Source organism: Acipenser ruthenus, chromosome 6 (genome assembly GCF_902713425.1).
Source record: "Acipenser ruthenus chromosome 6, fAciRut3.2 maternal haplotype, whole genome shotgun sequence".
In the NCBI taxonomy this organism is placed as follows: Eukaryota; Metazoa; Chordata; class Actinopteri; order Acipenseriformes; family Acipenseridae; genus Acipenser; species Acipenser ruthenus.
In genome coordinates, this window is record NC_081194.1 from 59,348,314 (window position 1) to 59,402,490 (window position 54,177).

At 37.0% G+C, this 54,177-nt stretch overlaps 2 protein-coding genes across 3 annotated transcripts; one reads left to right on the plus strand and one right to left on the minus strand.

Moving 5' to 3' along the window:
- Nucleotides 1-1,304: 1,304 nt before the first annotated feature.
- On the minus strand, nucleotides 1,305-36,038 carry LOC117410717 (low density lipoprotein receptor adapter protein 1-like). 2 transcript variants are annotated; one of them, XM_034017481.3, is made up of 10 exons: nucleotides 35,805-36,038; nucleotides 21,058-21,200; nucleotides 18,846-18,958; nucleotides 12,842-12,956; nucleotides 12,383-12,455; nucleotides 11,709-11,789; nucleotides 10,543-10,673; nucleotides 9,216-9,250; nucleotides 5,448-5,476; nucleotides 1,305-5,139 (listed from the first exon to the last, which is right to left on the minus strand). In XM_034017481.3, exons 1-10 carry the CDS (start codon nucleotides 35,887-35,889, stop codon nucleotides 5,069-5,071), a joined length of 876 nt encoding a protein of 291 aa, XP_033873372.2. In that variant the 5' UTR covers nucleotides 35,890-36,038; the 3' UTR covers nucleotides 1,305-5,068. The 2 variants fall into 2 exon arrangements, with proteins under 2 accessions (XP_033873372.2, XP_033873373.2); XM_034017482.3 differs by lacking the exon at nucleotides 5,448-5,476 and having other exon boundaries at nucleotides 1,306-5,139.
- Nucleotides 36,039-48,378: 12,340 nt separating this feature from the next.
- LOC117410450 (mannose-binding protein-like) lies at nucleotides 48,379-52,103 on the plus strand. The gene is made up of 5 exons (XM_034921757.2): nucleotides 48,379-48,434; nucleotides 49,449-49,628; nucleotides 50,059-50,124; nucleotides 51,182-51,265; nucleotides 51,455-52,103. Exons 2-5 carry the CDS (start codon nucleotides 49,460-49,462, stop codon nucleotides 51,826-51,828), a joined length of 693 nt encoding a protein of 230 aa, XP_034777648.2. The 5' UTR covers nucleotides 48,379-48,434; nucleotides 49,449-49,459; the 3' UTR covers nucleotides 51,829-52,103.
- Nucleotides 52,104-54,177: the final 2,074 nt, after the last annotated feature.

Below are 54,177 nucleotides of genomic sequence, written 5' to 3' on the forward strand. Positions count from 1 at the left end.
TATTCAATTCACGGCTCCAGCCACATTCCCACGTGTTTTTACAGGGAGGATTTCAACTGCCTCCCTGTCACCATTATTCCACACACACACAAACCCACATCCCCGTGCTCACATACCAATATACATTAACTCCCCCGTGACACATAACCCAAACTATACAAAATAAACCAAGAATACACCCAGGGGCGGGGGTACCCTGTCACACTATAATTATAATTCTGGTGCCATGATTTCTAACTTCTATATTCTGCTTACTTTTGTAAGCCTTAATAAACTTATTAATTTGTATATGTTGAGATTCTTTTTGCCTGATATGAGTACTAAAGTATGCATTTATGATTGATTTGGGATCCTTAAACCTATATATATATATATATATATATATATATATATATATATATATATATATATATATATATATATATATTTATAAGAAATATTACATTTGTGAAAGACTAAAACCCTATTTTCATATTTGAATATTAATCACACAATGGAGGCATCATCTTGTACATTAACAAATTAATATTAATATGTTTGTAAATTACCAATAGTGGGGGTGTGGCCAAGGATATTGAGGTATTAATGTTAAATATTATATCTCATTAAATATGCACTACAACACAAAAAGACAATGGTTGTACTCATTTTACACCTTTACACAAGCCAATGAAAGCAACATAGCAGAAAACATCTTTAGTGTAATGACATTATGTTTCAATTCCTGTACTTACTTGTCGACAGTTTCTAAATTGCATGGCTTTTCATGTGAGATCAAAAGATAATGTCTAAATGGGTTCACATTTTGGTGAATTAATTACAATAGAAACCATAATCAAGGCTCCAATTAGTCCTGTACAGACCAGAACATATTTGAGACACGTACAGTATTCTGTCATTCTTCCTGTCCACCTTCAGATTCGTATGTCAAATTACTCAAACTAAAGCAATGTACACTACCAATATAGGGGGCCCTTGGAAACATGAGATGGGCAACTCTGTGGTGTGGTGTTGACATCACAGAAATGATTTACAATGGCTCTAGGATCTACAACTGGGGCAGAGTACAATAATAAGTCAATTAAAGTTTGTGTTGTCCTTACAGAATTAATCATAAGTGCCTTGTAAATGTGGCAAACTAATTAATATTTGATATGCAAAAAAAATGTTGTTTGAAAGTTTACATGTATGGTTTCCACATGGTGTAATAAAAGTGTAAGGGTTATTGTACAGAATCCATACTATATCTGTAAAATACAGTCATATAACTGCACATGATATGCAGTTTAACTGGTACTGAGTTATATCAGTGGTCTCATATTATACTTACAATCAAGTGTATTGCACTTAAACTGCAGTCTGTCAATCTTGCTGTTTGTATACAATGTCTAAAACTGCAGTTTAATTTCAATATTTTTTTTTTTATTCTGTATCCGACTCTAACCTACCTCTCCGCATGATACTCCCATAAACTGTATTAAAAAGTAGAATTCTCTATCAAAAATAAACACTCTGCACAGCTTTGACATTTTCACAAACCCATTTAATTGATGTACATATCTGAATCTCAACAATTGTCAAAGTCCCATATACAAATTACATTTTACAAGTACTAGTAATTACATGTTCTCTGTTTTTTAAAAAGTCTATTATTACAATGTTGTTAGTAGAAATCCGATTTTGCATAGATTTTAGCAAAAGCCCCTTGGATTGAATAATATTGAAATGATACTGCAATATAGTGTGCTGTTTTAAAGACTGGTTTGACTTTGGGAGTAGTATTTGTTAACTAATGATACAGCTGTTAACGTGTTCAACTTTTAATGAAAAAAGTGGAACTGTAAATCAAACACTTAGGCAGCTCACTACTTTTTATTCACACAAATGCAATGGTGTGCGTGCCTCTAAGTTTAGAATGGAATAAAGAATTGGATGGTTCAGATACTATGTTAAGATGAAAAGGGTTAAGTACAGCTTGGGAAACACTATTGGAATCATTTCTGTGTTTTTTTATTCAGTCAAGAAACAGAAGTTTTAAAAACAGAGATATAAGCAGTCATGCAAGACGGAATCAGAATGCTGACACTCATTTAAATATACCCTCCCTTACTTTAATATTAACATTCGTTGTACATAGGGCATAATCACCATTGTCCTCAGTAACATTAAAATAATAATTTCTAAACAAAACTATAAGGAGTCGAATCTTCTTTCTTTAAACAGTGAATGAAAAACGAAGCCCAAACAACCCCACAGGAGTAGGGAAATCTCAGACTGACACAAACAAGATGATCGAGATGAGTAAATCGAATGAGCAGTACTTTTTGCTCTTAAACGGTGTAGAATTCTTTAACCTATTCAAATTCTCTAAAATGGAAGCTGTAATAAAAAAAGTTACTGTTACTCTTGTTTTACACCTTTATCTCAGCTATATATTCTATGAAAGCAATAAAATTGTAATTATAAAAACGACTGCCGAAATACTGTGTATAAGGTAACAGAGGCTGTTGCTTAGATAAGGAAGCCATATACAGTAAGATTGTTGCTTAAAATGACTAACTAACCCCATTAGAATTTGCAGTAATGGCCAGTACATATTTTACAGTGCTTGCGTGAGTTCTCAGCTGAGATGATTATGCTGGATCAGTAAATGCGAATTTATACACTCAAATACTGGATTGTTGTCACTGTAGCAAGCATCAAACCAGTACAGTATATGTGTGCTCAAATTCCTAGCTGTTGCTGGTCACCAGAAATTCCAGAAGGAAACCCATTGAAGCCAATGTATGGATTGGTCTGCTGAGACAGGGGATAAAGCGAATCTGTCATTTTATTGTGAATAGATTTGTCATTAATCTATGCCAGTAAATTATTTTTAGCCATGTCATCAAACATTGGATTGGTCCAAATTGGTGCATAGACTGACCAGACATTTTCCAAGAATGCTAGATTTCCATCAGATGAAGATGAGGCTCATTTATTCTTTGCTTCATTGACTTTTTATTTCAATTTCAATTCAAATATTTGCAGTTATTTTATATTGTATTTACAAATTACTCATAATGTTATGATACAGGCAATATTATTTTTTCTTCTTAAAAGTACATATTTATTACTTCACTATTACACTATTATAAAACTGTGTACTAAAACCACAAATCTGTGATAAAATGAAACCCCTTAGTAATACTGACTGAATACCTGGAGCAAAGCGTCAACATAGCTGTTGATTTTAGATTGAATCACAGCTATTACAGCTGCAATATAAATAAATAGAATTAAAATAAAAAACATAAACTTAAACAATCACATATATTATTAATTGTTTTTTGTTTTGTTTTGTTTTTTCTCGAAAGAGTAAAATATCTGCTCTCTTCCACTTCCTTGTATAGATGCAGATCTTTCCAGGAGTTACATCACTAGGATAGTTGTCTTCTTTTCCAGTGTAATGACATACTGATCTGGTCTTTAGGCATTTGTAAGTCTGTATTCATCATTAAATAACTTCCTTGAAAGTTTGCCAGTATAAATATTGTGTACAATGTTGGATGTGCTGCGACTGTCTATTGACAGCCTTAGAACAAAGATGGATTAAGACCTCACCTATAGAATTCTGCCAGATGGACATGAGGTAATAAGTAGAAGCATTCTCAAAGCAATGTAAAGCAAGCACTAAAGACAATGTTGGTACCTTGAAAAAGGTCAACCAATTCCTTGTGATGTGGTGGATCGAACAAGAATGCATCTGAGCATGCAAAGGAATCCTGGGCAGTGAAATATAGTGAGTTTCCACAAAGGGATCAATTCACACACACAACATAGCTAAGAAAACGTTTTAGAGAGTTATGGTCCACTAGTGTTTTTAAGCATGAACAAAGACCCAATTAAGTACAAAAGTGGCTGTAGTTAACAAATGCATACATGCTACATGTTGTTCAAATGTGCAGTTCTGAAAGAAAACATGTTACAGCAATCGTATTCTAAAAACATTTTTGGGACTATACAAAGTAAAAAATAAAGTTTGCCTTGAGTTAGACTAGCTGGTTGGTTAATGACAGGAAAGAAGGAGTAGGGAGAATTTGACTTCACTTGTGAAAAGACCAAGGAAGTGCAAGACCACCTGGGCCTAGAAAATATATTTATTTACCCTTATCTAATACCAAAAAATATAATATATAGCCCTGCAGGTGTCTGCTTTTGAGCTCAGTGGGCACCAGGCCAGCAGGGTTCACTGAGGCACGATGAGGAGAAGCAGTCCCTGCCAGTTTAGCTTCCCTATCCCCCAGGAGTGCCAGAGCCAATGCAACGCTCCCTTTGGAATCTCCAGCCAAGACTGGCGACTCCGCACAGCCAGGACGTGAACCTGCACTGTATGACTCACCCTGCGGCTGCATTTTTACCAGGTGAGTCACTCGGGACCACCCAAAAATATATTTTTAAAAGAGAATATGTGTTTCTTTAAAAACTGAGCATGTGAGGTTTATTCAGTGAGTGTACATGCAAGCTATTGTGTTAGCTATAACCACTTGAAGTGAAGTAATTGCCATCTTAAGTTATCAGAGTCTTTCAACTGCATAGCTTAGATGGTAAGTATGAGGCTGATGTTTTATGTGTCAAACCCCTCTGGGCAGTACAGTACCTTGTTGGAGCAAGATCTGGTTAACTTATATTGTTTCTCAAGTAGTTGCGCTAAAGGTTTCATGTATCATACTATTATATGGAGACGGAAAGGTATTTTGTCAGATACATAATGAAAATGCGGATGTTGTTCTAAGGGTGGGGCTGAAATGATACTCCATAGCGATTTTCTTCATGGAACATAGCTGCTGACCCTAATGCACTTTCACCCTGCTGGGCAAACATGAACACCTTGTCAACGTATCCTGCAGTGTTCTAGGGTAGAGCCAACACTCTATCTGAATGTGGAAAAAGGAAACATATAACTGTCATCAATGTGCCTGTGGTAAGTTTCACCTCGTATTTACCCCATTTTACTCTCCAATTGCGATTCAAGTAAACCACAGTTTTCTGGGACTGTGCCTGGTAATTGATACTGATGCTGCCCCTGTCAGTCCGATGAAGGTGCTCCTGTGCTAAGTGGCATCCGAGCACTGAGTTCTGGTCCGGGACTCTGCCAGTCTGAAAATAACAAACAGATTAGATTAGGGGCATTGCAATCTCACTAAACCCACAGTGATAGGGAGAGTATTGTGGACAGTAGTTTGTAGAAAATATCCTTATCCAAAGCTTTATGTAGTGATGCAGAGGTGTTATTGTAATACTGTAATGTGCAAAGCCTTGGGATGCTTTACACAAAATGTTTGCAGCATTTTGCTAACTCCCCTTTACTCTCCCACACACTTTAAAATACATCTCCCAAGTGTTAAGAGATTGTAGCTACTCTAATAAGAATATAGCACTATTAAAAGCTAGCAAACTGTGCTTACCTGTGGCTGTGCTGGCATCATCCACATTGCTGCTTGCAATATTAGAAAACAACAAACAGCAGTTGACAAATGTTCTTTAATGAGACATTTATGGTTTTGTGAACAACACACACCCCCTGCAGCATAACATAGTACATTCAGCTTGCACCTCTCACACAGCTCAAAATGACTTCAGTCTTATTTGTGGATCTGGAAAAATGTACTACGGAAATGGTCTTTCATAAAAATATGCAGTTCAAATGCTAGGGATGTCAGTAACATAACTGTTGAGAGCTATTGAATAACAGTGAAGATAAATGATCCTAAACCACAGCATCTCAGCATATTTTAACATCAGGCAGAATATTATAGCATACCTTTTTTTCAAAAATAAATACATACATAAATAAATAAATAAATAAATTAGTACTAGAAGCAGAATACACTTTTTTATGGAAAAATTGTTATAGCAATAATCAATGTTGAAATATTTGATTACTTTTCCAAAGGGACAATAATATCATAACCTGATCAAATTAAAAGATGCCTTTGAACAAAGACATTTCACAAATAGAAAGGTCTTTCACAGCCCACCATATTAGGTTTCATAAGAACATAAGAAGAACATACAATGAGCTGCCAAAAACAGAGAAAATTAACACTGGATTACCCAGGAGGGTCTATGATTGACAGATATCTTTAGCACGGATTCGGAACGATAAAAAAAATAAAAATAAATAAAAGAAATAATCTTTCATGCAACAGAAACAAAAAACTAAACAAAATTAATTTATTACGTTCTGGAACGAAAAAGATATTCAACATTTTGTTTATCGGTTAATAACATTTTTTTTTCGTTCCCTTTCAGCCTGTTCACTCTGTCTCTTTCCATTGTTTTCACATACAGTAATTTGAAAAAAAACACTCTTCCCATGGTCTTACACCCCAGTGGTCAATGACAAAGCATTACATCACAGCCAGCTAAATGAAATTCAACATTACATTTAGCTTGCTTTTTCAGAGCAGCCAGCAAATCAAATAGCACTATATTTGCCTTCAGTTCAGGCTTCCACCTTGTGGTTAGCTTTGCTGGAAGTACATTACGTGATCAGTCTTGTATTCGCTCAAAATAAACAGGCACTGTTATTAACTTATTAAGTGATGTACACAGAAAACAAGCTGTAAAAGTATGTGTGAGTCAAGCACTTTGTTAATAATCAGAGGTTTGCTAGTTATATTCCTGGCTATTAAGAGTTAAGACATTTTACCATCGACTTGAGAAAACAGAAATGTTTATTATATAACAAATTTAATAATTTAACGATTCATTATTTAATTGTTCAGTGTTTCATTTTCATTGTTATATCCAAAAGAAGTATGCAGAAAAGTTGTATGTGTGCACATGTTACATTTGTTGTATGCCTTACTGTGAAATGTGCATACTGATGATAACAATCATGGGGTTTCCATGCGGGGCAATTTACACATGAAATGGCGATGCGCGTGCACGTCTGGAAGAATTCCTTATGTAAATCAGGTTTGTGGCCGAAAAAAACGGCCAAAGAGAGGGATAGGGTAAATCTCATTTACTCGTGTAAATGACGAAACACACGAGAAAACCACGCCCAGTTTCACATGGAAACCCGCATTGTGTAAACGGTAGTGAGCTTGTTTATCCTTAAGTGACATCACTATAAATTGTTTTAGATGTTTAATTGGTGTTTTTTCTAATCAGAATTGTTTTTCACAAATTACAATTTGCTGTAAATAGCTATCAGAATCTAGCCCTGAATTTCTGTGAGATTTATAGTTAAAAATGAACAAATGTCCATGATTTTAACCAGCCAAAAAAAAGTTAGGTATCATTATGTATAATTTGTGCTTTTGTTGACAACCCAGTTTGTCATCACAAAGTGCATTCAGTTCCTTCCCCACCTAGTAGGATATATAGACACATTGGGTGCCTTGTCATGTAATCATTGATAAGTTCAGACCACCGGCTAAATGGACAGATGATAAAAAGCTCAAATTAAACTGATTTAAACAATAATTAAGTTAAGTGGCACTTTTGGCCTCAGTAAATGAAGTGATAAAGGGCTGGTTTCATAGTCCCCGATAAGCACTAATCTGTTGTTCCAGTAAATGTAAAGCCTTTGGATCGTATACAATTTAGGCTTGAGGTTTTGGGGGGAAAACGGTGAGAAAACCTCTCTGTTTAGTTACAGTTTACCCAAAGGCTGTTACACCAGAGTAAAATACTGTAAAATGTTAAAATACATGTTACAAAGTTCTGAACAAATCTTTGAATAAACTAAATGTTCAAAAAACACCAACACCAAGTGTTAAAAAAAAAATAAATAAATAAAAATGTATATACCTCCAGTACAACAAAACGCTGCTATTTCTTAAGCAAGAGTCTGCCTTTATTTACTTTACACATATTACACATTACGTGGTAGATTTATGGTTAAATTATCTTTTTTTTCTGTATTTATTTACACACATACACAACAGTTATTAAATGTAAATTGTCAGACAAGAGTTACAAAAAATGACTCCTCTGCTTTGCACACCAAAACATTATTTGTGTAGACTGATGTCATGAAATGAGATTCAATAAACCAAGAATAAAAGAGCTAAATAGGAAAACAATTGCCTTTAATATCATTCCATATTTATGGACTATACTACTGACCCAGAGGCACTTTATGACGTTAGAGTGCTGAAGAGCAGACAAATCATTTATTTATTGGATTTGGCAATGTGTAAATGCTCTGTGTGGCTGACAAGTGCTGCTGCTGGGTCGGTTTTGTACAGTATGGCAAATGAAGAAAGCAGATTTGCTTGTTGCCTCTTGAGACACAATGATAGACAACATGAAGGCCACAAGAGTACCATGTTCAGTATATTAAGTAAACATAAAGGTGTTTCTTGAATTTAACATCAGATCTAAACATACAAGCCCTGTGCAGCAACCATAACCAAATCTTCTGGAATGCATAAGGTGCCCTTATAACCACACAAATCATTAAATGCACCACCTAAAAAGTATAATTTTATGATTTAAAACTTCCAGGGCAGGAAAATACTGTAACAGCATTAAATCATTCACAAACCAGTGGTCCTCAACAGCTTTGCTTCTATATCACTTGGATGTGAACATGTTTACTTTATTTTAAACATTCATATTGAATAGCACCTACAGTTGACACTGAACACGTCCCAATGTAATTGACATGTAAAAAAATGCAGGAATTCCCTAAAACTTTATTTCAAAATATATATCAAAAGATAATTGCTATGAAGATTTTTATTTTTAATTGACTTGAGATGAATGCCTGACATTGTGCCAGCACAGGACAGCACTGTAGGCTTATATTATCACTAAAACAAAATACAAAAGAACTTAGCTGGGGTAGCAGACATTACTGCATACTGGCCTGAGAGGAAACTGACGAACAGTTCTGCTATCTGTGGCAAATATGGTAGATGTTATAAACTGATGAAGACATAAAATGTGCATTGAGAATATCTTGTAGCACAAATATGGTTGGCTGTAGGTCGATAGTGTGCGCCCGGAAACATATGTTTTATGGTTAGACACCAAACCTCTCATATGGGCTGGAGAGGAAACTAACAAACTTCCCTGTATCTGAAAACATATAGTGATCTGATTAGTGTACAGTTCTGTGCAGGAACTTCTGATCGGCTGAATAGATTATCCAAATCCATCTATATTCATATATGTAGAAATAGATCTTACATGCTGATCAGAAGTAAAAGTCTTACCTGGAAAAGGCATCATCAAGTCCATCATCCACATCCTGGTAAGAAGAATGAAAAAAAACAGGATGAACAGGACTGATTTTTACCACATTCACAAACTGGCTTCAGGGTCAATTAGAAATGTAAAATGGTGCATTGTTTTATTTGCATTCAAAGGCTTATATGGACAAATCCTTGGGAAGTCCTTCAAAAGTCTCCTGGCTACTTATTGGAAGCAATAATTACTAAGTGCATAATGCTGAGATATCCTTTAAAGTATTTTCAAATAAAATTATTTAGAAAATCGTTATCGTCATCCCTGATCCAATATTTTGCTTTCAAGTAAAATTAAAGAACAGGCTTTAGAAACTTTAGTATTTCATTTTTATAAAGAGTCTTAATAAAATAGACACAAGTGGAAAAGTAATTTTGATTTAGCAAGACACAAAAGTACAAAGAAACAGAATACCATTAAAAGCTCTGGTGCGCTCTGCTGGAAAAATAATGTATTGAGTTTAAAATAAATAAATTAAATGAATACCTTTAAGGACAGTCAGAGTTGACCATGATGAAAGTTGTCATGTTTCTCATCACGACTAAAACTGACTTACAACACCGAGATATAGCTTTTTTTATATCCTAATTCCAGTCAGAGAAAGCAAATGATTCAGTCATGCACATGTGATGATGTCTTCCCCTTTAATAGCACTCCCAAAAATCTTTTAATTGGAGTGAGTTGGAGTGTGACTGGATAATGTGTAGGTTCTATTATTATTTGTTTATGTATGTATGCAGACCTCAAAGGGACTCAGTACCTAAAAGCCTTATGCCATCTTAACTGAATATATGAAAGGAGTTAGCTGGGAAACCTAGTTACACATAATTTTTGTTTGCACTGGGAAACATAATACCAGGAAGCAACTTCCCAGGCCTCGGACTGAGCCAGACCATGGAAGGAAACCATCATTTAAAAAAATAGAAAAATGTGCGATACAAACAGAAAGGAGTTTCTAGTTTCTCCCAAACCTGCAGTTTAACAGAGCGCTCCATGATGTGGGGATTATTCTTCAGTCTCTTTCAAGGTAAGGTACCTGTAAGTATTTTCAATGCAAAATTGATTACAGGTTATACTGTAGGTGTCGCTACTCTGAAACACCAGTGAGGTCAACACTGCAGGGTTTAAAATGTGTGACCAAACCTAACCTTCCTGGATTCCGTTTTGCTTTCTTTAGGCACCTACTCCCTTGTGTGGTTGATCACTGGAACTGATTTTAAACATTAAACTGTCTGCATAGACTGAAGTACTGCATAGTAAATCTACTCCAGCCAGCTGGAAGAGCACTGTACACACCCATGAATCTTGTTTGACAGGTGGCCGTCGGTCCGGGGTGTTGTGTTGTGATGTGGACTGGTGGATTGAGGAGGAGAAAAAGGGTTTTCTTAATTGTTCTTCGTTGCTTCCACCATTTGTTTTTTCTGCACCTGAAATAAAGATTTTTGCAATATTTGATGCCTGGTAGCATATTAGTTATACAAGGCTATTTCTGCATGTCTTTTAGCTAGTCTTATGCTTTCTTGATCATTTCACCTGGAGAATAAAAATGTCCCCACTTGATCATTGCCTTTTTTGCTGTCATAAACCAGCCAGTTAACTTCCCCTTGTGACTGACATGCTTGGCTGCCAGTGACATACTATGACCTGAAGTAAAGGAATCAGTAACTGACTACCTGAAAGTACTGCATGCAAACTGAGAGCTTTCTTTAACCTAGCCTTGTACTAGATATAATTTAATACATTTAAGATTTTTGGAATTCATTCTGTAATAATATACTGCTACTGTAGCTCTGTCTTTCTTATAAGAAATCATGGGTTTAAATGTCAAAACATAAACAAAAAGAACACAGAAAAATGAAGGCCCATTAATGCTTGTTCGGTTCCTATTAAACATTGTCAAGTCAGGTTTTAAAGGATCTGAATGATTCAAAATCACCAATGTGGCCTGGTAACCCATTTCATATGTACATTCATCATTCTCTGTGTGAAAAAAGACTACTGTATATTCTGTCCTAAGTCTGGCTCCACTTCATTTCTAACTGTTCTCTCTGGTTCAGGTTTCTGTGTTAAGTTTAAAGTCAACTGAAGGACTTAAAAAACTTTAATTAAGTCCCCCTAAATTCTACTTATAAGTGATACCATGAAGTATTTTTATAAGAATAATGTAGTATTTTGAGACACTGTCTGAAACGGTTGCCATGAACACAGGCATGTAGAATCTCAGTGCACTTGCAGACAGACAGGCCTCCTTGTTGAGCAGTTGCTTGTATAGTGGAATCCTGCATAGTGCAAATGTAAAGTTCCAGGTTTTCCTAGCTGGGACAACAGAAGAACTAATCCTAGATGGATCCTGTGCACTTTTGTTTTGTTACTTCAGATCACTTTTTAAAAAAAGGAAATCCAGAGAAACAAGCAGAAGGATAAAAAAAAAGAATAATGCAAAGCAAATAATCTTGCTTTACCTGGAACACAATGGTTTTTTGTTCCACTAATAGATTCTACCGCTGAGCAGGAACAACATGAGTGCACTTTCTTGCTTTTGTCTGTAAAATAAATAAAAAGCACTGATTTTATAAATACCACACTGTATAATTGGATTAATTGTTCTGAGTGGGGTAAAGTGGGCAATAAATGTCCACTCCAGCAATTACACATTTTTTCAACTGCCTCAGTACTTGTTGGAGGGTGGTTCAGTGGTTCATGCTGACCGAAAGGAATAATAATAATAAAAATAAAACAATCTGTTACATTCAAAACCACTAGGTGGTGCCATAATTGTTTTTTTTAGGCACAGGTGTGACCAGCACTTTCAGCTCAGGGGTCGGCGCAGTCATGTTACATGACAGACACCTTACAAAATACGGACCTATCTATATTCTTTACATGTTAGGGTTGATATTGAAACAAAAAAAGTTAAGAAAATCAATGCTAGGGTTATTTTCCTCTCATCTGTGAGTGATGGACAGCTTTCCTTGTTTTCAACACGTTAATGAATGAATTTATTGAATACCTGCTGATAAATACTTATTAAAAGCAATTCTAAACCCGAGTATGAGTAACAGCACCCCCCTAATATTAACATCGTAAAGATAATCTGGTGCATGCTGTATAACAATATTATAACTGACTGCCCCACCTTCTTGTGCTGTCTCCCAGAGATCCAGTGCAACTTTGAAGGCCTGAGCAACAGTCAGGGTAACAGCCTGGGCCTGTGGAAAACAACACATTTAATAACCACAGAGTATATTATTATTAATGTATTTGGTTGAGTATATAAAATGTTACATAGGTCTTACTGCTTTAAATCTTATTATGGTATATTTTTTACTTCACTAACATTTTTCAGCTAAGCCAGTTATACTCAATGATTATTTATAGAAAAAAAGCTTTCTCATTGCAAATGCCAACAATTAAATATTCACCTCTTACAGACTAGCCTGAGAATGATGTATGCTGTTTGGTATGTGTATTTTAGTTGTTGATAAAAAAAAAAAAAAATCATCAATTATTCTTTCTAGATATTGTAATCATTTTGTAATGGGACAGTCAAAGTAATAAATACAGATTTTCAGTTGTAAATGCTGTTAATACTTACAATCTTCTTTTTAGGGCAAAGAAATGCATGACATTCCAGTGTCTCATTAAACTGACTCTGGGCAACATAGGCAAACACCTTGTCCTGAGCTTTGTCTGCAGTGCAGTACGAAATTCTACGAAAAAAAGGACACAGTTTATTATATACTATTATCCATGCATATGCAAATCACCTTTTCAATTCAATTACTGAAGAAAAGTGAAGTAACGGTGTCCCCACTTCTCACTGTACTATGATGGATCTAGCTGATTCAGACTACATTATGATTGTGTAGCACAGCTGGCCAGTGATACTGATGTGTGATTCTAAAAATGTAAGATTTATATAGAAAGCTGACCTTTACCCTTAGAGAAGTACTACCATTTACTGCAGCATTTAATACAGTTAATGCAACAACTTTTGCAGTGACCACTGTAAATACTGCAGAATACTTCAACCTCATGGAAAATAAATAGACACTTTAAAGCATGTCATAAAAATGCTACAGAATACTATACGTGTTATAGATAAAATATCTCATAGGACAGGCACCTCTCTTTAACAGAGTTCAAGCAATACTGTGTATTATAATCTTTTGAGAGATTATTATCAATAATATGTTTCTAATAAGTGTAATTCGCATGGTTCAATCCACTGTTTAAAAGGTGGGCATTTAAAAACAATGTCTTAAATGTAGACAATGTTGAAGAGTTTTTGGATGTTTTAGAAAACCACGTTTCATTGGTGGAAAGACCACTCCCAGTTTCAGTTTGTGCAAAGCAAGCACCCCTCGGTCTCCCTCTGTTGTGTTGAGCCAAATGAACGCAGACTTGTCAAAATGACTGTTTTCTAGCTAAGCTAGCAATTCGTTTGAATGCATAAAATGGATTGTGACACAAGCTTCTCATCTTTATTGGATGATACCAATTCTCTGAGAGAATGATAGAATTCAGTTGTTAAAAATATAGCTCTATCATCAATTTGGTCTTTATCATTTGTAAACAATAAAGTCTCAGCCAGCCATAATACTGTAGGTCAGAGGAGATTTTGAATGATGAGGCGCTGAAAGTGCTTTGGTGCAGTCAGTGAAAGCGGATTTATTAATACTTGGGAAATGCATTATGAAATCACAAAATATTTCCAAAACAATTGAAGTCTTGTGTAATATAATTGTATTTTTACTCAAATAAAATGTATTCTCCATAACAATGTTTATTTGTCTAACATATTACAGTTGGGTTTATTTGACCACTTGTTTTTGAAATGTTAATGAAAACAATTGGGTATTGTAAGCCCCTCAAACACACAGACACTACACAAGTAAAATCGGAGGCAGCTTTGAGTCTGAAATAAATTTATGGGCTTCTTCCAGTAGACATTTTTGCACAATAAAGGTGACCCTTCACCTTTAGATATTTGTCTGGGACAAGAGACTCTTTGAAATAATGTCTTTTTTGTTCATATGGTGTCAGCTATCCCACAGCAAAACAATAGATGAACACATCACAAAATAGTTCCTTGCTATTTAAATTGTTGGCTTTTAACCCTTACAGAAACAGAACAATGCATTATAAAAGGGCTTCTGTTCTCATTTTGTACATCGTATAAAGTGTTGCAAAAAAAATATTCTCCACATTCTCCACCACTATGCTATTTTTGCTTTAGAGTTCTAATATTCCTTTAGCTAAATATTTATTAAATTCCAGAATGATTAAATACAATTATTTACAACTCTTACATTTTTACATTAAAAATGTATTGAAGCTATTAATAATGTTGTTCAAGTTGGCTGATCCCAAGAAACTTCTACAATCTTTTCCAGGCCTGAAGAATTTAGATTAAATCATTATTCTTTATAGTATTAAGGAGGTTCCTCCATAGATCAAATTTACTGCCATGGCTTTTGGCATAGATATGTGTATTACATTGTGCAATAGGAAGACCCTTACAAAATCATACAGTACCGGTAGGATGTGCTGACAAATAATGAACCAGGGTGTCAATTTGATCAACCGAAATCCCACCTGAATAAGACCCCTGGATTTTATTAGAGCTGTTTACAACACTGTGGAATCTCCCAGGATAATGAAATTTCAGCGCCAAGAGGATTCATCTTGCCTGTAAAATGCCCTGAAAAATCCAGCTGTGACATATCTCGACTATATTGCATGTTTAAAAATATATATATATATATACAAATTTAACAATGTAATAAAACCAATTATATTGAATTAAACTGACAATCCCCAAAAATGTATTGTTTTGATTGTGTCATTGGCTTGGTTTCTATGCAAACATAAAAAAAACAAGCCTCACCTTTTTACCAAGCTATTTTTGATAGGGCAATTTGGGTTTACACATAGTTTTCTTTAGGGAGAGTAATTCTCCTTCAAAATGCAAATGACCTAATTAATATTAACATGTAGGAGGGTATATTTAAATGTTTCTGTCAGTGTTCCAATTTGGCCTTGCATGACTACTGATATCATGCAGCTTTCTTAAACTGGGTTTACAAGAAGTTTTTGGGTTGTGTTGAAGAACTGCAAGAGCAGCCTGCCTCATTGGCCACTAAAAAAAAAAAAAAAAAGCGAAGGAAACAATAGTTACACAGATAAGATGAAGAATATATATGTGACCGCATATATATTCATATATTATTATTATTTATTTCTTAGCAGACGCCCTTATCCAGGGTGACTTACAATTGTTACAAGATATCACATTATTTTTACATACAATTACCCATTTATACAGATGGGTTTTTACTGGAGCAATCTAGGTAAAGTACCTTGCTAAAGGGTACAGCAGCTGTGTCCCCCACCTGGGATTGAACCAACAACCCTCCGGTCAAGAGTCCAGAGCCCTAACCACTACTCCACACTACTTAAACACATACGTATCTCCTACAGAAGGGTAGCTTCAGCAATTAGGATCCTTACGGCAGCTACAAACTGAGCTAAAATCCAGCAATTTACATTAATGACATAAAAAATGGATGATAATAATAATAATAAGAAGAAGAAGAAGAAGAAGAAGAATAAATACCCTATCCCTATTGTACTGTATTGTATTGTATGGTGTAATATCACGAAACAGAAATATTGCGTAAAAAAAAACAAACTGCGTGGATATTGGCCTGCTGGGATTTTAATTTCATAAACTCTAATTTAATTAAGATTGTAAAGGAAACATCAAAATAAATGTGAGTCTAATAACTGATCAGTTTTGCTGGATGACAGATTATGCTATGAAGATATGACAGCTTTAGTTCCCTGTAATCTGCATATTAGTTTCAGATGCATGTTCTAAATAATAATGTTTTAAACATCCTGCAATTTGGCATTCAGTTTCAATCATCAGCCTTATATTCAAGAGGTCGCATGATGAAGCTTTGTAACACTGCCTACCTGAAAGTTTGATAAACAAATGGCAGCCCTTTTTTTTTCGCTCTCAGGTCAACGCAAACACAGTACAATAGAAAAATAAACTTGAAATAATAAACATAGAAATTCTTAATATTGGGTCAATTGCAACTAACAAAAAGCTGTGGATGATCCCGTGGTTAGTCCTGCAAGACTAAACTAAACTAGTAGGCTAGGTAGCACCAATTGCAACGAACCAAGAACTTACAGATAGTCCCCAGGTGTGTATTAAAAATGTTCCCAATTGCAACGCACTCCAGATGATGACTGCTGCCCCCTAGATGTTCCTGATATACGGTACTAAATTAAACCATCAAACTCTTTAGACTAAGTAGAAGAGTTACCCTACTAACTCACGTTAAAACGAGAAACCTAATTAAAGCCACGTTTTCTGAAATGAAACCGTTAATAAAACCGATATAAAATATAGAATACAGAATATTTTTCTAACACTTAGCAGAGCTTTCAATTTTTAATACGGCATGAAATATAATTAATAAAACCCGATAACGATACGCTTTTATTAGTCACTCCAAGGTCGCTAAATTGAAACCATGGTGGTGGATATTGTCTTTAGCCTACTGGATTGGTATTAAGCCGTCTCCTTTATATTATAAGTGTGCCTCATTGTTCCCGTAATTCAATAGGTGCAAAGATGTTAGGTGACTACGGTTATGTTTTGCATACTTTGCAAGTAAGCTTTCTGCTTTAGTTTTATCAGTTGCATCTTTTTGTTGTGTAACTGTTGCTTCCTGATTTTGTAGTATTTTTTTTTTAATGTGTTCTTTTTCAGATAATTCCAGCATTTATCTCTCAAACGCAGGAAGAGCTTGCTGACGTACAGCACGCCCCGTGCATCTTGGACCATCCTCCACCCCACCTCGCCTCTGAACTATGTGTGAACCCATTTCCCTTCTGCTACAGATGATAACGCTGTCTCAGTGGATGAGCAGCAGACAGAGGGAAGGTGTGCACCAGGGACACGAGGGAATTGCACTCCACAGCCTCGTCTCCTCCCCCTCCTGAATCGCCTACAGTAAAGTGTAGAAAAATCTATAGAGAACTGAACCTAAATATTTTACTAAAAATATGCCAATATGTATTATTTACTGATGAGTAGTGCACCTTATAAACAGTTTAATTTACCCTCACATGTTATTTTGATCTGTTTAGAGGGTGCCAATATAATGAATTTAGCCAATATGCTGACTGAACTGCAGTGAATGTTATCTGATGTTCCTTGGACAGATTCTTGTGTATCAACCCCAATGCTATCACTAGCAATAGCTCCTTCTATTGGGGTAAACAAATTGGGCATAAACGATGTAATTAGGTTGTATATCGTGGGGCAAAGGATGGCCAGATGCTCCGCTCAATTGCTGTTGGTATTGCTCTACAAAATAAAGTTTCTGCTCTGTCTAGTAATTCTGTGGCCATTTGGTTTTACCCTGATCACAACCTTGAAACAACGTATCATAGACTCCATAAGGTGCTGGAAGGTGTCGCAAGAATGTTATTTCATTGAGTCTTTAATATTTCATGTAATTGATGCAGAGAGGTAGGCAGAGGATCATGGTGAAGAATGTGTCATTCAAGTTCATCCCACGTTTTTCATTGATGGTTTAAACTACATATTTAAATTAAGATGAATTGGTCGGTGGCTTTAAATGATCAGCTTTAAGGATGAAATAACAAACTAACCAGAACATTGAGGGACTTGATAACCATCTAAATAGCATAGTAGCATGCATTTCTTTAAATACTTAACAAATTCCCCTAAAAAAGATGCAGCCTTTTCCAGCAAATATTTCCCACCCTACAAAAGATAAACACCACTAGATTTGTACAAGGGATTCAAGACAAGGAATAAAAAAAAAACAGAATCCTTCTTCCAACTCTTGGCAGCCTTTTGAACCCGCAAGGCTTTGTGTTCGTCAGAATCCTCAGTGCTGTACAATTGGGAGAGATTATAGTCTCTTAGGAAAATAGATAAGATAAAAAGAAAACAAGAGAAATGAGGAAGACTCTCTGAGCTTGTTTGACAAGGGAGATTCAAAAAGACATGAAAATGCACAACTGACATTTCAAAGGCATTCAAAGGCTTTGACCCTGGATGGCTTGCAAGATCAACTCCAAGCTCTGCCTGCTAGTCTGGCGCATGGTGAGATCTTTGTTGAGGTTAAACTCCTCGTGATAAGCATGCAATATTCAGAAGATAGTTTTTCAGCTTTGTTTGTCAGCCTGGATGATCCTAAAATGTTCATGATGGTTATACTCCCACAGGAATGAACTAGGGAAATAGACTCCTCCAACTAGTCTTGTATTACTGAATTTATTAGGTCATCAGCAGCATCAAAGAAACGGTGTCAGAAAAATACCTTGATAAAAGTTAACAGGTCCTTCTTACTTGTGTGCTGCCATTTTGTATTAGTCATATGAGCTGCACCTACTCTCTGGTCATTTTTTATACTGTAGATTGCAATACGTGGTTGCATGTGTCCCAAGGCCCACAAACATGGAGAAACATGAGTGGAATAATAATATGAATAATTCAATCTGGAAAGAATTCAAGAGAGTGTATTACTTTGTATTGCTTTACCCACCTGTATATAGAGACGTTGTCAATAAGTTCATTTGTTTCCGTGTCAGTTAGGATTATTCCCCTTGGAGAGACTTTGAGAGTAACTTTCTGAAACTTCTTTGCGCTGGCTCTAGCCTGACAACAAGACAGATTTTAATAAGCCTGGTAAATACAAAAACAAGTGTTCTCTATATAAAAAAAAAAGATGGTTAACTATTATTATTTGCTTATTTAGCAGACGCCTTTCTCCAAGGCGACTTACAGAGACTAGGAAGTGTGAACTATGCATCAGTTGCAGAGTCACTTACAGCAACATCTCACCCAAAAGACGGAGCACAAGGAGGTTAAGTGACTTGCTCAGAGTCACACAATGTGTCAGTGGCTGAGCTGGGATTTGAACCGGGGACCTCCTGGTTACGAGCCTGTTTCTCTAACCACTGGATCACACAGCCTGTATGTTTTCTCTCATGCCTTGCTCTCTTGTGTGGGTTGCAACTATTTAAAATAAAACTTGCATGACAATATCGGTGCACAAGATACAGTTCACCCTTGGTGCACAGGATACCTTTTTGAATTTAGAGTAGTATTTTCATTTTTATATTCTCTATTTTTCAACATACAAGAATGTCTAAAAATATGGAAACAAAACAATTCTATTTTACTACTGCTTTCTAGCTATATATTCAATTATTGCTGTAATTACCTACCATGTACTAATATTTTCAGCAGCTCATAAAAAGACCCTTATATACAGTATGGTATTTGTTTTACGCAGACAGCTTTTTTAATCAACACACCAGCATTTTCAAAAAGCTGCTATTTTATTATTGTGGGCAGTTCAGCTCTGGTGGAAGGTTTCCAAGTCCTTGTGTCAAAGAATTTCCACCTGCTCCGTGAAACTTTCTTTAATACTTGTCTTACAAAATACAAAACTAGAGCTGTAGCATGAATATCATGCAAAAGCAGAACTCTGTGAGCATATGGACAGAATGACAGGTTCCTTCATATACATTTTAGTTTGTGTTCAGCACAAACTTCAATTAGGAACAGATAGGATACAATACTGAATTGATCCCATGCAAGGGTAAAACATCTAGATATGTGTTGGCATCACCAATATTTTGTTTCAATTTTTATTTAATTGTTATTGGTGGAAATTGGAGACCTGAATGTTTACTTTGGAAAACAGTCAATCACATTGTCACATGACCTAAGTGTTTACTTTGGAAAACTGTCACATCAGTCTTTTCTGTTTTACACTATAATACAAGTCTGGGAATCTGCATAATGTGCCTGTTGTAGGTTGTGTGCATAATATCTAAAATGAAACACAACAAATATAGTTACCAATACAGTTCATCCAATTTAGTTTTGTTTCCATAGAAACCATAGAATAAAATATGAATTTAACTCAACAATTCACTGACTTGATCCAATTAGTCTGTGTTTTTCAAGACAGGGCTCCAGTTGGGAAAAAGAGATTCCCGTTGGCAGTTTAGTTTACTACTCTTTATGTGAAACAGACCTTCTGCACCAAAACCCATTCATATTTTGAACACTTCCAAGAATGCATTTGTTGGTTTTAAAAATATTGCATAACAAGCACTACCAACAATGTATTTTGAGACAAACATAACCCTGTTTGTATTTTGTCTTACTGTATTATTTCCTTTGATTATAAGGTCATTTGATAGGGTATCAGGGTTATGAGAAATGCCTTTACTGGAATAAGATCAGATGTTTTTTTTTTATATATATATATATATATATATATATTATATATATATATATATATATATATATATATATATATATATATTAGTTATAATTATCCTTTACTATTAGACAATTCTGTCTATCAGTGTTGGAAAGTTCTAGAAAGAACCCCTGGAAATGGAAGTGTGGTATATAGAATTTGTGTCGAGTGAGTGGTGCAATTCATTTGAAGGTTCAGTTTGTGTAATTTAGAACAGTAAAAGTCTATATATACAATAAAGCAGAAATTTGTCATGTTCCCCACATCTTTTATGACTGCAAAAAAGACTAGAAGTTTCCTCCGATTTTCAGTACAGCGTAGCAAGATGTTGTTGAAGGTGTTTTTTTTTTGTTGTTTTTTAAATGGAAGTTATTTCAACAATGAAAATTATCACACCATATATTTCAGGACCATGGTAGTTGCCTAACCTGTGAAATTTGAATATATCTGCTGTTACTATGGCAGTGAAGACACTCACCGTGGAAACTATCCTCCTTATGGCAGCCGATGCCATCTCCTCTCCTTTGGGCTGCTCAACCAGGGTCATTCCCAGGTATTTGACACTAAATGCCATCCCCTCCATCAGTGTCTCTTTTGTGTCAGTCCAATTCTCTGGCAGCTCTGCAATATAAGAATATATATTCATAAAAAATACAGATAAAATGACTGAAGTTGTCACTGCATCTTAAAATAAATGCTGATTCATAATTATGTATAAATTCTGCTAAGAAATAAGTAATAATTCTCAATCTCAGACGACTTCCTAAGCTGTTCTGAAAACTGCTGACAAGTGTAATATTAAATAAATATAGTATGCAGTCTCCTACTTCTGAAAACAGCAAAGTTCATCTCCCTCAGCTTAGCCTGCGAATTATTTAAATAAATGAATTGATTAAAAAAATAAAAAATAAAACACATTAGCTTCCAACTAGAAAACTGGGCAGCAGTGTGGAGTAGTGGTTAGGGCTCTGGACTCTTGACCGGAGGGTTGTGGGTTCAATCCCCAGTGGGGGACACTGCTGTTGTACCCTTGAGCAAGGTACTTTACCTAGATTGCTTCAGTAAAAACCCAACTGTATAAATGGGTAATTGTATGTAAAAATAATGTGATATCTTGTAACAATTGTAAGTCGCCCTGGATAAGGGCGTCTGCTAAGAAATAAATAATAATAATAATAAAACTAAGGTACTCAACATTCATTTTCACAATCTCTTGAGCATGATACATCTGTTCTTTCTAAGAAAATGCCAGCTGTACATCCCAAAATCAGTTTAAATGTTCATCTTGTTGTAGTTGTGAAGTTTCCTCTGGTTTAATTGTCACTAAACACTCTAACCATCTTGTATTAGTTTCCAACTGCATCATTGCAGGCCACTCACACACAACATAAATAAACAGACATGTCTTGCACAAGGTATAAAAATGCCACTTTAGACAATGTTGTAGTCAAATGGATGTCAGCAGGTACTACAGGAGATACATCCTGTCCTGGTCGACCTTCAAAACCTTCCTTGTGAGGCGGTGTAAAGTATTTCAGGAAGCTGCATCTACAAGTACCTCTGCTGGTGTGAATAGAGAACAAATCCTCCCCAGTGGCATAATCCAAGGGGTAGGTCATATCAGATCAAACGGTTTGTAAACATTAACTTAATAAAAAAAAAAAAGTGAAAAAGACTACCATTGATTCAGAGGTTCAAAATACTGCATCACTGAAGCCATTAATATTCACAGGCCACCACCAGTAATGGGACTTTATTGAGCGATTCATAGAAGAGAACTCTGTAGCCACTATAAAGAGCCTATAATAAAGCATGTGGTCTGTATTATGAATATGGCCAGAGTCTATAGCAATGTAGCACAAGGCAATGAATGTGTGGCATTTTTGTGTACACAGTCATTGGATCTAGTGTTGACTAGTCTTGAGGGGCCAATCATATCTCTAGCAATCTGTTAGACATGAATTATTGAGCATATCAGTGTTTATGCTTCGGGCTCTTAAATACATTAACCAGCTACAGCGGTTTCCATTTTTTATAAATCTTTTTACCTCTTGTGAGATAGTAAAAGGCTTTTGGATGACAAAACAATCTGCATTTTTATAAAATGGGGATGAATATGTTGAGAAAAAAAACATGGATCCAAATAAATGAAAAAGATCCTGTGCGTGTGTTTTATTCTGTATGGCAAAATTATCTTCTCTCTTCAAACATAACTGATTACTGTACATTTTAGAATATGCACCCTGTACATAACATGTTAAATGAGCTGCATTTGGTTATATTTTGTAAAGCCATCTCTTTTATACAAGCCTGTCAAAAACACCACAATACATTATAGAGAATACTATAACCCAGGGGTGTCCAAAGTTGGACCTTCCACTCCTGGTCTTTGTTCCATCCCTGTTCTCATTTTTTAATTGAACCAATTAATCCTCCATCAGACCCTGAAGTACTTAATTATATCATTTTACCCATTTAACCTGGAGTGGAATGGCCCTCCAGGACTGTGATTGGTCACCCCTGCTATGACCTAAGTATGTGCACAATGTATATAATAAATGCACAACATGTATATAACACATAGATATGTACAATAACAGCTACAGTATTTATCATCTCATTTATCACATTTTTTTACATGCATCTTCTGTGTCTTTTTTATTGATTGAAGCTTGGATTTTTGAAGTTACAACAGATAGCCTACTCTACTAATGTTAATTTAGTCAAATGTTATTTTAGTCACAGACACATTTACCTTTTTATTCAATTTAGGAGGCACACACTGTTAAAAGTTTACATTTAGCTGAGAACAGTAATTACAGACTTTTTTCAGGATTTGCCCACAAAGCTTTGTGCAGAGCAGTCATTTGTGGCACCTTGTGGATCACAATACTGCAGCTAGCAGTTCTATGGGGATATTGTTCCACTCATGCACCATCATCCATGAACAGAGTGGTTTAAAGAGACTGCTGCTTGGAAAGTACATGCAGAAGTCTCTCTTGCAGATATCTGAAACTACAGCGAATGCAATACTGTGTGTGCTCAGCTTCATTGCCCAGTTGATTAATGACCCAGAACATGTGATCAAAATATATAAAAATATAGTATTGCTTTAATGTACATTTACACAAGTAAATATTAATGTAACTATCTGGGGTTCCTTGTTAGTTCATTACAAAGGATGAGCAAGGTGTGGTATTGCAGTTATTTGCTTTACAGTACAATTATAAACCATCTAAAGTGCAAATAAATATTTGATCCATGTGTTGTTGTCAAATCTCATACTGCTGCTAGATGGTAGAGAAAATGACATGGAATTAATGATTTATATCTTGGTAGGATAATTCTGTGGAATGTTAGACACCTAATAGTTAAAGGTCATACACAACATCTTTCTTTTATTCTTATTGTACAAAACATCTACTATAAAAATCTAGGACACTATATGAGCTAGAAAGTGGGACACGGTCAAACTAAAACAAGGTGTGAAATAATCCGTTTCCATTCTGCCTGGCAGCAGAAAATAGTACATTCATTCCCACAAGGACCAAATGAAAAACGTAAGGTGCAAGCCCATTCCATCCTAATAATAGGGTCTAAAAGTAGAGCAGTTATGGCTGGTTTCACTGACCCTGATTGGCTCTAATATTGGACATGTAGTTCAAGATCAGGGTCTGTGAAATCAGTTGGACTTGTCCAAGTGTCACATCATTCTGATTTTACAAATCATGCCAGATGCTTGTCAGCTCATAATTATGTTTAAGGATGACCCCCTTATGCTAATCCTTGTGTTCTAGATGTTCTTGATTCAAAGATATGATTGACTTTGGAGCAAGTTTTCATAACGTTTTTATGGAGTGCAATAATTGACAGCAAGGACAAATACAACCCGTATTTCTCTGGAAATCCAAATCTCTCCTCCGGGAAAGCTAAATTAAGAAGAATTCAAGAGTAGGAACTGATTAATTGTTCTTAGAAGAAATATCAGTTTGCTTATTGAGATGCTAAAAAGTTCTTTATGGTTGAAACTTGCTTTGATTGAGGAAGTTGGTTTTGATTGGAAAAGCAATTTAGGATTAAATGAAATGGATATATTCCAGTTAGAAGATGAATTACAAAATTAAAGAAGCTGATGTGTTAATTTCTGAGAATATAATGTTTTGTAACTTTGAGTCTTGAGTCTTCGACAAGATGTGCAGAAAACTTGGAATCCACAAAACATGCACCACCCCCCTGCACCCTCCAAGCGACGGACTGTTGGAACGGTTCAATTGCATGCTTGCAGCCCAGTTGGCAGTCCCCACCGCCACCCACCATAAACTCCCTTTGATTCTACTGGCATGCCGCGCCGCTGTCCAAGAATCAACCGTCTGCACTCCTGAGCTCCTTTGCTGGGGAGAGAACTCCACACCCCCACTGCAATGCCAGACAACACCACAGAAACAACGGGCCCCGAGTATGTATACCAGCTTCAGGATGGGTTGGAAGTCACCCACAGCTTCGCCCGGCAGCAGCTGCAGGTAACGGGCCACCACCAGAAGTGCAACTATGACGTCCGGACACGGGGCAGGCACTTCAAACCTGGAGAGCTTGTATGGGTCTTCAGCCCCAAGTTGGACAGCTCGTGGTTCAGACCATGTGAAGTATTGAAGCGCATTGGGGAAGTGGTCTACAAAGTTCAACTACCACCCTGTGGACAGCGCGTGGTTCTCCACCAAGATAGACTCACACCCTACCGCGGCAGGAGACTCGCACAACCGGACGCAGCAGCTTCTGCCTCCCCCGTGCCCGACACCCCTTCCCGTCTCCCCTTGTCCTCCCAATTCTCCTGTGCCCGAGGGTTAACACCTTTCTATCAGCCCCCCTCCCGACGTCAACCCCAGACGGACCACACCCCAAGACCATGGCGACATTTCCGGGACTTTGTTGGTCCCTTGGGGATGAGGGAACTTGAGGGGGGAGCTATGACAACAGTCTGCGAGGTCAACGTCACCAGACCCTGCTGCAGGGAATGCTTAATGGAGATTTAACCTATCAGGAAAAGGGACACTCAACTAAGGCTGCTATGGAACACTGTAAAGGGACTGACGACAGGAGGGGTGGGGTTAGGGGTGCTATAAAAGCAGCTGGGTACCGTCACGAGAAGAGCGTCAGGAACAAATAAAGAGACTGGTTAGCATTGTATACAGTACACTGTTGTTTTGTGTGGTCGAGGCCTACAGCGAACAGGTGCATTGAGAATACTGTAAACAGTTAACTGCAGCCGCTTCGTTTAGCTTAGAAGAGACTGCCAGCTGCTACAGCACGTTCAGTTGGCACCCAGAAATTGTACAACAAATAAACCGTGAACCGTGAAACTGCAACATCGTCCCTTCAGCGGTGAAACGTTACAATATGTTATAAACAGATAGTTTGATGTTGTCTTATTCAAGTCAAATAATTACTTGTTGCCTGAATTAACTGAAGCCTCAAAAAAGTTACAACGGACTGCAGCATAATGCATTTTGTTACCGGGATAGTAATATTTTACTGAAAGAATTATTATAAATATTACACCAACCCGCTTAAGTGTAGGCCTATACTCTGTATAAGTGTATAAATATTACTGAAAAATAGGTTATACACGTAAACAGGTTAGACTGTAACAACAATATATATATATATATATATATATATATATATATATATATATATATATATATATATATATACACACATTGTATTTTGCACTACATCTTTAACAGGCACATTTGTACAATTTCTCCAGTGTACATTTTTAACCAGTCTCGTTACCTGCAAATAATATAAACCGTCAACAACAGCTGCTGGTAGTGAGCTGCCTGAAAAGGTTAATGTTAACCAGAAGAGTTTTTCTTGTATTGATTTACAGCACCACAATCAATATGGAGCATCTGTTTCGAAACATTTGCTCTCAAGGGTTTAGGCATTAATAATAGGTGTGACAGTGAAGTTAAAAAACAGATTTTTAGTGTCGGCTATTTTGCAATTAGTAGTATGAATGATTCCTAGCTTATGTTTTCATCAATGCAATCCTGCATGACAGTGAAACTGCATTTCAATCAATAAAGTGAGTCAGCTACGCCACTGACCACAGTCACTTATTTTAATGCATTAATAAGCATGCATAGGATTGTTGTGAAATACATCCAATTTTAATTTTCATTAGCCTGAAAAGGACGAAACAACTAATGAGGCAGCAGTGCGCAGTTGTTATACAGTGTATTGTATCAGTTTAATTTGCTAAGGAATTTCAATACAACCAATATCATTACAATTTGAATGTTAAATCTCTACTCTTTTTTTTTTAAAGCAGAAATACATAGATTAGATATAATGAATGTAGCTTTTCTAATATTAGGTAGCAGGTTCTAGCAAGGTGTAGCTGTAGTGCTGGTCACGAATTTACAATGTTATTTTAGTGAACAGTCAGTGCGTTGTTGTCCGGGTTTTGTGCTGGCCGTGGGCGACAGCTCCGGATCGTGTTTAGTCGTCTAGTCTAATACACAAGACAAACAAGACGATATAGACAGACTGACAAAAAACAAACAAAACATTCACGTTCTCTTTAAACACAGAAATACCGGTCCTTTCAGTTCCATTTAAAACACCACAACAAAGGAACAGATTACGATTCTCCGTCCCCCTTATATGCTGTCACGCATGACCCCTTGGCAAACGAATGCAGCTGCCTTTACAATCTGCGGCTGTTACATTGTTTCCCTTCCGGGTCAATACGTTCTTGCAAAGGAGTCTCGCCTTTTTCCAGACTGACCGACTTCCCGACCCGGGGAAAGAACTGTCAGGCCAGCCCGTCGAAAGAACTCTGTCCTCGCTGCTTAGCGCCCTCACAGATCGGGAGGGAGATTTACAATTAAGAGTCATTATATTTCTGTCACAAGATGTTACACCATAATAAACTCTCAAGTAGCTGACGTAATTGATAAAGTGTTTTGATGCAAGAGAACATAGTTTGACCCATTGTCGTTACCTCTACAGTGTGTTTAGGCTGCCGACATATACCTTTCAAGCAACTCAAATGGCTTGAGACCAAGATCACTGATATTTATTAACTGGAATTTCATTTCACATGTGTTATAGGCAGCCTTTCCACATTGCTGGCAATGGGACATTGATAAGTACTTGGTTGCACGCAAGAGGGGGATTATCAAAGTGCAGAGAATATCAAATGAATCTCTCTGGAAACTGAAGGAGTTGTATAGCGCATTAGAAACCTCTGAAATTTCATCTGGAAATGTCAGCTGATGTACATTCCCCACAGCACTGGACAATTCTTAGACTTAGTCATGGTTTGGCTATGGTTTTGATTTACATTTCAAAAGCTATAACGTCAATACACTGACCCTCTTTTCAGCAGCAGCAGATGTGATATCACCAAAGGACCAAACAATACATTACATACACAAGCAGAAGAATTAAAAACAAGGATATCTTTTAGATTTTAAGAAATGCAGTGCTGGCCTTGAATCACTTCACAAGCTTACAATAAGACAAACATCTCTGTATTTCAAAAGGTCAGGAGAAAAGTTGTTCCAAGGGAAACTGTTTTTCAGCACAGCACTTCAGCTATCTCATTAAATGTTTATAACTGAGCTAGAACTTCCCATTATCTCTTCACTGACAGCCAATAGCAACAGCATCATATGTTCCAATTAATTTATTTAGTTTGATGGTGACATTTAACATTTACTGTTGTTTAGGTATGTATTTAAATATTTAGGAACATTTGTCGTATAATGCCTGTAGAGAAAGAATTAATAATTTTGAATGTGACAATGCCACTTTTTCTGTTAAATATTATGTTTAATCGTGAAATATCTATTCTTAGACCGTGAAATAAGCAATTTTTTTTCCCCCATTAAAAAATACAACCCAGATTATAGGTGTTATATTACTGGTATGAAAATATATTAAATATATTTATTATATTAAAGAATATAAGGTAAATGCAGAATTAAATAATAAATACATTACAACATATTATATCCAGCAATTAAGATGAATTACCCGTGTTAAAGGACACAGACGCATGTTTTGGTTTTATTCCGTATTCCACAAAGATGTGGAAAATGTACCAATGAAACAAAGATCACGTACATCTGGAAACAAGTGTTCAGTTTCATTTTGGGAGCATCTGTGAACACAGCATCTGCCCAGAGTTTTTTGTTTCTTAAATGTTATTGAAGTCAACACCAATATTTAATGAACATCACACCACTTGGATAATGGATAGTGTCAGAATCTGAATGGAGTCCATTGTCATTGAAATGTGGATGATACATTGTTTTAGAATTTAAAGCTGCTACTTAATACAAACCAAAAATGAAGTGTATGTGTACCATGCAAATAAAACATTATTTTAAAATGAAACTAAATGATTTTAGCTTTTTTTTATTATTATTATTTTTAACTTGGCCTACTTAGTAGCCTAGACAATTAACACACAATAGATCATGGTCCTATACAGATGCTCAGAATGAGCTGGAGGGGTTAGTGGCACATGTGCGCAGTCTATTGCTCCAACACGTTGGGAAAACCAGAAATGTCATAAAAATTCATTTCCAAGGCTTGTAAGCACACCTTGCCTTTCGTGAAAATTAGTTACTTGGGTGTTTGCCTAAAAAATGCATTGCCTACAACTGGCAACGCAAGAGGAAAAGCAGACTGGGAAATGCCATCAAAAATTGCGACTGTTTATAATGTGCTTTCAAAAGGTCTTAACAAATTGATGCAATTGTAAGTGTTGCAATTGCCGGTAGCTTTCGTACATCTCATCATAGTATTTGAGAACCCTCATTTGCGGTAACTCTGCCCCCTTTTTGCAAATGTATGCAGGAAAGCCCAGAATTACATATTCATCTAAGCTTGAACTGCTAACAAAATCTGCTGAGGCAAACCATTCCCCAAAAAGTCACAAATAGCATTGCACATGTTTAGTGCATTTCACCCAAGACTTCTGACTTCCGGCGCAACACTTTAGTACCTCTAACCCTAAGTCTTGTTTCAAACGTTTAAATTTAGGTCCAAAAAACATTAACTCTGTTTTTTTTTTGTTTTGTTTTGTTTTTGTATTAAGTAACAGCTTTAAATTCCAAAGACGTTTTTGTACAATATTGAAAGCTTCATGGAGTTTTTTTTTTTTTTTTTGCCAGAGTATCCAGTAGTATAAAACACTGTATCATCCGCATTTCGATGACAATGGACTCCATTCAGATTCTGACAGTATCCATTATGCACTATCCAGATTGTGTGATGTTCATTAAATATTGGCATTGACTTCAGTAACATTAGGAAACAAAAAACTCTGGGCAGATGCTGTGTTCACAGATGCTCCCAAAATGAAATTGAACACGTGTTCCCAGATGTACGCAATATTCCAGCGTGCCTGGAAGGCATTGTTTCATTGGTACATTTTCCACATATTTGTATAGTACTGGGAATAAAACCTAAAAATATGTGTGTCCTTTAACACAGGTAATTCATCTTAAATGTTGGATATAATATGTTGTAATGTATTTATTACTTAATTCTGCATTTACGTTGTTTTTTTTAAATACAGTATAATAAATGCTGTCTATATTTTTATACCAGTGATATGATGTATTGTATTGGGCTGTTATTGTATTGCTTATTTCACAGCACTTCACTTAAGATATTTCAATGTGTACAATGCAGCAGCATGATGTATTTTGTGTTACCGGTAGGCTAAAGTAAAACAAAAGTGCGATAGGTACTGCATTGTACAGATGAAGTTTACATTTAACAAAAACAATGTTATTTTGATTCTTGCACCCTTGCATGTATAGACATTATCCTTTGGGCACCTTCTGCTGCAGCAAACCACAACTCAACTCCCGCTATTTATTTAAACAATGTCGCATGACTCTAGAGATCTCGCTAAGAAGACGCAACAAAAATTTAAATTAGTATACTGCAGCTCTCTTTATTAACATATAGTACATACGACAAAACGTTTACTTTGCTGGGTCGCAACGAAAATGCAAATTGCGGTATGTTTGCGCTGCGACTGGCCCATCTTAGCACACCTATCCCTTAATCCTTCATTCACTGACTGGAGAGCCTCTTGAGGTGGTGGATAGTTACAAATATCTTGGGATCTGGCTGGATCCATTCCTGAAGTTTGAGCTGCATGTTTTAACTATCTCAAAGACAATAGCTCAAAAACTGGGCTTTCTTTTTTGACATTGAAAAAACTTTACGCTTCAAAGTAGAAATCGTGTTATTAAGAGCTGTATTTTTCTTTGTTTGATTATGGTGATACTTTATTGTTACTTGCCTCTGCTGAGCAATTAAAAAAACTAGATCGATTAACAGCCAAATTTCTATTAGAATGCCACCCTCAACCCCATCACTGCCAGTTACTGGCTTCTTTAAATTGGATGTCACTTAATTGTAGAAGGCAATTACAACTAGTACAGCATGTGGAGTATCTAATCCAGTTATCATTATTAACGAATGTACAAGTTGGTGTGCACCTTACACAAGACAGCAGATTCATTCTGTTTAATGTAGCTGGTGTACAATGTTCTGTTTGAAAGATGAGCTGCATGTATTTGAGGCCTGGGGGTAGCCTGCCTTGTTGCACTCTGTAATTATATGCCCACTCAATCGCAGACTGGCACCATTCACTGCAGCTAATTAGACCCAATAACAGGTAATCATACGAATATAATGTGTTTTGAATTCTTTGACTCCACTTGCAGTATGTGGCCTGGTTTAGCAGGCCAATGTATGACCTCAAGATGTACACCATACTGTTCCAGATACTGAAGTAGTAGTTTCAGGCCCTGAACTAAATAAAACTCAGGCCACCCACAAATCAAGACAAAACACACTATTATGTGACCTCTTTAAGGATTTGTGAATATTATAATTAATACAATAAGGTGTCAACTCTACTTAGCCTCAATTAAGTGTGACTCACATTAGGAAATGTAATACCAAAAGAAGCGGTGCATATAAGGATATAGCCAATGTGCACTACCATTCCCTGATGTGTCAGTTATCACAAAGTCACAACTGAATAGGAACATCGCTCTAATTCTACTAAGATTGAAACAGCAAATTATAAAACACTTTTATCTAAAGAATCCTGCCCAAATTACGTGATCATTTTCCAGCTCACTACACTCATTACGTTGATTATTGATGGATTTAGGAACAACTTCCTAGTCTGAACATGCAATAGGTACATTGGTTACCGTGTATAATCTGGTACCACAGACACAGATTAGCACTAAGCACATTTTTGCAAAATATGACGGACCCACAATAGCCTTATAAACAAAGCTGAGAATATGGGTAAATCTTTCCTAGGCCAGAGGTGTCGAGGTAAGGGATTTATAAAGGCTGATGAGCATCATCACAAGCAATCCAAAATAAACCAGGCTCATTTATATAGTATTCAGTTTGATAGCAGGGTCACAGGTGCGGTATCTTATAGAAAGTCGACACAGTCACAAATGTGAAGCACCATAGTGGTTGCTACCTGCTCCCTGTCTACAGTTAGACTAGACCTGTTTTCTTGATCAGATTTTCAATATGACTGTATGAAATTCATTGGATATATGACTCTTTGGTTCACACCTGCTTTTCATGGAGATTGCTTGACCTCAAAGATTACTAGAAGTAAATATTTGCTAAATACAAAAAGAATGACTATATTGATGGTCATTTTGACTGCGTCACCCTCAAAGATTTATTAAGGTTTCACATACCTGGAACATTTTACACTATTCTACTTGCACCTGGAGGCTTACACCTAGTGACCTGCACTCGGTTTAAATCGGGTCATTTATTTAAAGTTAGCAGTATTGTGTTACCACATTCTGTGAAGATCATTTGGTGGCAGTCTATTCAAGGTCATTTTTCCCAATAAATACACTAACAGTGTGATACAGTATGAGCAGGCGACTACGTCAGTTTGGTTGATCATTAACTGTATTGTATGCAATACACATTTTCTGTTGCAAACTGATGTTGATCCCTGGACTCCCTTAAAAACAGTACAAGAACAACAAAAATATTGTTTGCTCCTGGTCAAAGTTTCAACAAGGAGAGAAAATGTAAATATAACTAGAATTAAACTAAGGCAAATGTTGCACTGTTGCAAGCAGTACAAAAACCAAGCCCATTATTTAACATTCTCCTGAAAAATAGGTGTAATGTACATTGCATTTCATATTTACAGCCTGTTGTATTAAAAAAAAAAGATCTGAGTTCATCTTCTTGTATCTATTATCAGGCTGACCTCTTTGTAGAAATACAGTACCTCTTCGAGACAGGTCAGCAAGGAAGCAAAGAAAATTAGTTCTGTCCCTTCAGATCTCCCTCCTCAAAAAACTGTGGAAGCACCTACCCTGTGCCGGCAATCCATTTAACCCCTACATCTTTCCCTTTGATCTTTACCACACATGACATGAATCCACTGGTAAAGCTGAAATGAATTCATAATTTAATTTGCAGAATAAACATACAGATGGAATCCAGAAATATGTCATTCCTATCTGCAGGAAGTCATTTAAATATGAATACATCACAGTACTTTGGTTTAATGTGTCAACCCCTCTCAACAAGCCCCAGCTTTCAATGCAGCATGGCATATGGCTTGATTATTAATGTCTGAATCTATTTAAAGTGACTAGTGATGTAAATTATTATGAGACATTGTTAGTTACTGTTTCATATGTGTGAGGTGTCAGAAAGTGGCTTTAGTTAGAACCTAAAGGGATCATTGCAAACAGTATGAGCTTTAAATATAAGTTGACCACTAATTGTGACAATGGATAGTGGTGTCTTAATAAAGTAATTCTCCTGCAAAGTACCGCTTGCAGGAATGGAACAGGCTGTACAAGCCAGCTGTGACTGTGATAAATTGAGACAGATCACCGCAGAATTTTAAGCTGCAGAATCCATGCAGCTCAGTTTGCTTAACAGTAAACTATTTCCAAAAACTATGGTTAGCAGGTTTCAGAACAGGTTATCTGGTCAGCTCCTAGGAAACATTACAATCATACTTTTTACACATTGTGTGGCGGAGATCTGCATTTTATGAAGCTAGTGTGTTACTCATCTAGTGATTCCCCAAAAGGCTAAAAAAAACATTACAAAAGCATGTTATTTACAATGAACAAAGGGATTGATACACAGAGATTGGTGTGGTTTGTAACTATTCAAAAAATAACAAAATAAAACAAAAACAGGAACACTCTTAAAGTAGAATTCGTATTCTGAATATAAGCATACTTACATTCCACCATTGTCAACCAGTCCCCCAAGTATCTCATTCACATCAAGATAGATTAACTGAAAGGGTTCAAGTCTCGTTGTATATTGAGGGTAGTACACGTAGCAGTATACTTTTTAGATGTGAGGAGGCTTTGTTTATTCTTAATTATATACCGGTGATTTCACCATTACCTTATGATTCAAGAATTTGGTTACTGTTAATCAATGCTGCTTTCCTAAATATAAATCTTGTTTTCAATTAACCAACACATTTCGGAGCTAAAGATGTTTTGCAACAATCTTGTGAAGTGGCAGGGTTTTAGTGCTTCATTGAGCTGCAGTTATATTTGCTCATTGTACAGTAGTTTATCAAAACATAAACATGTTAAATATGATATTTAATATAACAACAATAATACAAAATAATACATTAATTTACACAAGTCATTTGAAAGAAAAAACTTAAGGTGGGAGGTCCTTATAACCTTACCTGGATGAGTCATTTTTAAACCTGTTCTGGAATGTTCAAAGTCTTACTTGTGTTTATTATATCATCCCTTGAGAGAATCTCTTGGGATGTTTGCCTAACCCATTGAGTATGCTCCCTAGTAAAAAAAAAAAGCCATGTATCATTATGTATAAAATATGGAAATAATATATACATGGTAATGATAACCCCAATCTGTATTTCTTCATCCTTTCCTTTGAAATGCTGATTTTTATTCCTTCTGGGATGAATGTAGCATTTCCATGGAAACACTTCATTTGCTATAAAGAATAATTCGACCTTCACTTGTGTAATATCAGAGCAGACAAAGAATATTTAAAAAGGTTAGCCCATTTTAAACTTACAATACAGTATACCTTTCACATGATTTTCCGTCAGTGTTACTGTACAGACTATAAACTGACTGCCTCCTTGCTGTTCTGCTCCTGGGTTATAGTACATAGCATTGGTGATGATTAAACAACAATTAGGAAATAAATAATAACCAGATGAACAAACTGCCAAGATTCACCCCTGTAGTATCCCATATCCTAGTGCTGTATTGAAATGCAGGTTTGAATGCAGAATTTCATTTTGGACAGGCTTATTGCACTAATGGGGTGTACTTTGAAAATTAAATATCATTAATGTCCGGTTAAAATTGTGCCATGACATTACTTACAATTTATTACCACTGTAATTAAGAATCTTTGAATGAGTGTTACCTTAAGCAGCTTGTTAAAAATGAGGTTTGTAAAACATTTTTTGTTATATTACTATAATGGACGATGTTTTGAAGCAAGTGAACAGGTAAATATCTGCGCCTTTTCTTCCGTATTTCTATTGCCCAATGAAGCTCGACTTGATGCTGTTTATCATTAGAAAGTCTGTTTCGTGGTTTTAACAATGGCGCTAGTATGACTAGGGTAAACCATGACCACTATCTAAATTGGATTTTGCAATAATTTGCTAAAAAGAGCTTGATGACGTCTTAAGTATCAAAAAATCATATCATAAAGCTAAATACAGCTTTATTGTATAGTGTCAAGTCATCTTTAATAGTTATCTTCAGTCGCAAATATAACCACAGCTCAAGAATGCCATCGGCACTAGGACCCTGCGGCAAGATTCGTGAAAGACCGGGGCGGAAGAAAATATAAATGCAATTTGCAATGATGCTTTAAATTCGCATACTTGACACAGAATATTACATAACCGTCTTTTAAAACCTTAAGTATGTATAGTCTAGTGCTATAAAAATTGTTCAACCCAAAATCTAAACTATATTCCTGGAATTTCATGAAAACCCAACCGGTTCTTATATTGACCAAGGCTTAAGGTAAAAAGCAAGTTGCCTTCGCTCACATTAGCAGCAAGGAGCTCACTGGAGCGAACGACAAAGCTCTGATAAACTGTCACAAAATGGCAAAGTTAATAAGTTAAACACTCACTCTCATGCTTGGATGTGCCCCATGTGTGTCTGGGTATTCCGGGGCTCTTAATGATGGCTCTCCCTGCTGATTTTAATGCATCCATGGTGAGGTATCCAGTAACGTCTTTCTGCGTCTCAGCCTTGCTAGTGTGCAGCGAGTCAGTGAATGAAGGGCTGAGATTAGGCACCGGCTGAATGGTGTACTACTACAGTACCGTAGTAACTGGCTTCATCGGGTAAATTACACAGTGGAATTGTGTGTAAGAGGAGTGGCAGGGGGGGAACTGGCACATTAACCATTTGTCATCCAGACAGTGTGTGAACAGCTGACACAAAATATGTACAAATGTTGCCGTGTAGGAGAATAGAAACATTGTTACAGACCGGGGTGACCTTTTTTTTTTTTCCTTTTGTTTTTAATTCGCAATTTATTAACTAATCACTCCGTAAATATCGGATTTGGACACTTGGAATTGCTGGAAATAAATAAAATATAATAAATACATATCTGATTTTAGCTTAGGTTGTTACACAATCAGTATTTCAAAACTAATGAAAAAGACGGCATTAATAACATTCTCCTGTTGCATGTATAGAAACGCATTATTGATTCTTCAGGGAGACCTGCAGAAGAAACTACTGTACAGTTAGGGAATGTAAACAAATTGGTAAAGCAACAAAGCCAGGTTTTCTAGTGCACAATAGTGTAAACTATGGAAGAATGTATTTAACAGTAACACAGTAAATTAGCCAGGAATACTATTTTATATTTAAAAACTGTACACTACAAACAATTCATATAAAAAGCATTTGCAGATGGGGGCAAAATCTACTGCATAAGAGGGGGCCCTGCACAGAGAAAGGTGTGTTTGTGGCAAGGAGAGGGTTAAAATCCCTCCTGCCAAACAAAATGGATTTGTTAATTGCTATTGCCAGTTGGCAATTATTGTAAATTAGAGCCAACTGGCAAGTATAAATAGTCAGCAGACAGTCTACTGGAGGCTGCTGAGTAGAAGGAAGCAGAAGAGTTGTACTCTATTTCTGAGTAGCCAGTTATTAATTTTTTTTGTAAGTACGGTGTGTTTAAAACGTGTTTGTGTTTTAATCGGGAAACGGCTTAGCCTGTGTTGAGTTTTAGTTTAGTGCGCTAAAAAGGAGCTAGGTTTTTGTTTGGTTTTTATTTTGTTTTGTGTAAATAAAAATTGCTACCGCGCATTTAAATCCAGTCCTGTGTGTGACGGCCAGTTTTTGCGCTGGAAAAGAACTCGGAGACGCTCGACTCCGTTACTATATATATATATACAGTGCCTTGAAAAAGTCTTCACACCTTTGAACATTTTTCACATTCTGCTGCCTAAAAGATACAATTCAAAATGCATTAAAGCAGAAGTTTGTTTCACTGATCTACACATCATCTACACTTTCAATGTGAAAGAACAATTATAGAAATATCCAAAAAGTAATTAAAAATAAAAAACCAAAAGTCTTGATTGCAGAAGTATTTACACCCTTTGTCATAGCAAACCCAAATTAGCTCACGTACAACAAATTGCTTTAACAAGGCACGTAAGTTAAATAGAGCGTACCTGTGTCCAATCACAGTAGTTCAACTGATTCGAATACTCCTGGATGAAGAATCAAGCTGTTTCTGTTGTATGACGTGAATTTGAAGCAAATGGCAAAACATGCCGAACAAGGAGCTGCCAAAAGAACTCCGGGATAACATTTTTGAAAGGTACAGATTGGGGGAAGGCTATAAGAAACGTTCAATGTCTTTGAATATCCCTTGGGGCACTGTCAGGTCCATCATTGTAAAGTGGAAACAGTTTGGCACCACCAAGACACTGCCTCGATCAGGCCGACCCTCCAAAGTCAGTAGCCGTGGCTTAAGGGAACTGCTGAGGGAGGTCACTGTGAGGTCTAAGATTACTTTAAAAGAACTACAGAGGTCTCTGGGTGAGATGGGGGAAAATGTTGACTGTTCAACAATTTCAAGAGTACTCCACAAACATGGCCTGTATGGGAGGGTGGCAAGAAGGAAGCCACTGGTGAAAAAAAGCCATATGATGTGCCGCATAGCTTTTGCAAAGAAACGCTTAGGGAACGCTGCATGCATGTGGGAGAAGGTTTTGTGGTCTGATGAGACCAAAGTGGAACTTTCTGGTCTCAATGCTAAGCGATATGTGTGTTGTAAACCAAACACGACACATCACCCTGCTAACACCATCCCTATAGTAAAGCATGGTGGTGGCAGCATTATGTTTTGGGGGTGCTTGTTTAGATCATGGGAAAGATGGATGGTGCAAAGTACAGGCAGATCCTGGAGGAAAACCTGTTCCAGTCTGCCAGAGACCTGGGACTGGGGAGAAGATTCACCTTTCAGCAGGACAATGATGCTAAGCACAAAGCAAAAGCAACAATGGAGTGGCTCAGCAAGAAGAAAGTGAATGTCCTTGAGTGGCCTAGTCAAAGCCCAGACCTGAATCCTATTGAAAATCCGTGGCAAGACTTGAAGACTGCAGTCCACAGATGATCCCCAGCCAACTTGAAAGAGCTTGAGCTGCAAAGAAGAATGGGCAAAAACTGCACCATCCCGCTGTGCTAAGTTGGTAGACACTTATCCAAAATGACTCATGGCTGTTATTGTTGCAAAAGGGGCTTGCACCAAGTATTGACTATGTGGCTGGAGCCTTAATTACCAATTATACAATTACTTTATTAAGGCTCCAGCCACATTCCCACAGGCTACTCAGGATGGGGATTCAACCCCATCCACGCCAGCTACATAATTTTGAGAACAGCTTTTTCGCTGGTCTAAAACAATAACAATGACGGAGGGCTTTCGTCTGTCTGCACACAAACACATAATATCATAATACACACAAGGAGTGGGCACCCTGTCACAGGAGTCTTTCATTTTTATATCTTTAACAGGGGCCAAGATACCAGTGAGTAAAATGTTCTGCTGCCCAGGAGGTAAACCTCCCCTGAGGACCCGTCAGCAGCTCATGAAAAAAGATCCCTCTTTGGACATAATAAATGAAATTCCAATTTCTTTTTCCGTCACAATATTTTTTCTGTTTCGCAAAAGAATAATTCTTCTTTCTTCAGAGTACTTCTTTTGTGAGAATTGTTTGTTCGTGATTATTTTTTTTAACTGAAAACAAGATGACCGCCTCACGAACTAAGATTCTTTCTGATGAAAGAAGATTAAACCCTCACAAAAAAAGATTATTTTGTTGTGAGGCCAATTCTTCTTTGGTGATCAAACATCTAACTTGAGGAGCTGTATTGAGCATGCTCAGAAGCCAAATTTCAAAACCAACGAAAGGTACTATTCTGGGCCACTTCCTTTGTACCCTGAAATTTTCAGACATAAATTTGGGCACTGGTTTTTGGATGGATTAAAAAAAACAGTTAGATGTTTTAGCATTTACAGTTTTTCAGGTAAGCATTTCAATATTTAGAAACATTTGTTGTGTAATAACTAGAGAAAATTATCAATTTTGAATGTGACAACGCATTTTTATTTTGCGTTAATACATTGTATGTTTAATCATTAAATATTTTGAAATATTTATTTTTAGACCTTGAAATAAGCCATTTTTACAGTGAAATAAATACCACCCTATCCATAACTGAACAGCATTTAAACCACCTCCTCCTCCATATTCATAAACCTCTGGCTAATTCTGTACATGGTGTTCTCCTTGCCTCACTTCTCCCACGCAACTCCACTGCTCCGCTCACTCCACTGGCTCCTGATCACCGCTCGCATCCAGTTCAAGACTCTTGTACTAGCCTACAGATGCCTTGACCAGACTGCACCCAGCTACTTCCAGACCCTTATTTCTCCCTACACCCCCACTCGACCTATCTGCTCCTCCTGCACTAGAAGACTGGCTCTACCTCCTCTATGCTCCCCTGCCTCCAGAGCCCGCTCATTCTCCACCCTCGCCCCACAGTGGTGGAATGACCTTCCTACAGATGTCCGGACTGCCCAGTCCCTGACCACCTTTCAGCACCTCCTCAAGACTCACCTCTTCAGACAGCACCTGTAGAACTCCTCTTTTTTTCCCTATGGACACATATCACTCTTCCTTAAATGCGCTTTACTTGCTCTTATCTGCTCCCTATTTTACTGCATTTAATCATGTACTTTAGAGTACTGTAATCTGTCACAAGAATTATTTAATCTGTAGTATTTTGTATTTAATTATATCCTGATGTAACTATCACTGATACTGTTATCTGCTCTGTTATTGAATGGTATTTTGTTATACTTGTACTTGCTAGAACCAAAGTCATTGTATTTTTATCTTGCTCCTAATTGTATTATTACTTGTACTGTGATTCTTGAAATGTATTTTTGTTTATGACTGTAAGTCGCCCTGGATAAGGGTGTCTGCTAAGATATAAATAATAATAATAATAATAATAATAATAATAATAATAATGATTTCCATTACACGAGAATAGATGTTAAAACTTCATGCTGATTTGAACTTGGCTCTCGCCAAGACAAGCACCAACTAAGACGTAGCTTTACAGTAAACTAATGTGATCCATATGTGTCTCCATTTACGTTTCGTTCCATATGATGATGTAGATATCCTTCTGTCTGGTGTTAATGGCTGAAGTGTAATGCTGGCTCCAGGGATCAGCTTATTTTGCCTCCCTGGCGCATCAGCACACACAACGGCTGCGATACTGGCTCCAGGGATCAACCACAGTGCGGCCTCCCCAGCACATCAGCATGACAACCGTCTGGATTGAGCTAAGTAGGGTACATCTCTGGGGTCTTCAAATGGGCACCTTCCATCTTCAGTGTTTCATCGACTAGCCCATGACACCTCAAGAGGGCTCGACGGTGATTCTGGCGTCCCAGCGTCACCCCCCTCCGTCCCCCACTCAACTCAGCCCAGCTTACTTACCTGTACATCAGCATTTCTTTCTTTCTATTGTGCTTGAGATCCCCAGCCAGAATCTTTCCATCTCAACCACAGCCAGTTGCTGCTCCTCTCTACTGCTTCAGATAAGTTCTTCACTGTGCGACGCAACTCTTGGCCACTGAATCCGACGTCTCGGAGAAACCGGGTTGTAGAGTGTGCCACAAATCCTCGACAACCCACTTCCACTGATTAAACCCGGACTCTCCATCCTCGCTGTTCCGCTTCAGTGGTTAGTTGGGCATACCGCAGTTTCTTCTTCTCATACGCCTCATCTACAGCATCCTCCCATGGCACTGTTAACTCTACCAGGTGAACAAGGCGTGCTGATCCGGACACAAGACAATATCTGGTCGAAGGTTAGTGGTGGCAGTCTCAGGTGGAAAAATAAGCTGTTGACCAACATCTGCCAGCATTTTCCAGTCTCTAGCAGCTTCCAGTTGTCCTGGGCGAGGATTGGTTTTAACACCTTTTCTTGGTGGTTGCTCTCCTGGGCGGAGGAATGTTGTCTTTTGTGTGTAATGTTTTGATGGAACAGGTGGCAACTTATTGGTCATGTTACGCTTGTCTTCCAATGCTAAGGCCAACCTGGTCATGGCGCCAAGTAAACCGCCCTTGGCTAAGAGCCACCTTACATCCTGTCAAAATGTGCCTTAATGTTGCAGGTGATGAACACAAAGGACATGAGGGATCCTCTCCTACCCAGAGGTTTAGGTTCTGTGGTGTTGGGAGAACATCATATGTTGACCTGATGAGGAAACTGATCCTGCTCTGTTCCATTGACCATAGGTCTTGCCAGCCAATCTTGCGTTGTTCCACACTCTCCCATCTCATCCATTCTCCCTGCTTGGCCTGGGAAATGGCCTTTATACACCTCATCCTCTCCTCCTGCTTTTGCACCTCGTTGACTACCAGCTTCCTCCTTTGAGCTGGGGCTGCCTTGTGCCATGTAGGAGGAGCTGAATTGAGACCAAGACCCCCTCTTCCATGCTGAACTTGCCTCATGATATCACCTATTCGAAGGGCAGCTTTTGCATCTTCCACAGCTTTCTTTGCCGCCCACTTTCTTCCAGTTTTCAACACAAGTGCTGCCTCCCTTACGCATTTGTCGCATGACTCTACTAATGTCATAATAATAATAATAATAATAATACATAACTGAACAGCATTTAAACTACCTCCTCTTCCTCCATATTAAGAAACATCTGACTCATTCTATACATAACTGAACAGTGTTTAAACCACCTCCTCCTATTCAGAAACATCTGACTTGAGGCTGTGTGGTCCAGTGGTTAAAGAAAAGGGCTTGTAACCAGGAGGTCCCCGGTTCAAATCCCACCTCAGCCACTGACTCATTGTGTGACCCTGAGCAAGTCACTTAACCTCCTTGTGTTTTGTCTTTCGGGTGAGACGTAATTGTAAGTGACTCTGCAGCTGATGCATAGTTCACACCCTAGTCTCTGTAAGTCACCTTGGATAAAGGTGTCTGCTAAATAAACAAATAATAATAAATAATAATAAAATCATTCTATAGATCTTAAAAATGTTTTATGTAACCTTTGTGTTGCCAGTGGCACACGCCATAACGATATGAAAATGTACAATCTAGTGTTAAAGTTAAATTGTACATAAAAGCTTTAGTGTATGTACAAGTGGCATTATAAAGCTTGTATACTGCAGATTGCTTTTAGGTTGTGCCTCTGTCTGTAACAACCAGCTGTGTCTGTGTCTGAACAGCACAGTAAGCTGTTTCAAGAGCAAAGCAACACTCCAAGGTGACCTCTTTAGGTTCTCTCAAAATATTTGAATGCCTTTTTTTCTTACAAATATTGGGGGAAAAACTCTTCATGTCCTCAATGTTGTTTAGAACTACTGGACCAATAACGTAAGTTATGGTGAAGTTTACGGTTTTGGCTTTTTTTTTTCTTTTACAAAATGAATATGTGTAATATCATGCTATGGCTTCATTTTGTAATCTGGTTATTTATTTAAAAGTTTTACTTTGTGAGATGTTTCTTAGAAAAAAAAGTGCATTAATGCATTGTAATTATTAAACACAAAATGGTATGGCCTTCCAGGACAGGAATTAGTTTAGACGATTGTGATGTAACATCAATCAATTTTCAATATTTATTTTAAATAGCGCCTTTCATAGTGGGCCCCCATCACAAAGCACTTTTATACTACTGTATAAATATACTACTCTAATAGTGCCAAAGATGTTTACAAAGTCAAATGCCAACTGTAACGACTCCCCCACACTCCAAGGGATCATCCCTCACCCTTTATGTGATACTTTCATTAGAGAATCACACCTGCCAGCTCACTATGGTGTTATCGATGCTCCCTGAGGCCTCTGAATACAGTAGGTCAGTTTCACATCAAATCCAAGTTCAGACTCTGGACTGGCCCTAGCAATCAATATTAATTGATTTCGGGGGTCTTAATGCTATAGATCTCTCGGGCTAAATCAATTGAGAAGCAACATCCAAAACCGTATCATAAAGAGATCAAAAATAATAAAGTCACCTTTGGCTAAAATTAAATCCAAGCCATTTGTAAATGTGTATGTGTGTTTAGCGAAAAAGCATGAGTGTGCAGTAGAAATCCTGTCACAAGAGGGGAAGTAACATGTTAAAATAAGTATGATTGCGAACAGCACAGTAACATTTAGCAGAAACACATGTGTTCAAACAGAGTTTTCTGTTTTGTTTTGTCAAGCAACACCCTTATTCTTCTTTCCAGCTAAATAAATTATCCAGATGGTCAGAATGCTAGAGCTTGGCAGCAGCCAAAGTCCATATTTCAGTTGCTAGAAAGTCAAACCTAAACTCTGTGATATAACGGTAAACTAACAAAGTCTTAGAAGAGAAAGAAGCTTGAACTGTAGGGGAGAGCCAAAATTCTCTCTTTATATAATTGTAAACGAGCCATTGTACACAAATTTCATTGCATTGCCTTTTATAAGACAACAAAGAATGAATTTGAGTTACATGACTACAGTATGAGGTTCCTCTGTGTGCGTGTTGAGATATCCCATGAGGTTTGCAGAGATCGTAAATGTGTTTTACATGCAATGATTTCAGTCATGGGTGCCTTAGGGTGGGTTTTGAACACAGTATTCAATTGTTGATTTAAAAAAAAAAATGATCAAAAACAATATGGAAAGCTAAACATTTTTTTTTTTATAGAAACTGGCGTACATTTTCTACGGGTAGAAAAGTTAGATATGAACGTAATATTTTTTAAAACATTGCACATCTGTAGAGTGGGATTTGATGAAAAATCACCAGTTTGTAACATCAACTGGAATGTCTGTCTCCCATGTGTGACAGTTTAATATAGAAAAAGGGCTCAAGGGCTTATGGAGAACTAAATCAGCCTTGCTGTGGTAACAATGCATAATGTGAGAAGAATCAGGTCGATCATAACCAGGATTTTCTGTTTCATATCCTGCACAGCTGTGTGGATGATACAGTTCCATAGGGAGGTGAGCAAATAATTAAAAGGCTTCTGGCTGAGTGCCTTATTCTGATCTTAATACATGCTATGAGATTAAATAGGCAAGTAACTGCTAGAACAAGCCTTAAAGATCCAGATCTGGGCTGGGTTTAGAACAGTGATCAAATCGAAAATGTATAGAAACACATGTTCTTTTTCCTGAAACACAGTTAATATATTGTATATAATGTCTCTTTAAGTATTTACTGCTGCCTTCATCCTCATCTGCTAAAAGACTAGCTGAGTGTTTCTGATAATAAATAGTGTTGGGATAATAAGTACCATCAGACAGCGAGACAAAAGGCTTCAGCCTTAATTCTCTAGAGCAGCTGTGTGGACACTGCAGAGATGCCAATACCAGTATATGAGGAGATGCATTAATTACATCACTGCTGGTTTGGGGATAGTGTGGCTATAATAGTAGGGATTGAACCTGCAAAATCTCCATCACTGAGACAGTTAGGTCTCTTGAGTTCCGTACTGTTGCCATGAATCTCACTGCAATCAATTTCACCTGCAATCTAAAACCTCAAGATGTCAACTTCAAGTAATGGCATACTACGGGAAGAGCCTAATTTACAAGATTTTCCCTTGTTTGATGGATGGTAAAAACCATTGAATAAGTCAATTTTCTAGACATTTTTGTGGGGCCCTTAAAAGTGGGGAACGACTAATAAACCGGTGCGACGTATGCGCTGGTGTGTCTAATATTAAAGGGTACATAAGGACCTTTTTATTTTATTGTGTTACATGTTCCCATGTGTTGCTACAACTGTTTACATAAGGTGTGTGTATTGTTCGAATTTTTTATTTTTTTTACATTTTGACCACTTTTTTAAACTTTTACCCTGCATTCCCTGCCTCAAGATGGCTTCACATGTACCTGCATGGACCTGTCAAAACTACATTTCCCATCATCCTTTTGCTCACATATGTAACTGAGATGGATTTACCAGTGAGAAGGAGGATGATGGGAAATGTAGTTCTGAGAGGTCCATGCAGATACATGTGAAGCCATCTTAAGGTGTTTTTGTGTTAACGTGATTCGCCTGCAGTAAGCGATTGACGGTAAACACCCACTCAATAACCTGACATTCAGAATGTCACTGTCAGGATGTGAGTGCTGCATGGATGAAGTGAAATGTCCAAACAGTACTTAATAGTGCAAAAACATCCTTTTTATTTCACACTTTTCACAAATAATAAATAATAACAATCCAACCCAATACCAACAATGGTATAGGGCAAGTTTTCAAAGGTTGAATTTCAGTCCCAAACACAATTATAATACTCTGGTAACCACAATCCTCCATGCACGAAAACTGTGCTGTGCAGTGCAGGACATGGTACGTGGCTGTGTTGTGCAGTGCAGTGAGGGTAGTGCTTCAGGTGTGGTGCTGGCTCTGTTGCTGCAGCTCCTGGCTCTCAATCCTCCTCTGCAAGACAAATGACACTTAACAAACAACAAACAAAAGGATTTCATATCTAGCGTAAAGGGGCTGTACTTATGCAACTGCATCCCCTTAGAACCACCAAACTCCTCCCTGCAATCAGCCCGGCGTCATGGTGTATTCAATCAAACGCTATTTGTCCGATATAAACGGCTGCCCGCAATAACCCTGGACGGTGTAAGTGGTGGATACTGTGTTAATAGTGTAAAATTGAGATTTGTATTTATAGTTTTAGGAATAATAGCAGTCTTTTTAAAGATTAAATATTAGTTAGGTTTGCATTGACTTTTCCATTAGCTATCTAGTGCCCTGGCCTCTTTTAGTCAAAATTGAAATTGAAATCGAAATTGATTTCTGCTGTGTTGTTGTTCAGTATTGTGTGTTGGAAAATAAAACCATTTGATTCTTACCTGTTGTAGTTCCTCCTCTCTCATTGTCCAGTGGTCTGGGTGGGCAACTCAAAATGCAAAGGACCTATAAAGGGGAAAAAGAGGAACATTGGTTATTTATTAAATATTACTTACCATTGTCATGACACAAACAACTAGACAAACCCTGCAATATAATGAATGGAAAAGTAGCAAACCAAATATTCATTTTATACAAAATTCAAACTTGGATTACTTACAGGAAATTGTGTTGTTAATTAGAGAGCACCTTTAGGTAAGTGAATATTGTATTGATAAAACATTACCAAATTTTCCTACAATCAATGTGATGAAGTCCTAGTCTATAAATACCACGCTAAATCCAGGACACTAACTTCAAATTGAACCATACACCTAGAAGAGCTTATTGTCTGACTTTAGAAATATTTATATTCTTTTGTATATTCAAACAACTAAATCAATCAAGCTTGGTTTGCAAATGTTTTGCTAAAAGTAAAGAAAGCAGCACAAACACAATGTGAAATGATAGCATCAGTGCAGGCTTTAAAGAATACTGTGGCTCATCTAGTAAAAGCATGGACCACGGGTTGGGTCATGTGAGCAGAAGTTTGTCAATTTGAATGCTGTTTGAGCTGATTTTGGCAAGTAGCTTGGGTATCGTTGCATTCGCTTTAGCCTTTCTGAGGGTAAAGATGAACAGTTCATATCCAGGATTCAGTAGGTTGGCAAAATTAATTTAATAGGACAGTAAAAATGGAGGTTGCCCGTTGATCTTTAGCCCTCCTGATTGGTAAGTGAGTTGCAGCATAAGGTGGCATTCAAATTGAAAAAGATTTGGAATGATCAGAATCTGAATAAATAACAAAATAAAACAGACAGTAAAGTTGTATATGAAGGGCTGCCAGGAGCAAGCTGTTTTTCTAATTTTAAAACAACTGTGACAGAACATGTGAGAGTACAGAAGGACACAAGACAATATCTCTATAAACTCAAACCAGTTCATACTTAGTATACTTGAATTTGCATAGTTTTGACCCTAAAACAATTTTAAATAACCAGTTGCAAATATAAAACAAAACAAACAGCATGAGACATTTGGGTTGGTGTTCAAAGAGAACACATTGATTTTCTAGATGATTCAAATGTTCTTGTGAGTGGTATGCTGTGTTTGTTAGGTTACAGTTCAGTTGGTAACAGCCATTGCATTGCTACCTATTCTGCTGTAAATGGACACAGCCATAATTTATGTTAACTTTAGCCAAGTGTTTCACACCTGAAGGATACCTGTCCTAGATGAACCTCAGAAAATGTGTCCTTGTCTCATTTTCAGATTTCCTGTTGTATGCCCTCTATCTTTCACAGTACTAAATAAACTGGAAGAACTTAAGCACATAACTTGTCAATATGTATCACAATGTTGAAGGATGAGTCAGTTACACAGGCATCCACTATCATACCCCTTGTGAAGTCATAGGTATCCGTCCTCTTACCCATGATTGTTGCCTTGTGGATCACATGATACGTCACGTGACCACATAAAGTTGCATTCATTGCAAATCAGCATATTTAAAGAATATATTGTACAGGTATATATCACCATTCATGTCCTGTTTCTAAAACACATGTTTTCCAGGGTACAAACAATATTAATGCACTCTTCATAATATGAATAGTTTTATCGTTAATCGGGGTGTTGTTTGACAAGAAAGTGAAACTGGGCAAAGGCAACCACGCACACTGCAAGCGAGCATCCTAACCACTATGCCAAAGAGCCGGTCTTGTCTGCATTCGTGGTTATAGAGCTTTTAACTTCATCTAATCTTACAGAAAGGGAACAGACTCTAAAAGCAGTGGATCACACAACACTGCCCATTACAAAAGCACAAACCAGCAGAAGGAATTTGAATCTCATGGATGCTATATACCAATGGCATAGAGGACTTTGGAACCACCAGTGAAAAATGGGAAATGTAATGCAAATGGTATTTGTTTAAAACCCAAGGAATAATAAAGCTTGGATTCTAGGAAATGGCATATAAACCACATACTTTTACACTGATTTATAGATGTTTGGTTCAGTATTATGACATGATTAACTGTTGGATCATTATTTTTTGCTTAGTCCTGTAAATCACAATCCAATATAACGTTTAATTACCAAACAATAGCCAAATACTGCTCCCACAAGACATGTTACTTCTTGGAAGTAAGATTTAGATTTTTCTAGACTCGGCAATTTTCCAAACAATACCCTATAAATAATCTCTTCACAGGACTTTATAACTTGTATTGTAGATTTCAGCTAGACTGTTTCAGCTAGAAATGTAATGAAAAATACCAATAGAAAAGGATAAAAAAGGTAAGCTGTGTTTGTTTTTTTAAATCATAACTTCAAAGAACATTTACATGAAGGTGCTAAACTGTAAAAAAGCTATTGCATATGATTTATGCAGGTATGTAATAGTTATTATATGTCAATATTTACAAACAATTAAAAATTACTGTAAAATGATTTTTATAAATTATAAATTGTTGAGATGTAAAATAATTTATGTGTAGTGTTAGTAAAGATGTGAATCTCCTAAGAGAGCTATTTTTGTCTAAATGATATCTGTTAGATATATGTGGCTACTGCACCTACAGAAGGGCAAATATGATTCATATATTGGAACATCTATGGCCAAAGGTTTTGCATCATCCTATAGAGTTAACCAATGTTGCTTCATAAAGTCGAACCTGCTGAATAATGTTAATAACGTAAAAAAATTGATACAAATTGAAAAATGTCGAAACTGAACATGAAATACAGTACCAGGTAGACTTTTGCTCTATCATTTTGCAGTTTCTTTGATTACATAATTACATGATGTTAAATAAAAAATCTCAATTATGTTCATACTTTTTTTCTTTTTTTTAAATGATGTCTCAAACCTAAAATTCTAGGTGATGCTAAGCTTTTGGCCATAGCTGTAGTTGCTTTTCCAATTCAGAAATCTGACATTTTCAAGTTAACACGTTGAATTTGAGAGGGTCGAGAACATTAATTAATATGTTCATGTATTATTTAATTTACAATTGTAGTATTCTCTCCACAGTTCAATATTCTTTTAGGCAAGGTCTAGAGTTTACTCTATATATACTTCCTCTCTATGTATACTTCCTTTTAAAAAGAGCTCCAGTAAACACAAATCAAGTTCCATCTTGACAGTCAAGGGAACTTCACACTGATTGCAAGTAGAGCCCATTGTTTCAAGGTCTTAGTGATGATAAATATTATTTGTATGACTCAAAGGTCACAAATAAACCTGAAAGAGCAATTGCTTGCTGAAGTGATAGTCAACCCAAACTTTAGTAATTATGTTACTTTTTTTAGCCAAGATCACCATGACTCAAATACTGCCAGTTGTAGTGGCCCTGCTTATACTAGAGATGCATCTTGGTTTGACTGAAGATCCCGATCAGATTAACCCCTGTTTACGAGGAAGAGATGGGAGAGATGGGAGGGATGGAAAAGAAGGTGCAATTGGCCCCAAAGGTGAAAAGGGGGATAGAGGTGCGTCAATAAAAACAAATCTACTTTTAGATACCTGGTATTTCCTTGAGCTGCCATTAGAAACAGATTCTACTACATTCAAATGTACTTTGTTTACTGTATTTTAAAAAGGATTACCGAACAGGATGTAACACATTACATACTTATACTGCCATACTGTGTTATACATTCTGCAATATCTTATTCAACATAATCAAGATTGTTTTGATATTTTTTTGTACATTTCCTTGGTCTGAAGCAAGCTGAAGAGATGTCTAAGGCACAATGCCTTGTTTTTTGTTGTGGTCCAGTTCCTTTACAAATGTATAGCTGTGAGAGACTAGGGAATACAAAAGGTAATTTGGTTCTGTGTCACAGAGTGTGACAGTATCAGGATTGAGGTTTTGCTTCCTGTATAGCCTTCAGTTCAAACTAATGTATGCCTTTCCAGGAGAAAGTGTCCAGGGTCCTCCAGGGAAAGCTGGTCCATATGTGAAGGGTGAAAAAGGGGAACCAGGTACATTTGCTTTTACTGCTCTACCGCATAGACAATCAAAAGCCCCCTGCATAACTGCCACAACTAAATGTAACTTCCACTAGTAGTTATATGTTAAATATACCTATATGTTCTTACATTTATGCTACTCTGTTATGCTTGTTAACTGTTTTAAATAAAGTTTTACAAAAATAAGATTAAAGCAAAACTACCCTTTTCACACACACATAAACAGAAACATTTCGTTCAGTAAGGACTGGCTTGGGTCGGTCCTCAGTGTGAGCCTGAGGCACACTGATGCATGCATGTCCATTGACACACCAACAACTGGCAACATCCACTGCACTGCTGTAGCCTAAGCGTCATCATTTTGGGGGAGGGGGGTTGCAATAGAAAGTTAAATGCTGAGTAAATAGAAGAACACATTTGCACATAAGCTAGACCATTGTAGATAACATTGAGCAGTATCCAGCAGCTCTTTGTTTATTTTGTTAAACTGCAAAATTTCTAGTTTTGAGTACAGCTATGTCCAAATGTTTTGCATCACCTAGAATTTTAGGATTGCAACATAATATATATATGTGTATATATATATATATATATATATATATATATATATATATATATATATATATATGAACATAATTGAGATATTTTATTTAACATCATGTAATTTTTCAATTTTTGTCAGTTTTTCATTAAGTATATGGATAACGAGAAAGCAGTATGCAATTCAATATTTGAACGTAATATTATTTAGCATGTTTCATTCAACTTTATAAAGCAAAGTTCTATAGGATGATGCAAAGCTTTTGGCCACAGCTATACACATATAATACCAAAATATAAATGTAAGTCATTTATAAAATAAAGTATAAGCATGTGTTTGTATTTGTTATTATTATTATTATTATTATTATTATTATTATTATTTAAACCAGAAAAAAAATGATGCCATATATATATATATATATATATATATATATATATATATATATATGTATATATATATATATATATATATATATATATATATATATATATATATATATATATATATATATTCTGTTGATTTCAGGTACACCCATGTATGAAAAACGCATCACTGAATTAGAGACAGAGCTCCAGAAACTGAAGGATAATTACTCTGCGATTGAAAAACGTAAGAGATTTCATTAGTCCAGGAAGCTGTTTTTTTGGTTCACCTAAAAGAGAGTTCTAGAAAATTAGTGTGACTCTCCCACAGGTATTTCCTTAGATTTCTATGCAAGTATTCTGCCAATATTTCTTAAGTTTCATAAAAAGCACAACAGTAATCCATATGTATAACTAGTATTACTTTTATTTAAAGGTTTCACCTTTACAGTTTGGAGCACAAGCGGTAGCACAGTCTTTGGATCCAGGAAAGACTTAGCAACTTTTGAAGAAGGCTTGAAAATCTGTAGCGATGTCGGTGGACAAATTGCCATTCCTAAGAGCCAATCTGAAAATGATGCCATCATTAAGATCGTCAAAGAAACTAATATTGCATACATTGGGATGAATGACAGAGAAACAGAAGGGACATTTGTAGACTTAAATAATCAACCATTAGAGTTTACAAATTGGAAAACTGGTGAACCTAATAACCGTGCAAATTCTGAAGATTGCACTGTTGTGGTTCCTGATGGGACCTGGAATGATATATCATGTGACAGAAAATTCATAATAATATGTCAATTTTAAAACATAAGGCAAAACATATACAGATACTAGCTGCCGCATTTGTCTACCCTTAAGCAAACCACATTGTCTGCTGTACTGTAAGCAGATACTAGAAGGCTTGTTTCACATGCCGCACATACTTCAATTATCCAGTGATTTTCCTTTAGGAAATATATCCTGCATTTTGTGAAAAAAGGAAAACATACATTTTCCAAAAGATAAAAAAGAAACAATATGCTATGGTTATGTTTTGTAAGTGCTGTGCAAAAAATGCTATGCTGTTTTTTTTTTGGGGGGGGGGGGTTGTCTCATGAGGGGGGGGTTGTAACAGGAAGTAATTTAATCTGCTATTGTTACACTTGTTGTTACACTTGTTGTTACAGTTGTTTCTAACACTTACACTTATTGCTGCTTTATATATACTCATTAATTATGTAAAGAAATAGACTTACATTTATATTATGTGTTCCATCTCTGTATTTCCAGCATCCAACAGGCGTGCTATAAAAGCATCAAATAGATTGTGAAAAGCCAAAGGGTATAATGGAATGGGCTGCTTAATATCAGTTTATGAAGAAACTGTGAATAAGGGAACATGTGTTGTAGCCATGTATTAAAAGTGTGAGTCTCCAGAAACTTTACCATCTCTTTACTGACTCATGACCATTTCTTTGGCACCCAAAAAAACGCTAGGTTACTTACCGTAACCCTGGTTCCCTGAAAGAGAAGACGACCACCAAAACATACTTTACTGAGCTCTTTATATCAGAGCTGCCAATAGGCCCCTTCCTGGGGTGACGTCCTCGGTCCCGCCTACCGAGGGATTAAACAGTCAACCCATGGAAGCCATGTTCTCTTTTGCATCGAAACCGTGGGGGCGATCGATGCGACCTCGCTGGTTGGTGGTCGTCTTCTCTTTCAGGGAACCAGAGTTACGGTAAGTAACCTAACGTTCCCTTTCAATTCGAAGAGGACCACCAAAACATACTTATGGGAAAGTATACCAGAGCCATCGCGAGGGAGAAGGAACGGCAGCAGATGAGGGACGCATCAGAACCGGATAACTCAAAGTTAGCGGTGCAAGCTTGCAACCTCAAGGATCCTCGTGCCTAATGAAGGCAAGGAAGAATCGATCACATTAAGGCGATAGAACCTGGAGAAAGTATGTGGGGTAGCCCAGCTAGCCGCAGTACAAATATCAGACAGCAAGGCCCCTCTGAAGAGAGCCCAAGATGTAGCCAACCCTCTGGTAGGGTGCGTGGCTACCCGCCCAGGTGGGGGTAAGCCAACATTGTCATATGCAGTCGAGACTGTGTCCACAATCCAGTGTGACAGTCGCTGCTTCGAGAGGGGCTGTCCTGGGGTCTGTATGCCGTGGCAGACAAAGAACTGGTCAGAATGACGCAGAGCTCTTGTCCTATCCACGCAACACCTCAATGCCCGCATCAGGCAGTGGAAGTTCAGTCTCCTATCCTCCTCTGAAGAAAATGGAGGTGGATGGAAAGACTCCAGTTCCACAGACTGGTTCATGTGGAAGGCTGTGATCACCTTAGGGAGGAAAACAGGGTTTGTACGTAGTGACATCCTGCTGCCATCATCCCAAAATACAGGCAGCAGTGTGGAGTAGTGGTTAGGGCACTGGACTCTTGATCAGAGGGTTGTGGGTTCAATCCCCAGTGGGAGACACTGCTGTTGTACCCTTGAGCAAGGTACTTTACTTAGATTGCTTCAGTAAAATCCCAACTGTATAAATGGGCAATTGTATGTAAAAATAATATGATAACTGTATAATGTGAAATAATGTATAATGTGATATCTTGTAACAATTGTAAGTCGCCCTGGATAAGGGCGTCTGCTAAGAAATGAATAATAATAATAATACACTTACAGGAGCTGTGCACTGACAGCGCCTATAGCTCACTGACCCGCTTTGCGGAGGTGATAGCCAAGAGGAATGCTGTCTTCATAGACATACTTCAACTCTATGCAGTGTGTAGGCTCAAATGGGCTCCATTCGGGGAGAACATCCTTCTTAGGAGAACGTAACCGCCGAGCACCCTTCAGAAAACAGGTCGCTAGTTTATGAGTGCCTGGGACACTGAGTCAATGGGGACATGGCATGCAGAGATGGCTGCTAGGTACACTTTCAACGTAGAGGGGGATCGACCCGCCTCTAACAGATCTTGCAGAAACTGCAAAATAGTTGCTATAGGGCAATAATTGGGGTCATGACCTCTGGTTGGGAATTTTAAAAAAATCTCTCATGTTGTTTGCACACAATACATTAACATAAATGCCATATTCTTCGTAAACGTGACAATTTTATTCCTTGCAGTGATATATAGTATTACTAAGGGATAAGATTTGTAT

Coding starts and splice junctions, on each gene's coding strand:
- LOC117410450 (XM_034921757.2), top strand. CDS start 49,460: ATGACTCAAATACTGCCAGTTGTAGTGGCCCTGCTTATACTAGAGATG. Junction 49,629..50,058: donor AGGTGAAAAGGGGGATAGAG/GTGCGTCAATAA, acceptor ATGCCTTTCCAG/GAGAAAGTGTCCAGGGTCCT. Junction 50,125..51,181: donor GGGTGAAAAAGGGGAACCAG/GTACATTTGCTT, acceptor TGTTGATTTCAG/GTACACCCATGTATGAAAAA.
- LOC117410717 (XM_034017481.3), bottom strand. CDS start 35,889: ATGGATGCATTAAAATCAGCAGGGAGAGCCATCATTAAGAGCCCCGGA. Junction 18,959..21,057: donor TAAGGAGGATAGTTTCCACG/GTGAGTGTCTTC, acceptor TCTTGTTGTCAG/GCTAGAGCCAGCGCAAAGAA. Junction 10,674..11,708: donor AAAAAACCATTGTGTTCCAG/GTAAAGCAAGAT, acceptor TCTTTATTTCAG/GTGCAGAAAAAACAAATGGT.